The sequence below is a fragment of the Dipodomys spectabilis genome, unplaced genomic scaffold (genome assembly GCF_019054845.1).
Source record: "Dipodomys spectabilis isolate Male_0828 unplaced genomic scaffold, ASM1905484v1 ptg000463l, whole genome shotgun sequence".
In the NCBI taxonomy this organism is placed as follows: domain Eukaryota; kingdom Metazoa; phylum Chordata; class Mammalia; order Rodentia; family Heteromyidae; genus Dipodomys; species Dipodomys spectabilis.
The window spans coordinates 3847392-3919480 of NW_024871140.1; the positions used below are offsets into that span (position 1 = coordinate 3847392).

At 38.0% G+C, this 72089-nt stretch overlaps 1 pseudogene; it reads right to left on the reverse strand.

Annotated features, from left to right (window-relative positions):
• Positions 1-20751: 20751 nt before the first annotated feature.
• LOC122098196 lies at positions 20752-20850 on the reverse strand (annotated as a pseudogene).
• Between the last annotated feature and the right edge of the window lie 51239 nt (positions 20851-72089).

Here is a 72089-nt window from a genome sequence, read left to right on the forward strand (position 1 = left end):
ATCCCTGCTTTCACTATATTTGATGTTGGTATAATTTGTGGAGGAGATGAGGAATAACAAGTCGTTTAAGGATACAGGTGGACCCGATGCAACTATGAGAAATAGAAGTTGTCATGTCAAAAACGAACTTTACAACTTTGGTGCGGGGGGGGGGGGGGGGGGGTAGGGGGGAGCGGGGGAGGCTGGGAAGGGATGTGAAGGGTAAACAAAGGAGGAGGCTGCAATGCTTGATAAGAAATGTACTCATTATCTTGACCATGTAATTGTAACCCCTCTGTACAGTATGTTCACAAAAAATTAAAATTAAAAAATTATGAGAGAAAAAAAGATTAATAGAAAAAAATTAAAATGAAAAAAGGTACAAAAAAAGAGGTCTTTGAATTTTTTTGGGGGGGGTGCAAAAATGGGAAGATCCTGTATCTCTCCTGTGTCTGTAACCAGTTTCGTGGTTTGTGGTGTTCGGTTTTCCTGTTGGTTGATTGGTTTCTTAAGTCAGTTTGTTTGAGCAGGCAGAAAAATGCTCTGCATTACTCAGGATTTTGTGATCCTTCTCCCAGTCTAGTTCAGTGGGAGGGACATCTGCTTTGAGTATCACAAAATAGGGAGATGGCTGTTTTCTCTAGCTTGGAGATGCTGTGATGAGGCTAGGTTTTGGGTATGGTTGAGGCCTTTCAGCAAACAGTAGCTTTTCCCTGAGGGGCTAGCTGGTGAGAGACTCACAGAGTCCAGCCTAGAGCCATTTTCAGGGTTTATGTTTACTGAATTTCAATTGTTTGTCTAGGCTGCTATAGGGAGGGGCAGCTTCTGGCTCTGTTTACCCAGTGAAGGAAGTCACTCCTCCAGGGGCAGAGGAACCCCTGCCTGAGCTGGATGACTTTCCCCTGGGTGGAGCTGAACTTGGCAGGTCAGATCAGGTTCTTCTAACCTGCTAAATGACTCTTTTTTTTTTCTTCCAAGGCCTGAGTTGGAGCTAGTTGCTCAGCCGGGACTTTGTCAGAATCAAAGATGGAGATCTCTGGTGATGGTGGGGCGGTGGGGGGGGAAGGGGGCGACCTTTCCTCCTATGTTCCCGGAGAAGGAGTGAAGATGTCACGGTTCTACTCACGCCAGAGTCTTGGTTCCTGCTTGCCAGAATCTTGGTTTCTGCATAGTCTCAGGTGTGCGATCTGTAGATCTGTAGGATGAACATATCTAATCCTTGTCAGTTCTTGCTGGTGTTGAGTAGAATCCACCCACCCGCTGCATCTGGTGCCTTTGTCCCAGATTCTCTCTGGTATCGTGGCTAAGGCAGCTGCTGCTGCCACCGCCCCTGGCCAGAGCTGCAACTAAGGTCAGGTGCTCAGATCTGTCTCCTTCCTGGATTTTCCCTCTCTTGCCAAACTCTCTGTACTGTGATGGCACACTTGTGATTCTCTAGTCTAGGATTATTCACTGGAACACTAAAGCTGCTTTCTATGCCAGAGCTTGTTTAGCCTGCAGCTTCTCCTCCGCCATCTTCCTCTGACTGTTCTTTCAGAATATTTGTCTGCATTTTGTGGGTGGAATTGGGAGAGCAATTTTGGAAAGCACAAATTTCATCACCAACACCGGTCTGCAAAATATAACAAGGAGCTAATACAGCATCATTGAGTAGTATGGAACTCCAAGGAGAAGTACTTGAATTGAGACATTATTAGAAAGAGTAACCATGCAAGGACTTTTTAGAAATGAGGTTGCTAGATTTCTCATGGAGCGATTTCATAACACTTTATGAAGCACAATTCACAACCTCACTGAATTGTAGAGGGTTTTCCCTAACCTTTCTGTAATGTTCAGTCATTATCAATAACATATAGCTAATCTTGAATAATCCTCTAACAACAAAATATTGATAGAGTGTTTATATGAAGAAAACCTGGGAAGGCTAACTTTTTCCAATTAGGGCAGTCTGTATTCTATGATCTAGCAGAGAGAAAACTAGGTGAGGATCCATTTACAGCCTTCTGAATAATTCTGATTCTGCCCACATCAGTTATCTATCCATACCTGTGCCCGAGTAAGAGGATTTTAAAAGAATTTAGTGATTTCAAATTTAAAATTAAATGAGAATGAAATTATTTCCAATGCATTACATTAAGATATTTAAAAACAACTGACAAAACTAAAGGTCTATAAGATTTTTTTTTATTGGAAGTGAAGTAATATGGGAATTTGGTTCTCTATATTTTAAGCAATTTGAAAAAGGAATTGGTAAAATAAAATGTACATTTGCCCAGACAACACTTATTAAATTTTGCATATTGAAAGGAGCACAAGCCTCAACAATATGTCAATGCTATCATCTTGTTTATCTCTAAGGGTTTAGGCTTCTGGTCGCTCAATATTAAAACTTCAAAAACTTTTTAATATTTAGCTAGTTGTGCAAATGGATTTCGCTTCATCATGTCAGTGTTGAATAGAGTGTATATGCATTTCAATGTGCAATACATCTGGATCTTTGTCAAACTTTCCATTTTTCTTCCTTCCCTTACCCCATCCCCCCCTATCCCTTCAAGTTTACTACTTATTTCCTCACACATGTACATCGAATACTATGAATGTATTAGTCCACCATTTCCTTCTCCACTCTTCTACCCTACTCTCTTTAAACCCAGATTCTCTATTGAGACTGGTTTTAACTTCATGCTTTTGGCATTTGGCTTTGGACTTGCCACATCTTCTCTTCCATGTTTGACCTACAAAAATGAGGAAATTCCTCCACATTTCTAATCTCTGAATGGCTGAAATAGGTCTCCTTTACTATACACCTTCTGTCCTAAATTTAGAATTGGAACTTCAGGGCCATCCAAGAGACCTTTTTTCTTCTCTACACACAGAAAACGAAAGAAAAATAATTTCCATGCTCTCAGCATTATGCTATTCATAATGAATTTCCATTACCTATCACTTCACAGGTTTAAATTTAAAGTCATGTTTTCTGCATTATATTCACAAAGTTTAAGTGAATATCAAGGGTAATTTGGCTAGTATTGGAATATTAGGGAAGATCTTCAATTTCTGATGATAGAAGCAGGAGTCAGTATTAATAATGCAGATTCCACTATGTAGTGAGCCCTGCATTCTTCTAAATGTTCAATAAATTTCAAGTTACTTTTTATTAATAATTATAAAAGGTTTATTTCAGTATTTGAAATGCCACCCCTATTACTTGACAACTTTCTCTTTGTTAGAATGAACTTTCCCCCCTATTTCTCCCACAAGCTCAGGTTAAGTCTCCTTTGGCTTTATTGTTTGAGTGGTCAAGAGATGAGGGAAAATAGAGAGATGATCATTACTCAGATATTTCCTTCCTCTTCTGTTTTTGCTGTTCTTTTTGAGAGGAAGTCTGGAGCAGGGAACAAGAGTGATGCTTGATTTCACCATACAAGGGAGCATTCCTTGCATGTCAATTATTGTTTCTCAGAATCACTTAAACTGATTACTCTTGCCTTCTCTCTAACAGTAACCTTACTATGGCTTCCTTGGTGCAGGAGGAAGCACACTAACAGGTTATTACCTGTAAATTGGTATTTTATGTCTCAGTTTACAACTACCAAATACAGAAAGCTTTGGCTACATAAATGCAAAAGCACTGATTGTCCAACAATACCTTAGTGATGAGTAGAAAATTCTACTCAGCTCCCCCTCCTCGCGTATCTTCCCTTCCCTTCTCCTCCCCTCATTTATCATCCCTTCCCTTCTTTCTTGGGGTCTTGCTTCTCCATATTCATCTCTATCATCTCTATTTTTCTCTTTCAGTAGCAAATGATTTGGTTTGTTAGACAACACATAAATAATTGAACAAATATTTTTCTCTGATTTTTGTGATTATTTATTCTTTAGAAGTGAGTTGTAGCAGAACACCAGTGGCTTACATCTAGCTACTTGGTAGGTTCAAATTTGACAATTGCAATTCGAAGTTATTCCAAGTAGAGAAACCTAAGAGATTTGTTTCTCCACTTGTGGTGAAAGGAAGAAGTACAAGTGTGCTTTAAGTGGTATAGAGCAAACATTGAGAATTAAAGCCTAGATAGAGCTCAAGGCCAGCAGGTCAAACCCCAGTACCAGCACAATGTAAAAATAATTGAGGGGCTGGGAAGATGGCTCAGTGGTAGAGTGCTTGCCTTGCATGCCTGAGGTCCTGGGTTCGATTCCTCAGCACCACATAAGCAAAAAGAAAAAATCCGGAAGTGGCGCTGTTGCTCAAGTGGTAGAGCGCTAGCCTTGAGCTGAAAAGCTGAGGGACAGCACCCAGGCCCAGAGTTCAGGCCGCACGACCGGACCCCCCAAAAAAAACAAACAAAAATAAGAATAATAATAAATGAGTCCTCTATTTTGAAAAGAGATATTTCTCCAAAAATTATACTCAGGATAATTTTCAAGGTCTAAGACTCTTTGAAATGATCTTTCTTATCATAAACTGATTCCTCTGCTTGATTCACATTATGGAACATAGGAGTCACACTTCACAATAAAAAGTATGTGCATTGCTAAACAGTTCTTACCATTTTTAATGAAAGGAAGCATGGGAGATGAATTAACCTCACTTAGGTGAGTTAGGTTTGACTCACTGACAGACTTTTGCAAGTAAGTGAGGATCTGTTTTACATGTAAAGACGTCTATATAGATGGTTTTCAGGGAAGGAGAACAAGCTAGCTGATGTCCAAGTTTGAATCAGAGTAAGTTCATTTCAGTGGTAAAGAGAAATTCATCTCATAGAACTCTGTGCAGACAGTAATTTCAAAAGGATTTAAAACGCATGTCTATGTTGTGAACAGCCAAGTTTTCACAAATAAAAACAATTTCCTGAGCCAAGAAAATATAAGTTAGAGCAAAGGAACTATGTTAAATACAGTTACTGGCTGAGTGACAGGTGTAAAACAGTTCTGTAATCACAACTAACATATAAATTTTTCATCATGTCCCTAACAAGAATCTCCATGATAGGCCTTGCTAAATCTGTCATAGAGGAGTGGGTATTTGTCAATGGGCAATTGTCAGTGTTGTTTAGGGTCCAATACCTTCTATAGTCGCTTCGGTTGAAAACCAAGTACACAACATGAAGTGTCTCAAAAAAAGAGTTGTCGAACTAGGCACCTAAGGGATTTTTGTGCCACTGTGACTATTTATCGTTTTTCTTCTTGTAACTACACCTGTCAATATGAAGTCCTTTCATGTTAAGAATAATAGTTTCTGTACCTTTTGTTCCACTGACAAATTTCAGATATAAATATAGCCGTGCACTGGTGGCTCATAACTGTAATCCTAGCTACTCAGGAGGCTGAGATCTGAGGATCATGGTTCAGTGCCAGCCCAGGCAGGAAATTCCATGAGATTCTTATCTCTAATAAACCTCCAGAAAACAGGAAGTGGCGCTATGTCTCAAGCAGTAGAGCTCTCGCCTTGAGCTGAAGAGCATAGGGACAGCACCAACGCCAAGAGTTCAAGCCCCACGACTGACCAAAAAAAAATATGTGTGTGTATATATATATATATATATATATATATATATATGTACATATGATAATATGAATTACATTTAAATATAAATAAATATTTATGATACATTTAAAATATAACAAATATATGATATATTTATATTATATGCACATATTTACATAAATAGAATCATATTATATGTGTATGTTTATAAATATATTTATAAATATATAAAATTGTAACTTCTATTCACAGAGTGCATCTGAAGATTTTGGGGAAAATTCAGTGTTTCTAAAGGCTCACTACTGACCCATCTTACTTTCAATCATTTTTTCCACTAATTACAATGTCTGGAGTACTAAGACTAAATGATTATGAAACAGAGTAGTTGTTTTATTCCTTATGATTTTGGATGAGAAACATCTACTTAATTGGTATGAAACCTACAAAATATGATCTTGAAATCACACTCCACAAACTGGACATATTCAGTTTAGCATCTTAGCAGGTCTGAAACTTTTATTTGAATCCTGTATCTCACATACATTCAGTTTCCTTAGAGTCAGCTATATATACAAACATGCATGCATTTTCACTCACATGACATACTAAATATAACACTGTAATAAAAAGTTATATAGATACTGAAAGAGAACACCTTTGCAAATGTAATTAAATTTTATTTTTAAAATATAATGCAGTATTGAAATACTGATGAAAGAGCAGCTGATGTTTCAAATACTAGAGTGCCATACTAAAGAGCATGTTTCTCAGTCTAAACATCATTATTTCCATCCTTACTTCTCCCACATAAAAAGCATAAATAACTACAGAATTAACCTATATGTTCCTTAATCACTCATTGACTAAACAAGTTATAATAAATATACACAATGATATATTATTTAGCCACACATAATAATGAAATCATATCATCTTCAAAAAATGGATAGAACTGGAAACCTTCTTATTAATGCAATCTGCCATACTGTGAAAAACACATACTAGATTTCTTATATGCAGACTCTAGAACCAGAAAATACAATGAATGACCCAGGTTTAAAATATGGAACTGATTAAATTTGGAAAAAATTAAGAGAGGACATGAAGAGAAATATTGTGGATAAATATATTCAAATATTTTATAAGTAAGTATGATGGTATAATAAAACTAATAAAAGGAATAAAATGTAGATGGCTACATTATATGGACATATGTGTATAACACAATAAAACACTTTTTGAAATTAATATTTGCTAATAAAAAGACAAAAATTAATTCCAGTTGTTATATATTCATATGTTAATTTCCATTTTTTCCTCTGTTGTTTCCTTGATAAAGAAAGGGAGAAATTGGTTTTGCTCATTTAGAAAGACAATCTTGTCCAATTAACGTTAAAGTATTCCAGTTAATTACTGTTAATGTGAAATTTTCCCATCAAATAAATAATTATATTAGAATATTTAAAATGCACTCTTAAAAATATTATTCCTATAGGTATATACTTTATGACATTTATTGAATATGTTTACTTAATCACTATATACCATTTTCTGAATGAAGTTTGGTATATGAAACTAGGATATATTATACCCGACCAGGAAATCAATTATTCAAACAGTTTTCTCAAAAATGCCTATAACGAAAAAAGAGGTAAATCCAAATTATGTATATTTGAAGACAATACTTGGTTAGTCCAATTCTCATATTCTCCATTCCCTTCTTGAGAATAATACACATTGTAAGGAAATGCTTAGAATGTTTTGGAGAAATAGGTTGACTTTAAACCAATGAGTTACTCTATGCTGCATTTTGTTTACTTAAATCCAGAAAAGTTAAATTCTTACCTTATCATTTTCCTTAGGTTTCATACTCAGGTTTAATCTCTGATGGGTGTCAGATAAAGATGTACACATTTTTTTAACTGTGGCTAAATTTAGGCTGAGGGCACGGTCCTTGTGCCTGTTTTTGGTCAAGACTACTATCTACCACTTGAACCTCAGTGCCACTTTTGTCTGGCTTTTCCTGAGCAGTTCATTGGAGATAAGAATCTAAGAAACCTTCCTGCCTGGGTGTGCTTTGAACCATAATATTCAGATCTTAGCCTCCTGAATATCTATTATAGGAAAAAAGATAAGTAAAAAGAATATTTGCAAATTTTCTGATCTCAAGAATATCACTTGGGGAAAAATGATGCAGCAAAGTTTAGTGCAGTGTTCTTAGAACAATAGAAAGGGCATTACATTAGTAGAAGTGTATATTTTTTTCACAATAGTGTTAAGCTAGTCATGCTGTGAAATTTAGGGAATTTTAAGGTGCACCTTACAAGTTGGAAATTGTTCGGCTAGAATGACTTCACTGCATAAAATGTTGGGATTGATTTTCATAGAAATAATAGCTTACTCTAATGAACAAATGTTTACTCCAGAGGAATTAATTATTATAGATACTTCATAGTTTTATCTTCAACCAGAATGTGGCTGCATCTATTGCAGAATTAAATAAAATGCAAACAGGCACTGTTTTGAATGTCTCTGGTATGGCATGTTCAGAATTTGAAAATGAGTAGTTAGTAGTCATAGGAATTTTGAAGAACACATATATTCTCTCCTCTTAACAAAAATTCAGTTTTAAATGTTAGGAGTTTCCAGAGAATTGAACTATTTTCTATTTAGTATGAGACAATACTAAAATAATGGTTTTTTTTTTCAAAATAATGGCAAGTATATTCTGAAAATTTTGTATAGTTTGATAACATTCCAGTTGCTGACCCTCTGATAAAGAAAGGGGCAATTAATTCAAATTAGAAGCCAAATATTGTTCATTTTATAAAGGTAATACACATAGAATAATATTTACTATAATAATACAGTGAAATTCTATTTTATGTAGCTTATTTTTAAATTTAATTTTATTGTCAATTTAATATATAGAAGGGGTTTCAGTAATTGTAATGTAGTGAATACATAATATGTCGAACTTTTTACCCGCTCCCTCGTTTTTCTCACACTTTTCCTTTTCCCCAATACCCCTCACAAGATGTAGTGAAAATGTCCAACATGTTGTCTTGTGAGTATTGCTATGGCATTGGTTTGCTCTTTGTCCTCTCTGTCGCCATTTTGTTGTTCCTCTTCCCTTGCCAAATTAAGATAAATATGTATACAATACACAGGATACTGAAATCATATGCAGCAGGAGATAAACCACAGGAGAAAACACAAAAGAAAAAAGAAATCACATAGTACATTAAAAAAAAAAAAACAACCACAAAGGAAAACCTTTGTTTCAATGTCTAGGAGTTCATTTTGCTCGGCATCCACTTATATGGTCATATATACATAGTTCTTGAGCCATTCTGCTCATCTGCTACGACCATCCTAGACATTTCCTACTTATTACACATGAGGGAAACCATGGAATCTGTTTCTTTGTGTCTTGCTTATTTTACTTAGTAGGATTTTTCCAAGTCTTTCCATTTCCTTATGAATTGGAAGCATAGAATTCCACCGTGTGTGTGTGTGTGTGTGTGTGTGTGTGTGTGTGTGTGTGTGTGTGTGTATTAATGATTTCATCGATTTTATCGATTCGTTCATCTTCTCAGTGGCATATTGGTTTAAAACATGATTTCATGTAAGTATCACTTAAGGTCATTCAAAAATGACAGATGCCACCTCCCCAGATATACTGAAATCATGGTTTCTAAGTAAGATAATATTTTATGTTGGTACAAGTGTTGAGATATCTGGATGATGTATATTTTGCACTGTATTAGGCAGGAAGATATCATATAGGATAAAAATGGTAATGACAAAATATTCCCTTGAGAAAGATTTAGGAGGCTGCCAGAAGTATGAAGAAATTCAGATAATTTTGAAGAATTTAGAAATGCAAGCTCAAGTATGTCTCTTTAAATAAAGATTATGTAAGCGGATGGTCAAAAGAAGGGGAAGAGTAGAAATAACTGAGAGCAGATCAGTGTCCCAAATCAGAGTATAAAAAGATATAATCTATAACTTCCAAGTTAAAATAGAGAACAATATAATACATCCAGCTTAATTTAGGAACATGCAATATATTTACTTGGCTTTTCCCTACTTTAATGCTCCAACAATAAATGAAGATTTATCAGAAAAATTAAGTGATTTCCATTACTTTAACCTGAACACTAACTGTGATGAGCCCTCTTTTTCTCACTTTGCACTTGGAAAATAGTCCCTAATTTGATGATGTTGTGGCTGATTACAGTGAGAGTTAGGGGCTTCTACTTGTACAATTATCACAGAATAATTTAAAGCAGTTTTTTCCCCCAAGATATTCAACTATATTCTCTGAAGCAGTACTTTGAACACATCCTCACTCCTGAGCACATAATTTGAAATTTTACTCCACATTTCCTTGGCACATTCTACTTTGTGCTTTTGTCTTCTTTGCACATTCCTTTTGAGATCATGGTTGCTCTATTTCCATTTCATCTTTACAAACTGCTAAGAACATTGTTCCACTACCAGTTTTTGTTTGCATACGCCCCGTCTATTTATCACGGTACTTTGACCATGTTAAACAATAGGGTAGTACTCACTCTCTGAGGAGAAAAGTTCCACAGTATAACCCTATACCTACATTCGAGGATATAGAATTTAAAGCATTATGAGACATTATCGCATTAACAGTGATATTGGAATTGAAAGGCTCCTTAGGGGCATTTTCTTGGAACTCATTTGTTTTCCCAGGAGAAATATAAATATCCACAAAATATGGAACTAATTAGTAAGTATATGAATTAACACTAGATCCTAGATATTTTGTTAGTACAAGTCAAAATTTTGTTATTGTTACATCAGAATCCTTTCCCACTTGCCAATGTGTATGAAAAAATAAAAGAAAGGCATTAACACAAAATGTCTAATCTTTCTGGGCATTTAATCTTAGTGGTGAGGGTAATGTCTGAACTCTTCCATTCAGTAAAAACTTGAAGGTTATAAGAGCACTTTCTACATATAAGAATTTGTAGCAGGTTGATTGACAGGGTTATTACAGCATGGAGATATTCCTAACAAAAATTAGATTTAAATGGAGTATATGGCAGTTATGACTTGTCAATGGCTACTCAGGCATTTTTTATTCTACAGAAGAATCAATTCGAGGAGTCTTCAGTCACATCAGTAAAGCTGTATGTTCAACCTAATACTTGGTGCTACTTGTCCTACATTTATAATGATTAGGCTGATAAGAAATACGAACATATCTAAAGACATTTCAATAAAATCCCAAAATGGTGTGGATACATGGGTCACTCCTTGGAACGGTAGCACAAATTAGGTTTGCCTGTGCTGTAGTTCAATCTTTATTCACCTGGCTAGACAAAGTCTTCAAAAATATTCACAGAATACCTCTAAGTAATTAATGAGAGTTATATCTGTATAATTCTTCTAAGGTCAGGATAAAAGCATTTGTTCCTTGCATTTAAAATCAACAGGATCTGTTGAATGCATGGATTCAGAATTTCATGACTTCACATTCATATCTCAAAATTTTATCAATATGACTTTCACCAAAACACTGTTCTTTTTGAACTTGTCTATGTCCTTTACTTTCCAAATCCAAATAGCATATTTCCTTCAATATATTCCTGCAAATTCGTTCCTTCCTTTACTTCTGTAAATCTGTGTTTATTACGTTTTTGTTTCCTTATTTATCTCTTTCTTCTAATCTTGTCCACACTGTTGCTTGCATTGCTCACACATGTGTCAGAATTTTCCTTTTCTTCTTCCCTTTAATAATACCACTGATTTTTTATCATTTTTTCATATTCATGGTCGTGGATATTTTGATGATATCTAAACAGACCTATCTTTGCATCTGTTTAACATAAACTTTAGAATTTTCTGAGAGATTTTTCCTCTAAATCCATCATTTCCACCTGTAGTCTTTATCACGAAGAATATAACTAACACAAATGATAGCCAGAGATGTGAAGGCACTTTAGATTTCTTCTTTCCCTTCTACTCCCTGCCATTAGATAAGATGAATGATGAAGATTTTCTCAGTTTCTTTCACTAATACAATTTCTATGTACTCCCTTTTATGTGCCTGACACCAGCCTGTTTCAATTATTCATCACTGATCCCCTATTCCTAAAACAACTGTTTACAAAGTATGATTTTTCCACATAGTCTTTTCATATTGGTCCTCCCATCACCAAGTTACTCTCCTTGTAAGCACACAGAGTGAAGAGCTCAGATACAAATTCCAGTATCATTATTTACTCACTACATTGACTGTTGGTCTTACATTTCTCATCTGTAAATGGAGGTAATCTACCAGAAATATTGAAGAATATATTTGTTGACTTCTGGAGCAAGAAAAAAGATAACTGAAGCGTCCTTATATTTTCCACCTTAGCTTATAAATAAAGAGTCAAATTCAATTTGTTGGTATGAATTCACAAATAGTTTCATGCAGAAATAAAAATAAATTTTAACTACTGGCTCTACAGTCTGTGTCCTTTTATGGTAACTACAGATATGTAAGTGGTATTATGTAAATTGGGTCATGTGTTTACAGCTTTACTGAAGAACATACTCTTAATATATCATTGGAAACATTAATTTGAATACTATCTATATGAGAATGTTATTTGAACTAATAACACTTAGTTGAAAACTATAGCTTAGTCCATCAAAATGTTTGAAATAAATGATTTTATTTATTAGAAAAAAATACCACCAAGAAAATGAGTACACATTAGAGAAACAGCAGGAATAAGGTTAGGGTTTTTTAGTGTCTGTACATGTTTATGTGATTTTATTTATTGATATTGAAACTCTCGTCTCGTTATTCTTATTGTATGTAATCCAACACTGTTTATAACTATGTATTCAATGTGGGAAATCTACCTTCAATGATGTCTAAAGTTCTTTTTTACCTTTTCAATCACAACATTGTCATTATCAGGCTACACTGTGGTCATCATCATCATCTTCATCAAAATTATTATTAGCATCATAGTGTGATATGTGTGTATGATTTTGCTATTATTTTTCTTTTGATTAATAATTTTAATGTTACCACTGTGCATACATCCATATTAAAATTTTGAACAAATAAAGAAACACGAAAACTAAACCACATCAGGTAGGTTGATATGTGCTCATAACAAATTATGGAATAGATTTTTGAAGCATTGCAAATTCCTAACCAGTATAAATTAACTTCCTCTTTCTCCCTCACTACACAAAAATATTTAAGGGTTTAGACAGAACTTTTTCAAGTGATATACTGTAAATGTTACTACAATATCAAGTGTATATCTAAAATTCCCTTGAAAGTAATAAACTACTTTCTATTGAAATATTAATTATTTTATGCTAGGAAACATTTTGAAAATAGACTGCATATCTTTGAAATGAAAAAAGTCAAAAATAGTAGAAAAATTTTAGAGGGAGTCTGTCTTCAGATATATATATATATATATATATATATATATATATATATATATACACACATATATATATATATTTAAATGTTACGTTTCGAATGACATACATTTTTAGAGATTATTTGTCATCAGAAATATATACATATGTCTAAATTTATTTGTAGAGAGATATACACTATGGTGAAACAAAAATCTTAAAACATAATTAAAATTAACAAATACATCTAAAGAAGTGGAAGTGACTCACTCTTATAATTCAACCTATTCTGTGTAATGAGATCTTAAAATTCTGTTTGAAACTAGCCCAGACAGAAAACTACTTGTTAGATTCTGAAAAATATAAATTAGCTCTGGGCCTCAAGTTCTAGAGTGCTGTCGTTGAGAATAAAAAGGCTTAGGGACAATGCTTATGCCTTGCATACAACAACAACAACTCAACTCCAACAAAATGTATCACATTAATTTCACAAAAGCATCTTTTAACTGCTGTGAACATTTCTTAGAAACATGAATACAGGCCCCTGGAAAATGTTAAGTAAAAAGTAAAGAATATTTACATCTATGTTAAAGACATGAATATTTAGTTTGTTTAAGATATTTAGGTAATGATTAGGAATTAAGTATAATGATACATAGGTACTATATTGGGATTGGACTTTTATTGTATTTTGCCATAGTTATAAGATGATATTTGTAATGATTATATAAAATTACTCTTGCTTCATATTTGAATTATAATAAATGATAAACTTATTTAAATGTTTCCAAAGCAAAGGAGTGTCAATTCTTATGTAATTTCAAAACAATTAAGAAAGTTATTCCAAGGCTGGTTTGCTCTAAGACTATATTTGTTTTCTTATTCTAATTGTCACAGGTTTGTAGAAATGAAAATTCCAAAAATTCAATGGATGTTGTCATTCAGGAACATCTTCTTAGTTACTAATATTGGAGTCCTTTAAGTAGAATTGTTTTATTTCATTTGTTATTTTCACAAATAAATCAAGATGATTGTGTATTTTGTTTCTTTTCACTGCTATTGTCTCTTATCTTGAGAATATTTTTTCCCTAGCAAAGTAGAGAAAAACAATTGGATTGAGTAAGTAACATATGGCTTTCATAAAATGCAGATGCATAGATTCTGTGTTCTGTGATTTACCAAATTTTCTTCCAGAAAAGGTTATCAATTATTTATAAGTGATGCATAATTCCTAGATATTCCAGTTATCATACACTTTTTGATTGAGTTATCTCTGTATAAACTCAAAATAAACAGACAAAAACTTCAACATAGACAGACATTATATCTTTGTTTAAAAAGCTGTAGTTTACAAAGTTTTTAAGCCAACACCAAAAACATCTTTTTAGGTATTCTGCATTTTGTGTGCAGTAATTTTAAAAATAGTTTCTCTTTTTTTGTTGACATGTAATTCACTCGCAATATATTATCTCCATGTATTGTATACATTTTAGTGCTTTGGAAGTGAATTGTACAGTCATAGGTTTTCCAAGCCTAATTTTCACAAACTTGCATTTCTTCAAATAGAAATACTGTAAATTTTAGAACAGACAGTAAAATAGATATGAAATTCAGTTACAGGAATTTGTCCAGCATACCTCCTCTATAGTGTGTCTTTTCAAAACTTGTTTTTGGGGATCATTTCCAGGGTCTCACACATACTACTCAAGTGCAATGTCAGTAAACTACATTCCCTGTCCAAACAAGTTTTTTACTTCTCTTTAATACATACATAGAAGTGTAATAAATAGATCCTATAAATTCTCTTTGAACTTTTGAAAACTTGCTTGATATAATGATTGTAGTATTGTTACAAATTGATTTGCTATGTGGAGTATATCAATTTCTCCACAATTGCACTACTATATTTTGTATAATCTTTTTATATTATGGTCATACTAGTGAGTTTTCTTTTGATTTATTCTTAGATATTAAAAAGGAACTTATTTCATTTGCTCCTCCTATTGACTATCAATTTACATATGTTCTTTAAAGAAATACCCAATTCGGGAAAAATTTATATAGATTTAGAAGATATAAAAATACTTAGACTCAAAATGATTGTAGCGTTAACATTGTAGTATTAACAAATATGTCTCCTATATCTGTTGGATATGTTTTCATTTCTGTTATATAGTCCTGTGAATTATGAAAGGTTATCAGTTGATATTATCCAGTTTATTCTTGCTTTTCTTTAACCGCTAATGCTTTCCTTGTCATTTTTTGAAACCTTTACTGATCCAATGTCATGAATTTTTACATTTATATTTTGTAGGTTTTTACATCTCACATTTAGTTTTGTAATCGTTTTTTATTTTTGCATAAGAATTGAGGTAGTAGTCTAAGAATTTTTTTTTAAATCTGGGTGGCAATAGTGACAATACACCCATTAAAGATTCTATTTTTATTTCATAAAGTCATGGCATTCTTTTCAAAATATACCGACCATAAAACTGAAAATTTTTGTATTGTGAAAATACCGGACAGAGGGGTTACAATTACATAATAGTATTAACCAAAGCATGCTATTTGCAGAGGAGTATTTAAACGGTGTAATTTCTTATAAAATTGAACTTTAAATTCAAGGAAATGAATACCAGGAAACTGTCACTTGGAAGATGTGAGAGAAAGTCAAAGGGAAGGAATAAAGAGCTATGGAGGAAGAGAGGGAAGGTATAATATTCAATGCTGATAGTACGAAACTAGAAAAAATGAAAGTGGGGTGAGGTTTGGAAGGGTAATTTATGTGAAGATCCATTGTATTTATAAACTGATTTGTGGAATAGAAATTCTTTTGACCAGCTATTTAATAAAAATATAATTAAAATCAATGGAGACATCTGATCTTAAACTGCGTTCTCTTAAACCATGAGTTAATATAATAGTCTCCTACTCAGAAATATTATTTGCAGGTATTTTCCTCATAATGAAAGAAAAATGACCAATGCAATGAATATCAATACATCACATTGTGTATTCTAAATAGACACAATATAAAAATCACAGTAAAATGTTAGAATTCATTTCATGATAAAATAATAGGTAGAAAGTATCAAATGCTGATTGTTTTTCCAAGTACTTTACTTATGGTATCTAATTTAATCCTCACAATATTCCCATAAAGTGGATCTGCTTCTATTTTTAATTCTCAGATGATGATACTGAAGTCTTCAGAGTTGGAATTACTAGTACAACATGTACGCATGGTAAGAGTTAGCCTATGGCCCATCTCCCACTGTATCAAATAACCTCATTTTATTTTATGACTAAAATACCAGAACTTAGTCTACTAATTCTAGGAAAATTTCCCAAAATTATTGTGAACACTCTAATAATATTTCACTTTATCTTTGTTAGAAAATAGGTAGCTTTAATATGAAAGCTCCAAGTTCATAGTCAATTTACACCTCCTTGGTGAAAGGAACTGCTAAAGTGTAACATTCTTGATTTCTAGATATGCTTGGCGACCCCATCTCTGTTTAACACAGTCTTACAGATAGAATGACCTGCCCAATTCTGAATGGAAACAGACTGCAGGTATGATGGACCAATCATTTCCACATTGTAGCTCACCTAAGTTGTTTACCATGAGAAGTATTTGATAGCTTTTGATGTGCAACATTTTGAGAGAAATGTACTTCTTTAAAATGTTATTAAAGCAAGACTGATATAAAAATCACCTTTGACCCCACATAAATATTTTACCTCTCATATACCCAAAAACGCACTCTGACCTATCATTAATGCTAGGAACGAGAAGTTAAAAATCATAGACACCAATACCTAAGCATGAATTAAAGAGTCTCCAACATGTGAATACAATTGTTTTAAAAAGTCATCAATACTAAATTTTTAAAAATTTCTTATGATACTGAAGATTCAATTATAAACTATTAACACTTGAAAATAACTCATTTTCTTGGGAGTAGTACACAAAACACAAGATTAATCCTAATCATTTTAAAAGACCTTTATTTATACCAAAAATCCACTCCTTTAAATACAAAGATCCTAAAAATAACTAAAGTACAGACACACATCATCTACACACATCATCTACATTCAGAGGACTGTGTTAATAGAAAACAAAGTTATACTAATAATAAATTAGCTTACAAAATTCACTTACATTCTTCTATTCTATTCCATTTAGTTTCATAAAAACTAGATTTTCATAAAATGATGCATAAAAGCCTTTATATGCACTTACATTTTCAGATCTTAACAATATTTATTTCAGAAATGTCTTTAGCTTTTTAGTCAATGAACTGAAATAATTCTAAAATATTTAAAGGCTTTTCAGAAGTTGCAAGATTCACTCTGGGATGTTATTTATATTTCGTTATATATATACGAAAAGCCTTATTTGTTAAGTTGCGATAGTTACTCCCACAAAAGAGCCATTAGTGAAGATCCCTTTGCATGTACAACTTCAAATACATCCATTATCTGGAGATGACACATGCTTTTTGTTTGTTTGTTTTTGAAAGGAATATCTAGCAAGCTTATCAACAATACCGATTTTCAGTCAATATCATGGGATATTCAAACGTAAAAATTTGGAGTTGATTATCTCTTAGTGAGAATACATATGATCTTATAAAGAAAGTTATTTTCAACAGAAAGCCAGAATTTATCCACCTTGTGTTTCACGGGAATAACCAGAGAGTAATACCGGTTTGGTCAAGTCGGTCAAACTCACTCCATGAGCATATTTTAAAATTATAACCAATTTAAGAGGTCAAATACATATTTTGAACTTTCAGTCATCTTACAGCAATAACTTACTACCTAATTATGTCTGTATCTTCTTTCCTAGCATATAATAAGAGCTAAAGCTGTCTCTTTTATCTAACTTAATGTAAATGATTTGATTCTGATGATGTGTACAGAAGGGGGGTCGAACTGAAATAACATGACAAAACAATGATAAATAAAAATATTGCAACACAGTTAGCTCTTTTCAGTCCCACCTTGTCCATATTGGCAAGCAACATTGCAACAGCACATGCACACATTTACACACACATATACATACATGCTAAATTCAGGGTTTACTGCACAAAAAAGTTCAAATAAAATATTAATGATTAGTATAAATGATAATTTTCCTTACTAAAAAGTAATACACTATCCAGTCACCACGGGTTTTATGTTTTACTTGTCTATCCACATGTGACCACTTAATTTATTTTTAATTAATTAACTTATTCATTCATTCATTTGTTTGGTGCTAATAATAGGGCTTGAACTTAGGGCCTGGCTCTGTCCCAGAAATTGATATTTTTTTTGTTTTAGTTTTCTCAAGGCTATCATTTCACTGCTTGTACCACAGCCCCATTTCTAGCTTTTGTTGGTTTCTTTCAAATCAGAATCTAATGGCCTTTTTTTGGTTTGGTCTGGTTTCAAACCACAAACCTCAGACTTCATCTTTCTGATTAGCTAGGATTAATGACATGAGCTACCAGTGTGGCTTCTACTTTTTCCTCTATACTTATCTATTTCACATACTTAGATCGTAATGTAAAATTGAGTATAGAAGCAAGATGTACAGTGATGAAATTGTCCTGTCAAAACATCAAGTTAGTAATTTAAATTTCTTCTTCAGACCATACACAAAAAATACCATGATTTAGTATAAGAGAACTCATTATTGGACATATGAGCTTGAAGAGCTTTCTAATAGATTCATTATTTATTGTTATCCAACATTAGAAAAAATGTATAATGCAGTAATAAAATAGAAGTCCTTTGCATGACTATTAAAGACACTTGTTTTCATCTATAAAAGTAGGCCTGTCTATTGTCTTTAAGTGGTTTCTATGATTGAAGGTGTTTAATAAGAAGTCAAAATGTATTAGTAGTCCTTTGCTATCAATTAAATCTCACTTTTTCTTCTTGGAGAATATAATGATCAAAGCAATAGTTGAGAATCTGCAAGGAATATTTCAGAATCATGCTTCCAGTGCAAGTGGATCACCAGTAAGTAATCCTCGATACCATTTTCCACAAAGATTTGTCACAGATATAATTGGCTTGCCTTCTCTTGCTGAATGGACCTATTCCTTCATTCTACAGGAAAAGTGTGATTCAACTGATTTCATTCAGATCTCTTCCTACAATTATCAAGGATTTAGATTCTTGTCTACAATTTGGTCAAAGCTACGTCTCTTTATGTAGACTGCTATAAATGTATTTACTAATTTCAAATAAATACATAAATTCTATTTCCATCTTTTTTCAAAACATAAAATTCTGTGTGTTCTATAAATTGATCAGAGGCATGCATTTTTCTCATTCCTAGAATAAACTGCACATGAACACACCATATTTTCAGTCTGAATCTTTGAATACGGAGGGACATCTTTCCTCTGCTCTCCATCAATTCCCTAATCTACAGTTAGAATAATTTCGAATAGTAAAAATGGAAAAAGAGAAAACAAATCATAGTGAAAAAACAGATGCAGAAAATTCACCGGATTTTGCTGAACAGTTCAATTAACATGAACTATTAGGGAAATACATGTACACATCATTCCCAATGGCACTCAAAGTCTCTGGTTAGGCAATTGTCATGAAGATGAGGAACACGATGAAAAAGTGAGGAATGGTATCAATTGCAAGAAAAAAATGGAGAAGGATCCAAGCAAATTTCTTCTTTGGGCTGCTGAAAATAATCTGTTTACTACTACAGTAGTGCAGGGACTACTTTCCAAAAAGGCCACTCATGTGAATACTAGGTATGAAGATGAGTATAACCATCTTCATCAGGAAACCTATAGGGTATACTTAGACATTTGCCATGAGTTGGTGGCTCAATCGGCAGATATTCTTGCAATAACTGTAGATGGCTGGACACCCCTGCACAGTGCTTTTACGTGGAATAATACCAGAGTGGCTGTTTTATTACTTCATCATGATCCAAATACCAATTCCCAAACTAAAGGCCTCTTGACCCCCTTGCATATTGCTGCTGGGAACAGAGATAGCAAAAACACGTTGGATCTTCATCTGTTGAACCATTATGTCAAGTCAGGTCTGAAGAATAAGTTGGAAGAAACTGCATTTGATATTGCCAAACGGATAAGTATATGTCACTATCTCTTTGAAGTTTTGGAAGGCTGTACAAATTGCTCTTTTAAGTCACCATGGTTTGGTTAAGTTTTTTAAATTTCATAAATTCCATTCCATTGTTTGTGTCCATGCAAAATATTTTCACAATCCAAATAACAACAATACCTTACTGTAACAATTCATGGATTCCATGGAATTCTTCCAAGTGAATTGCCTGACTTTGATGTCAAAATGTATTCAAAAGAGATTTGTATACATCTATAATGGTTTCTGGAGAGTTTGTGCTTTTTTTAATCAGAAAGAATTTTAACTTATCTGTTGAAATGAGTAGTATAGAAACTGAACATATTTCTGGTGTTTGTCTGAAAAATTATATCTTAAAGTATTCTATATTCTATGTTTGTATAATATCCATAATCTATTTTATTCTGTCCTAGATATAATACTTTGAATTCTACATTGTTTTATAATATATAGGCTCATTAATAAATGTGTCCTTTCAGATTGCATTCCATATAGAAACAGTGTAAGATTCCTTTTTTCCTAGGTCCTTATAGTATATTTCTTTGGGATAAAATGACAATGTTGTCTAATTTCAAAAGTTTTTTTAAAGATTATGCTATGTAAAGACTTCACTAATTTGAAGATTTAATACAGTGATGTGAAAATAACTTTTAATTATATGAATTACATGTATTATTACACTTGTAATTTTGTAATCAACTTTTTAAAAACTGTTTTTCATTTCTTGCATCTGAAGAATGAAAAATATGGAATATTTCACAAATTTTCATATCATCCTGTGCAATTGCCATGTTAATCTCTGTATTGTTGCAATTGGGGTATACGTGCTGCTGAAGCATATAGTGTCCCCTAAATTGAAGTATGCAATTTAATGATGCAATCTTTATACAGGCTTATATCCTTGGGTGCCTATTTGTAACAAGGAAACCTTAATGTTCCTAACAATGATACTGATCTTATTTCCCTAAAATTCTGTGCATAATGGAAAAAATTATATTGTTCAGACGATTGCTCACATTTTCAATTATTTTGTCAATGACTATTTTAAGTCTTTTTCATTTTGAAGCATTCATAGCTAGGTCCAAAGGGAATGGCTTTTTGAAGTACTTATTTATCCAACTGAGTTAGCTTTGTAGAACTAATGGATTCAAAGTAGGCCTTGCTTAACAGCTACTTCTAAACTTCTGCAGTTGAAATTTTCTCAAATGAGGTCTACCTTAACCTTTATTCTTCTTCCATGTAGGAACAGAACAACCAGAATATCTTATCCTAACAGCATGGATTGTCTTACTGGAACAAAACAAATCTTAGTTACAAGGGATCATATACAGATGAGCATTTCAGACAAAAGTGTTCAGTCTAGAAGGTATTTTATCAAAATATAATTGTTTATTATACCTATCATTTCAAAAGGAGCTAAAGCCAAGAAGGTGAAAAATTGTTCATATCCATGACTACCTAATTTCCTGGCCTATCTACCTTCCAACCAGGCAAGAACTTAAACCAAATATTTCTATAGATCCAGAAGTCCATATGTTTCTCTTTGTTATTAGGCCTTAAATTGGTAATGTCTCATCTTGCCTCCAGGTTGTAAATCTACAAATGGTAAAGCTTTAGGTCTAACTCTACCAAACACTGAGGTAGAGATAATGGAATAATAATTTAGAACAGAGCTGCCTTTTATGCCCAATCCACAACAGAGCAATGCAAAACATGTGCCATTTTATTATATTATATATAGTTATATATTTTATATTTATGTCTGATTTCATGTTTCACGCAATGAAACTTACTATAATTAATTGATAATTTGACAAATAACTTGATATTTATTCCAATAAGTAGAATTGGAATATAAATAATTAAGTTTAGAATATATATTAGAATATAAAAAGTGTCAATGCAAATGTCTTCGGTATAAACTTGTGATACCTTCTAAGTGTTCGTGGTCTTCTAAATTCACATGGTAAAGAAACAATGTTGTTTTCCTCTAATCTATAGGAGGTTTTACTCTGCTGCTCTGTTTATTGTTTTAATTCGCTTACCCCAAACGGTTTTACTCCATATTTCTGAAGCATTCCTAAAGATTATATCCAAATTTAGATGATATGGTGTCTAAAAAATATTATTCTTCTTCAGGACCCATGGGTCCTAGGATCCAATGTCCCAGTTACATGTTATCATCAGATAACATTGGCAAGACTTCTCAGCTAGGCCTATGCAACATGCCAGCAGAAAGTAATTGAAGATCCATCTCAATTTCTCTTTTCTTATATTTCAGGGCCCCAATTCCTTGAGATTCAAGAATTAGCAGCAAGTAATTGTGAAATGCAAGGTAACTTAAAATGAAGGATGAGTTCACAAAATCTGAGAGAAATTATTGTAATTCAAACTCAATTTACAAATGACGAGCCCATATGAGTGAACAAGATCACAAAGTGTCAGAAGATTATTTTTAATACCCCTCCCCTAATGATGAATCTAAGATTTCAGTCCAGCATAAATGGGCCCAAAAATAGTTCCTGGAAGGATAGATCCATAAATGGTCTACTAAGGCCAGGAAAACTTGACTTAGAGGTCAAATGTAATGCAGAAAAACATTAATTGAGAAGATCCTTAGTGCTTCAAAGCACTGGTACTTTAGTACAACTTGATTCTGTGGTATAAAAATGTTGTCATTCTCAAACCAATCATAACCTACATTTAATCTCCTGAAAGTGTATTCCTTTTCAAATAAACTTTTTAAAATCACATTTGCCAAAATAACATTTGATAAGTAGATAATACTTAGTGACATTACAAGTTTTTCAAGTGTAGGGAGCAAGTTACAATAGAGTTGATTTATTTACCCAGCATTAATGCCAAACAGGTTCAATCATTCATTAAAATGTAGAAATAGTAGCCCCCACCATTTGTGTTGTTCAGTAGGTGCATTCCAGAAATGTGTTAAATAGATCAGCCTGCCATGTTTCAAACCCCAAACCTCAGCTTATAAAGTAAATTTCATCACTTAATAAGAAACATTTTAAAAAGTCATGAATAGTTGTCTTATCATACATTGTTTTATGTTTTCCCTGTCTAGCATAGAAAGAAATATGAATTTAATCTTGAATATGAGTGCGCAGCAGAGATGTGACAAACAAAATCTGTCTTCTATTTCTATCATATTCTTCTATAGTAGTAAATCTTAGTTTTTTTCTTTTTCCAAAACTTATAGGTAGTAGAAAGTATTATCCCATGTAAAATAAAATAATAATATACCATTGTACAAAGTCAATTATAAAAATTGGTAATTAGGAATATATTCCAAGCCATTTTTAAACTTTTTTGTTGAATAAAGATTAATCTTCCAAATGGATGAGAATATAATCATGTCTAGGTGCTTCAAGTCTGCAGTCTTGCAAATTGTTATTGCAAATGAATGAATTATGGAAATGTAAGCTGACATCAGTTCAAGTATATGCAGGATTGAAACTCCATGGAATGTATATAAATCTTTCAAAGTATTAACAGACAGATTAACAGAATGAATATCAGTAAGTTGAAACCAGAGAGGAATAATAGTAAAGACATAGAAAGAATAAAATATGGAACAAGGGGCAAGTACAATATACACATGTGATAAAGGAAGTGGTAAACCGGAAGTAAATCTTGGAGAAGTGGTTGGTTGAGAATGACATGAGTCACTGTGATCCAGGAGCATTGGATAATTAGAGTGATATATTTAATTGTACCACAACCTTTTGAAATTCAGTTAAAAAACACAACAACAAATAAAAACACAAAAATCACAACCAAATAGGCATCTCTAGAGAGTATGAATATGACCTGTCTAAAATTTTAAGCAGTTAATGAAAGGCAGTCTTGGGAAAAACAAACAAAGCTGTTCAAAGAGAGCAGTTTGGGGTAGGGGAGGATTCTGAACAGATTTAAATAGATGGTCTAAGGTTATAACTCACCGACATCTGCTGCAAATATTATCTGTCTTCTGCGAGTTCTCTTTGTTGGAACTGGATACTTCAGTCCTGAGCCACATTTGATAGCTTGTGAAGATAGAATGGAAGAAAAAAGATCAAGAACTCATTACTCCATTGGAGAGAAAACAATCCTCTATCTTTGCTTTCATCTCTCTTCGCTACTTTTTCTTCATACTTTTAAGTAAATTCACTTTGAATTATATTTTCCTTCTTTGTTCTGGCAACATAATTGGTCAAAGTAATTCACTACATATTATTTCCCATTTTTCCTATCATACTATTATTGGCCAAGTGAATCCATTAAACTTTCCTCTTGCATTTGGTGGCCATGAAACAACATCTATTTTAATTAGTACAAATCTAATGTATATTGTCTCCAGAAAACCAGTCCAAGAAGCTGTGATCACAAATATATGGCTATACTTTTTTCTTTTATGTTGAAAGCCTACTTGTGTCTAAAGTGAGGAGAAAAATAAGTACTCCATTACTTTTTGGTTCATCCAATTCTATCCTCAAAGATAGATTTTGATAAAAAGTTGCTAAGAGGAAACCAAAAAATACACCGCTATTATCTTCTTTCTTAAGACTCTCCTTAGATGCCATATCTGGAACTGTGAAGTTATTCTTTGCAGAATTATTTCAATAGATTATTTTTTTCTTGGTGTTGCATTTGCTCAGCAAGATGTATGGAGAAGAATAGATTTAAATCAGCCATACCTTGGAAGACAGTGTCTGTTTCAAAAGGACCATGCTTCTGTGTCTTACTTCTATGTCTTCCTCTTAGCTCTTGCCTTATTTCCAATTAATCACAGCTTCTTGACTTCAAGTCTGGTGAAGCTGAAGGACTATACAGCCCAGCCACTGCAACATCTTCATAGTTTCTCTTTTAAAAATCTTTTAAGTTGCATAATTTAGATGTGGAATTTATTTTCATGTTTCATTCAATAAGTTCTGCATTGTAGTGAGGTAAATCAGCTCTGAAAAATCACTTTAGGGAGCAAAAACATAAACACAATCTATATAAAAAGTTTTGGCCTCCCTCCACTGCTGAAGCCAATACGCTTAACTAGGGTTTCTAAGAACACTATTTTCTAACTTTTTCCATTTGCTCAATTCTTTTCTGAACCCATAACTTTTTGGGTTATGTAATAACAGAAGTCTTCACTCTCTCATGTTAATAAGGATATTATGTTTTGTGAGCCACTTAGAAATATGAAATCATTGGTTTGAAGTACCGAATCAGATTTCTATGTTTCACTGCTTCACGTGCAAAGACATTGTGGAAAGTATTACAAACAGAAAAGTGTGAAGCCAATACCTTCTTTCATTGTGGAGGGCACTTTCTCCCGAAATATTTTGACCCAAATTATCTTTTTTAGATAATTACTGTTTGATAGTTTGATAATTAAAGGTTAGTTCAAAAATTTTGATGTCTTTTTTTTTAAAGAACTTTGAATTCAAATTCCACTACAACCTTGTTTCACACAGTGAGAGTATATTTCCTGGGTAAGGACAATTGTCAAGGAACCTACAGGATTTACAGCAAGTTTTCTGAGGTTTGTTTGTTTAGTGTTAAAAAGAGCCATCTTCATCCACATTGCTTCCTCTCTACTAAGTCTCCATAGATTTCTTTGCATGAAAGCCTACTTTCCTAGGCCATTTAAATTTTCTTAATGAGTTAAGTTTTTAAAAAGTTTGAACAATTAAAATTTACCTGTCATAACTTTAAAACTTTGAAATTCCTATATCAGAATCGCGAATTCGCCAATACTAATTCCACTTTTACCATCAAAAATTTAACATGTTTTCATGAAATAGTGTCCATGCAACTATTATTTTCCATTGGCTCTGTTATGTTATATATGACCATATAAGCTGATGCTGAGCAAAATGAACTCGAAGATACGGAAATATATTTTTTTATTTGTGGTGGTTCTTTTAGATGTACTATGTGATTTCTATTTTCTTTGGGTTTTCCCCCTATGGTTTATATCTGCTGTATTTGATTTTTGTACCCTGTGTATTGTGTATACTTTTACCTTAATTAGGGAAGGGAAAAGGAACAACAAAATGGTGAGACAAAGGACAAAGGGCAAAAACAATGCAATAGCAATACTCACAATACAATATATTGGAAATGTACATTACAACTTCTGAGGGGTGAAGGGATGAAGGAAAACTATAAGAACAAGGAGGGAGAGGTAACAAGTTTGGAAAGTTATATATTCACTACCTTACAATTACTGTAACCACACTGTACATCAATTTGATAATAAAATTTTAAAAATAAGCTGCATAAAATATAATTTAACTGTATTGGTATAGTAAATATTATTCTTTATGTAGTAACTTTTTAAAAATTACACTATTTGGCATGTAATTTGAATTAATTATCCCTTCTTTATCAGAGGCTCAGCAACTTGAATGTTATCCAACTAGATAATATTTTCACAATACACTTGCCAATATTTTGAAAAAAGAATAAATTTAGTACTTTTTCTCATACTAAAATCGAAAACAGTTTAATTCTATGGAAACCCATAAATTTTAAAAGTAAATAAGTTGTTAAGAGGACAGAATATAGGTTATTCAAAATTCCTATGACTAATAACTACTGATTTTTAAATTCTCAACATTCCATACCTGAGATATTCAAAACAGTACCTGTTTGTATGTTATGAAATTCTGCAATAAATAAAGTGTCCAATGGGGTGTTACAGATTGAGAATTCAACAGAAAAATAGCCACATTCTATAGAGAATAATACTATGAAACATCTGTAATAATTAATTCTTAAAGAGTAAGCAATTATTTATCAGAGTAAGCTATTATTTCTATGACCATCAATCCCAAGATTTATGTCATAAAGTTATCCTGGACCAATAGTATCCAACTTGAAAAGTGCACCTTAAAATTCCTTAATTCACATCATGAATATCTTACCTCTATTGTGAAAAAAATACTACACCTCTCCTAATGTGATGCCCTCCTTGTTCTGGAAAGAACACCACAATAAACTGAGCTGCATCATTGTTCCCCCAGTGATATTCTTGTGTTCTCAACACATGCAAATATTATTTATATTTATAATTTTTAACTATCATAGATATGCAGGTTGCTAAGATCGGAAAATTTTGGTTCAAAACCCACCTAGGCAGGAAGGTTCCTTAGATTCTTATCTCCAATAAACTTTTCAGAAAAAGCCAGACAAAAGGGACACTGAGGTTGAAGTGGTAGTGTACAAGCCTTGAGCATAAACAGGTTCAGAGACAGTGTCCAGGCCCAGAGTTCAAGCTCTAAGACAAGCCAATAAAACAAAAACAAAAATGAAAACCAAACCCAAACCTAGCATTTTTCTCAATGTGTAAGGAGGAACGTAATTACTTACTTTTTCAAATTTTAGATGGAAATCGTGAGTCATTTTGAATCTAGGAATGTTCTGTAATGGAGAGAGCATTTAAAACACAACTGAGGATATATATGAGTTGCATTTCCATAGAAAACTTGACTTCTCTAAACATAGTGACAAAATTATCCCAAACTTAAACTGTGTATTCCTTTCTTGTTGTTTGGTTTGTTTTATTGAGACAAAAGTATACTACCTTGTCGAGGGAAGGTATCGCTATGTAATTCCACTCTCTAATCTCCTGTTTTAGTCTGAGTGCTAGAATTCCAAGCTTGTATCACATTGTCCTGCCATAGTTTGTTGGTTTATTTAATCTAGAAACAGACTAGCAATTCTAAACTTCTCTTATGATCTTATCCACTAGACTGACTGCACAGACACTTTATGTACTACTTTCAGAGATGTTCTTACATTTGACAAAGGATATGAACATTTTCAGATGTACCTGCCTGGGTCTCTGATTCATTCCTCCATGCATCTGATCCCATTAATAATGATTACTTGACTCTCTTACTATCTCTGGTCCCAACCTATGTAATATTCTCAACTTTTTTGAAGATAGTGCATTTGAGGGCTTTCTAATATTAAAAGTTATCACTTAATTCTAGTCTTACTCAGTACTTATTTTCTATTGTTTTCTAACTTTTCTACATATTGTGAGAATTGTTTCATTTTGTATTTTTGTGTGCACATATAAGTGCCTATGTATGTCTGTGTATGTTTGTATGTATGTATGCAAAAGTCTCAAGCTCTTATTCAGCAATCTTGATCATGATTGATATGCCAGCTTTTGGCTGGTTAATTATAGGTAGTGTCTCAAAGCCTGTTCTGCCCAGGCTGGATGCAAACTGAACATCCCAGACTCCTTTACATCCTTAGGTTTTATTTTTCCAGGAGTATTAACTTTTAAACTACAAACATTTTTGTGAGTATAAAGTGTAAGCTGTAGCCCAGATTTCTAACTCAAGAATTCATATAAAGATAGATGAACATACACATTACATATGCTGAGTGTACACTGCTAGAAATGTGATCATAAGCCAAGTGGTGGTGAGATCTGAGGACAGGGGTTCAAAGCCATCCCGGGTAGGAAATTACTGGAGGCACTTTTTTTTTTTTACAATAATTACCATAAAAGTGGAAGTGGCACTGTGGCTCAAATGGTAGAGCACTAGCCTTGAGCTGAATAGCAGAGGGACAGCGCCCAGTGCTAGAGTTCAAGTGCCATGACCAAAAACAGCAAAAAAATATATATGAGAAAAAGAAAGAAAAATTAATGTGATCTTAGCCACCAGATTCATTGCTAGTATGATCCCTGTTCTCTCAAGATGGACTCTTTCTTTCCAGTTAAGTCCATGATCGTATATCTGACTTGCATTGGAAACAGAATCATTCTTCCATTCTTTTTACAAAATTTTGGGATTAGCAAGCATAACTTAGAAAGGGAGTGGCCTCATTCTTCATGTTCCAGTTAGGAGTAATGCTTTCCCTATATCACTCCCATAACTCTACATGCTAGACTTGGCTTTAGTGTTTCAATGTTGTCATATTTGTAGTCTTCTATATTGTATTGAATCCTTACAGTTAAACACACAAACTCTCTTTCTCCTATTATTGCTATTGTTTCTCTTATTCCTAACTCAGGTACACTTGGAAAATTAATGAACAGCACATACACTCACAATTAAAGATCTGAGAACCTTCTTCCCATTTAAAATTCACCATAATTTACAGAGTAATTAAGAAGTTTGAACAAAATATACTCAGGGATAACATATTTATTAGCCATTTAAATTTCACATTTTGTTTACTAAGTTGTCTCTGAAACATGTGTTACCAAGTGTCCAAAGCTGTCTTTTGCTATTTCAATGAAGCCAGAAAATATTCATTTTATCTGGAGCAGTACCATAGATTGTTTCTGGAAGTAAGTGGAAGTAACTGTTACTGGATGTGGAAACTGATCCCAGGAGAGGAATTGAACATAGAGGAATGACAAAGTTCAAGTTAACTTTTGCTTTCCTTTTTACTGTACATGAAAAGAATCCAAGGCTTGAAGGAAACTCTGTCCCTGACTTTTTTGAGTGTGTTCTTTACTCATATAGAACTTGTTTGTAAACTTCTGGTTGAGAGTATTAAAAAAGGAAACAGTATGCCATTTGAAGGCAAGCATAGAAATAACTTTATTTTAAATGTGTTACACTGGAGTTCTGGAAAGATGGCGGAGGAGAAGCTGGAGGCTAAACAAGCTCTCGCATTGAAAGCAGTTTTAGAGTTCCAGTGAACAGTGCTAAGCCAGAGAATCACACCAAGTGTGCCTTCACAGGACAGAGAGTTAGGCCAGAGAGAGAAAATACAGGTAAGGAGACAGCCCAGAGCACTTGCCAGCAGCCGCCGCCACGGCGGCAGGGCAAGACCGCAGGCGCCATACCTGAATCACAGAGAGTCTGTGATGAAGGAGCCAGACAAGGCGGGAGAGCAGATTCCACTCAACACCAGCAAGAACCGACAAGGAGCAGACATCTTCATCCCGCAGTTCACAGACCAGAGACAACCCAGGAACCAAGACTTGGTGTGAGTAGAAGCCTGACATCCTCACTCCTTCTCAGGGAGCAGAGGAGGGGAGGCCACCCCTCCCCCCAAGTAGCGAAGACCTCCATCTTGGGTACCAACAAAGCCCTGCAGAGCTGCTAGCTCCAACTCAGGCCCTGGAATAAATCCTGAGTCATCTAGCAAGTCACAAGAGCCTTACCTGACTTGCCAGACTCAGTCAGCTCCACCCAGGGAAAAGTCACCCAGCTGGGGCGCCAGCTCCAGTAGTGGCTTTCTTCACCGGGTAATCAGAGCCAGAGGCTGCCCCTCCCTTTAGCAGCCTCAACAATCAACTGAAATTCAGTAAACAGAAACCCTGGGAGTGGTTCCGGGCTGGGCTCTGTGAGTTTCTCCCAAACCAGCCCCCGAGAAAAGCTACTGTTTGCTGAAAGGCCTCAACTCTACGCAGATCCTAGCCTCATCACAGCATCTCCAAACTCAAGGAAAAAATCATCTCTTCCCATTGAACTAACCTGGGAGGAGGATCGCAGAGCATTTTTCTGCCTGTTCAAAGAAGCTGAGTTAAATAACCAACCAAGCCACAGGAAAACAAGCAGACCAGAGACTCCAATAAGAGGCTGGTTATGCACACAAGGGAGACACAAGATTTTTGCCAACCCTTCCAAAAAAAAATCAAAGAAATTTTTTTGTTGTTGTTCCTTTTATAAAAAAAAATTTTTTTTTCTAAAATTTTTTTTAAATCTTTAATTAATACCTTTCTTAAAAAAAATTGTGTTCTAGTAATTTTTTTCCTCTTAGAATTTTAATTTAGAGGTATAAGTGTGTGTGCATTTTTCTCCCTTTTTTTGTTTTTGTTTTTTTTTGTTTTGTTTTGTTTTTTGGATAGCTCTACTGAACTTCTGATCTTTTTTCTTTCTTTCTTATCCTTTTCACCATTTCTTCTCTTTCGTTCTTTATGTGACTTAATTACTGTTCTGCACATCCTCAGATAAACCCATAGTGGATTATTAGACTTTATCCTCTAATGTGTACATAATTAATCCACAAATTTATTACTCAGTTCAAAACCTCTTAGACTTAAATTCCTTAATAGCAGTACAACCTCTTTATACCTATATAATATTTTAAGTATTTTTATTTTTAAGTTTTTCACATATCCTTTATATCCCTCCCCTTCTCTCATCTCTTCCTAAACCTAATAATTTCTGGTTTACCAAATTCTTCTTTGCTGTTCGTAGACCATTAATATACAGTTGTTTGATGTTGAATAGATGTATCTGTTGAACTAGATTGTATCTGCAGACTACTGACTGTGCAAATACAGACTTTGGTTGATGCTGACTTAAGATAGTTTTCTAGCACAAAACTGTTGTTAATTTCATCCTAAATGGGCAGAGTAAGCCGGAAAAACACAAGAAAAATTGCATGTCCAGGTATCTCAAGCCCCACTCATGATAACCAGGGGACAGAACAGAAAATGAATAATCAATAGGAGAGTTCCCAAATAGCACTACAAACACTGCTGGCAAACATGATAAATGAAAAGATTGAAAACATACAAAGGACTCTATGAGCGTGATAGGGAGAGAGAGGAGGCAATCCAAAAGTTTATACAGGAATATCATAAGCGTGAAGAAGATACTCAAAAACTGTTACAGGATTTGCGTGAGCAGCTTGAGAATACTCAAAGAGAAAGGCAGGAATGGCGTGAGCAGGCAGAGAACACTCAAAGAGAACTACAGAAATCGCACGAAAGGGAGGAAGCTAATCAAAGAGTAGTACAAGAATTGAGAGAGCAGGATGAGGATACACAGAGACTACTAAAGGCATTCATGGAATCCATTAACAAAGAGCTGAAGGAAGTCAGGGAGACGACAAAGGGAATGCTGAATGGAACCCAACAGAAGGAATGGGAGTCCAAGGATACCATAACTAATCAACTAAGTGATTTGAGAATAAACACTGAACACCAAATTAAGGAAGTAAAGAAGTTCATTCAAGACTTCAACAAAGAATTTGAAGCCATCAAAGCTGACCAACTGGAAGGAAAAGAAATAAAAAACAAAGTAGAAAATCTCGACAGCAGATTAGACCATGCAGAAGATCAAATCTCGGAGAATGAAGACAGCCTAGACCTTATAGAGAAAGAACATACAACCATCCAAGACAAATCCAAGAAATATGATAGATCTATCCAACACTTGGAAGGCACCATCAGAAGGACTAATCTAAGGATAATGGGTGTAGAGGAGCACCTAGAAACAGAAGTTAATGGTCTAGGAAATTTGGTTAACAGAATCCTAGCAGAGAACTTCCCAAACATGCAAAAATATAGGCCTATTCAAATACAAGAAGCTTTTAGAACTCCAAATAGACCAGACCAGTACAGGACATCGCACTGTCACATTATAATCCACACAGGATCAACTGAGACCAAAGAAAACATCCTTAAAGCTGTCCAGGAGAAAAGATCAATCACCTATAAAGGGAAAAAAATTAGAATCACCTCAGATTTCTCAGCAGAGACAATCAAAGCAAGAAGAGCCTGGAATGATGTATGCCATGCCCTAAAATCAAACAACTATCAACCAAGAATACTGTACCCAGCTAAACTCTCCTTCATAACTGAAGGACAAATAAAAACCTTCCATAGCAAAGAAAAATCGAAACAATAAAACTCCACCAAACTAGCCCTACAAAAGATTCTTAAAGACGTCCTACACATAGAAAACCAACAAGATCACAATAAAGGCCAAGAAACTGCACCCAAACTGAGAATCCAAGAACCATAGGAAGAACCCAGTTTTCGCAGGCCCCACGAAGGTGGATAACATGGCAGGAACTCCCAAATACCTCTCAGTCCTATCTCTTCACATTAACGGACTTAACTGTCCAGTTAAGCGACATAGACTGTCTAGTTGGATTAAAAAACAAGATCCTTCTCTCTGCTGCCTTCAGGAGTTACATCTTGCCCGTAAAAACAAACACATTTTCAATGTTAAAGGCTGGAAAAATATCTACCAAGCAAACGGCCCCCCAAAACAGGCAGGAGTTGCAATGCTAATATCATAAAATAGACTTCAAATTAAAATTTGTGAGAAGACATAAAGAAGGTCGCTACATACTAATAAAGGGATCTCTCCTCCAGGAGGATATCACAATTCTAAATATCTATTGGCCAAACAACAGAGCACCCAAATTTATCCAAGAAACACTACTTTCCCTCAAATCCCACATAGATACAAAGACATTAATTGTTGGGGATTTTAATAGACCACTCTCCCCACTAGAAAGATCAACTCGGCAAAAACTCAACAGAGAAACCGCAGATCTAAACAACTGCATAGATCAACTAGATTTCACAGACATCTACAGAATATTTCACCCAAAGAATCAGAATACAGGTTTTTCTCAGCAGCACATGAAACATTTTCTAAAATACACCACATTTTAGGGCACAAAGCAAACTTGTCTAAATTCAGAAACATTGAAGTTATACCTTGCATTCTCTCTGATTACAAGGGAATAAATTAGAATTCAACACCATAAGTCACTGAAGAAAGTCCCTTAACACATGGTGGTTGAACAACACACTGCTGAAACACAAGTGGGTCAAGGAAGAGATTAGAAAGGAAATTCAAATGTTCATGCTATTCAACAAAAATGAGCACACAAATTACCAGCTCCTCTGAGACACAGGAAAGGCAGTACTCAGAGGCAAGTTTATAGCTCAGAGTTCCTACGTCAACAAATTGGAGACATCTGAAACCAACAATTTAAGGAGACATCTGAACCTCCTTGAAAAAGAGCAGCAAGATAAACCCCAATCCAGTAGACGGAAAGAAATAATTAAAATTAAATCAGAATTAAATGAATTAGAATCCAAAAACTATAGAAAGAATCAACAAAACAAAGAGTTGTTTCTTCGAAAAAATTAACAAAATTGACAGACCCTTAGCAAATCTTATCAGAAAAAGAAGAGAACACACCCAAATAAATAAACAGAGAGGAGAATGGAAACATCACCACGGAAACAACCAAGATTCAGAACATTTTAAGGGAATTCTTCTCAAAACTTTATGCTAATAAGTTTGAGAACATGGCAGAAACAGACCTTTTCCTAGCAAATATTGACATGCCAAACTAAATCAAGAGGAGTTAAACCATCTTTAACATGCTTATATCAAGCATTGAATTAGAAACAGCAATAAGAGTCCTCCCAGCTAAGAAAATTCCAGGACCAGATGGTTTTACAGCGGAATTCTACAAGGCCTTCATAGTAGAGCTCACACCAATACTCCTTCAACTCTTCAATGAAATTGAAATTGAAAGTGCACTACCGAACACATTCTATGAAGCCATCATAACCCTCATCCCAAAACCAGGCAGGGACTCATCAAAGAAAGAGAACTATAGACCCATTTCTTTGATGAACATTGATGCAAAACTTCTCAACAAAATTTTGGCCAATCGACTTCAACAATTCATCCAAAAAATCATACACCATGATCAAACATGATTCATTTCAGGGATGCAAACCTGGTTCAATATACACAAATCAATTACTATTATTCATCACATCAACAGGAGAAAAGATAAGAACCACATGGTTATCTCAATAGATGCAGAAAATGCATTCGACAATATCCAACACCCTTTTATGATGAAGGTTTTGGAAAAATTAGGAATCCATGGAACATTCCTCAATGCAATAAAGGCTGTATATGACAAACTTACATCCAGCATTATACTTAATGGTGAAAAATTAAGGCCATTTCCTCTTAACTCAGGAACAAGACAAGGATGTCCATTCTCTCCACTTCTCTTCAACCTAGTATTAGAATGCCTACTACAGCAATAAGACAAGATGCAGACATAAAGAGGATCCATATAGGGAAAGAAGAAATAAAACTCCCTCTTTGCAGATGACATGATCTTGTATTTACAGAATCCCATAGAATCCATTCCCAAATTACGCAAGCTGATTCAAAACTTTGGCAAAGTAGCAGGGTAGAAAATTAACCCTCAAAAATCAAAGTCTTTTCTGTATGCCAACTATGAGTAAAATGGGGCTGAAATTGGTTTAACAACTCCATTTGTAATAGCCCCACCAAAAATCAAATACCTAGGAATTAACTTAACCAAAGAAGTGAAGGATCTCTATGATGAAAACTTTAAAAACTTGAAAAATGAAATCAAAACAGAACTTAGAAAATGACAAAACCTCCCATGCTCCTGGATTGGAAAGATTAACATCGTGAAAATGGCAATACTTCCCAAGGCTATCTACAAATTCAATGCGATACCTATCCAAATTCCATCCTCATTCTTCAAGGAAATAGAAGAGGCAATCCAAAAATTCATATGGAACAATAAAAGACCCCGAATAGCAAAAACGCTTCTCAACGGAAAGAACGCTGCTGGAGGAATAACAATACCAAATTTCAAACCCTACTATAAAGCCATAGTAATCAAAAGAGCTTGGTACTAGCATAAGAACAGACCTCAGGACCAATGGAATAGAATTGAAAACCCAGAAACGAACCTACAGACCTATAGCCATCTAATCTTTGATAAGGGAGCTAAAACAATAGAATGGAAGAAAGACAGCCTCTTCAGTAAATGGTGCTGGCAAAATTGGTTAGCTACTTGTAGAAAACTAAAGCTAGACCCTTATATATCACCCTGCACCAGAATCAACTCCAAATGGATCAAAGACCTCGGAGTCAAAGCAGACACTCTGAAAACATTATACGATGGAATAGGAGAAACCCAAGGTCTCCTTGGCACAGGCCAAAATTTTCTTAATAGAGACCCAGAAACACAAAAATCAAAGAAAGGTTGGACAAATGGAATTGCATGAAGTTGCAGAGCTTCTGCATGGCAAAGGACATAGCTAGCAAGATCAATAGACAGCCCACTGATTGGGAGAAGATCTTCACTAACCATACAACGGACAAGGGTCTCATAGCTAAAATATACTTGGAACTCAAAAAATTAAATCTCCCAACAACAAATACTCAAGAAACAACTGCCCAATAAATAAGTGGGCTGAAGACATGAAGAGAAACTTCTCTGAAGAAGAAAGAAGAATGGCCAATAGACACATGAAGAAATGCTCAACGTCCCTAGCCATAAAAGAAATGCAAATCAAAACAACATTGAGATACCACCTCACCCCAGTTAGAATGGCAAAAATCAAGAACTCTAATAACAACAGATGCTGGAGGGGATGTGGACAGAAGGGAAACTTACTTCATTGTTGGTGGGAGTGTAAACTTGTTCAACCACTCGGAAAGTAGTATGGAGGTTCCTGAAAAGACTCCACATAGAGCTCCCCTATGACCCAGCAATCCCACTTTTGGGCATTTACCCAAATGTTTACAAACAAGACCACACTAAAGCTACCAGCACAACTATGTTTATTGCAGCATTATTTACCATAGCTAATATATGGAACCAACCAAGATGCCCCTCAGTAGATGAATGGATCAAGAAAATGTGGTATATATACACAATGGAATTCTATGCCTCCATCAGAGAGAATGACATTGCCCCATTTTTTAGGAAATGGAAAGACTTTGAAAAAATTATATAAAGTGAAGTAAGCCAAGCCCAAAGAAACATAGGTCCCATGATTTCCCTTATTTGCAATATCTAATATATGTATGCGTCAAGCAGAAAAGGTAAGATATTGTGATGTTAGGAAAATGAACCCTAAGTTATGTATTTTAAATGTTTCTTTTTCTTTCATGCATTTATTTCTTACGCAGTTATAAGATTATTACTTTGTTGCTTTGTATGTCACTCCCCCACAGTATAACCCCTGTTTCACTGTATTTGATGTCGGTATATTTTGTGGAAGGGAAGGGGAAAAACAAGTCGTTTAAATAAGGATACAGGTGGACCTGTTGCAACAATGAGGAGTACAAGTTGTCATGTCAAAATCGAACATTACAACTTGGGGGGGGGGATATTTGGGTGGGGAGGAAGGAAGGATGGGAAGGGATAGGAAGGTATAAAAAGGATGAGGCTACAATGCTTGATAAGGAATGTACTCATTATCTTGCCCATGTAATTGTAACCACTCTGTACAGTATTTTCACAATAAAAAATAAATAAAAATTAAGAAAACTATTTATTAAATCAATCAATTTCCTGAAATTATTGCATTCCTGTAATAGTTTTATTTTAATGCTTCATAAATGTTAAATAAAATCAGTCTCCTGAAATGATGGGTCTAATTTGATAGGAGCATCATTCACGATCAACTAATTCAACTGTGATATTGATAACATTACCTTGTTATTCCTATGGTTGGGAACGAGTCTCTTAGTAGATCCTTCCATTGATTTGTGTCAGGACCGGGATTCCAAATCAGGGCCTACATTGCCACTTGGGCCTATGGCTTCCCCAATAGTCTGCCAACTTTCAGCAATGCAAGGTAAAGTACCCTTTGCAACAGTGTCATTCAGACCCAAGTGGGTCACCGTGCAAAGGAACAAAACATAAAAAGGCCATCTCACCGCATTTTTCTGTATATTTTTGCCACACAAGGCCTGGGGGTCTAGGATCCCAGGATATGCTGCACGTCCAGTGGCTGCACCCCAGCATAGTATGGTCGAAGCTGAGGCGGAGTTGCCACAACCTGAGTTCAAGCTCCTTGCTGAGCAAAAAAAAATTAAAAGAAATTAGCTCCTTGGCTTGCAATTCACCCCATTTATCTGCCAGGCTTTGGATTTGAACTCTGGGTCTGGGTAAATCTGCAGCACTGTGGAAGAAGGGGAAGCTGACTGTACTTGAAGATAAGAAAATCAGGCCTGTACTCTAAGCCAAAATTCAAGCTCCAGCCCTGGAAAACATACTATTTATATACATTGTAAAGACAGGATTTGTACTTACCTATGGATGCTCAGTCCATACACGTTTGGTGTGGTTGTTCCTTGTACTTTTAGTTTTATTCATTTATTTACCATTGATTTTACAGTGATGACACCCATTGCCTTTATTACATTGATGACATCCTATTACATGGCATCTAAATTTGTAGATGTGTTCTTCATCATTCCTGAGACCCAGGACTCTCGGAGAAAAGGAAAACAGTTTTCATACTTGGCTTCTTACTCCATGATCCAATTGCTGATAGTGCTAGGATCTGAACTCACGGCCTAGCAGGACCAATTGGCAAATAGTTCACGGTGAACACACCGGCCTGTGAGCAACAAAGGAGTTAGGCCATTCCCAGGATTTGACAGTGATTCCCAGGGTGGCCACGATAGTCATAAATTAATAATTTAAACATAGGATCTATATTTACATATAGGTGTGGACAGCAACTTGCATTTGGTGTACTTCTCCTTATTGTCTGTCTTATGGAAGTATTGTGTATTTTACTGAATATGGTGACAGATATAACAGTGCTTACATGAATGATAACTTATTGTCATGGCTATAGGGCTTCCTATGCATTCTCCATCCTAGCTGAGACCCAGGACTTTCACAGGACAGGAAAACAGGTGAATCCATGGGCTTCTCACATAAGGATTCATCTTTTGGCAGTGTTGGGATTTGAACTCAGAGCCTACACACCCAATTGGGGAAAGGGTCAAAGGTCACCAGCCTGTGAGCAACCAAGGGGATAGGCTGTTCCCACGACCTGACATCGAGTACCAGGGAGGGCCAAATAGTAATAAATTCATAATTTAAACATAGGATTTGAACTGAAGTCTGAGTAGCTCTGTTGCACTTTGGGGGAAGGGGAAGCTCACCATTCTTGAAGACTAGAATGTTAGGCCTGGTCCAGGGCCTAATTTGAAGCCCCAGCACTGGACAAAATAACAAGCCCACCTTTTTTAAACATAGGATCTCTCTTTACCTACAGGAGTGGTATGAATCTTGCATTCAGTGTAGTTATTCTTTTTATTTTGTTCTTCTTCATGGATGTATTGTGTATTTTATTGAGTATGGTGATAGACATAACTGTGTTGACATGGATTACAACCTATTCCCATGGCTATAGAATTGTCTATATACAATTCTCCATCCTCACTGAGACCCATGACTTTCATGGGACAGGAAAACAGGTGGATCAATTGGCTTATCACATCAAGGTGAATCTTTTGGCAATGCTAGGATTTGAACTCAAGGCCTAGCAGGCCCAATTGGTGAATGGGTCATGGTGAACACACCAGCCTGTGAGGAACTAAGGAGCTAGGCCGTTCCCAAAACCTGACATGAAGCCCTGGTGGGAGCCAAAATAGTCATAAAGTCATCATTTAAACAGAGGATCTATATTTCCATACGTGGGTGGGCAGCATCTTGCATTTGGTGTAGTCATTCTCTTTATTTTGTGTCTTATTCATTGATATATTGTGTATTTTCTTGAGTATAGGTTGACAGATATAACTGTTGTGACCTAGATGACAACCTACGCCCATGAGTATAGAGTTGCCTATGCATTCTCTATCCTAGCTGAGACCCAGGACTTGCACAGCACAGGAAAATAGGTGCAATGACTGGCTTCTCACATCAAGGTGAATCTTTTGGCAGTGCTGGGAATTGAACTCAAAGCCTAGCAAGCCCAATTGGTGAATGGGTCATGGTGAACACACCAGCCTGTGAGCCACCATGGAACAGGGCCTTTCCCAGGAACAGAGATCGAGCCCAGGGAGGCCACAATGGTCCTGAATAGATCATTTAATAGATCATATATGGGATATATATTCATATCTGTATGTGGACTGCATTGTGCATTTAGTGTAATTATTCTATTTTGTATGCTATTCATGGATGCATTGTGTATATTCTTGAGTATATGATGACAAGTATAACTGAGCTGACATGAATAACAACCTATTCACATGGCCACAAGGTGGCCCATGCATTCTCCATCCTAGCTGAGACCCAGGGCTTGCACAGGAAAGGAAAACAGGTGCAACCATTGGCTTCTGACATCAGGGTGAATTTTGGCACTGCTGGGATCTGAACTCGGGGCCTAGCAGACCCAAGTGAAAAATGGGTCCATGTGAGCATACCAGCCTGTGAGGAACTAATGAGCAAGGCCTTTCACAGGACCTGAGATGGAGCCCTTAGGTAGAAGTGGTGGGGGGAAGGCACACAGCAATCATCCCTTCATAAGTTGAAGGTAGTTCTTATACCCAGGACACTCAGAGAAAAGGAAAAGAGGTGTCACACTAGGCTTCTTATTCCACAATCCAATTGTTGGCAGTGCTGGGACCTGAACTCAGGGTCTAGCACACCCAATTCATGAATGGGTGTGTCAGCACAGCAACTTCTAGCCCAGGAAGCTGCCAGGAGGTCCCAGACCCTGAGATTTAGCCACAGGGGTGGACAAAATAGTCATACATGGATAGGCAGGTGGTAGTATGCCAATAAATATATATATTTATATAGAGTTCCAGAGACATCTATCTATCAAGTACGTTCCTACCAACTCTTAGGTAGGTAGTTACCTTCAATGGAATTGAAGGAGTAGGATTCTTTTCATGTTTAATAAACTATTCATTAAGATCAATCAGCATCCTAGGATCATTGCCTCTAATTTTAGACTAGACTGATGCATGCAGAAACTTCTCATTCAATCATGAGTTTGCTCACATTCCATCGGTATTTTGATGCACAGGAACGAGTCTCTTGGGAATTCCCCCCATTAGTAGGTGTCAGGAGCAGGACTCGAACTCAGGGCCTACATTGCTGCATGGGCCTATGGCTTCCCCGATATCCCGCTAGCCTTCACCAATGCAAGGTGAAGAACCCTTTGTAGGCATGTCATTAAGACCCAGGATGGTCACCTTGGAAAGGAACAAAATGTAAAAAATCCACCCCACGGCTTTTTTTCTGTGTGTGTGTGTGTGTGTGTGTGTGTGTGTGTGTGTGTGTGTGTGTGTGTGTGTGTTTTCCTGCAAGGCTTCAGGGCCTAGGTTCCCAGGATCGGCTATGGGCCAATGGCAGCCCGCCAACCTAAGATGATTGAAGCTGAAGCAGAGTTACCACAAACTTAGTTCAAATCCTTTCCTTGGTAATAATAATAATAATAATAAAGCACCCTGGCTCTGAACTTGCACCATTTTTCTGCCACAGCTGGGATTCTAACTCAAGTCTGGGTAAATCTATAGCACTGTGGGGGAAAGGGAAGCTCACCATCCTTGAAGACTACAATATCAGGCCAGGTTGCAGGGTCTGATGTGAAGCCCCAGCACTGGCAAAAATAATATACCCACTTAGTTTACACATAGGATCGCTATTTACATACATGTGTGGAATGCATCATGTGTTCAGTGTAATTATTCTTTTTATTGTGTGTCTTAGTCATGGATGCATTTTGTGTTTTATTGAGTATGATGCCAGACATAACTCTGTCGACACAGATGACAACCTATTCCTATGGCTATAGAGTTGCCTATATAGAATTCTCCATCCTCTCGAGACCCAGTAATAACACAGGACAGGAAAACAGGTGGATCGATGGACTTCTCACATCAGATTTCATCTTTTGCCAGTATTGGGTTTTGAACTCAGTGCTTAGCAGGCCCAATTGGCCAAAGGATCTAGGTGAGGATACTGGCCTGTGAGCAACGAAGGAGTTAGGTTGTACCCAGGACCTGAGATCGAGCCCAGGTGGCCCAATATTCATCCATTCATAAGCTGAAGTTAGTATGCTAATAAATACCTATTTGTATAGAGTAGGAGATGTGGCGGGCTGTGTTGGAATCCTATCTAACATGTGAGTACTGATTCTTGGATCTTTCACATTGTCTCCAGTTCCTGAATGTCATTCTTATTGTCAGACTTCATGAACTCTTAATTAAAAATAATCGTTGTGCCATACGTCTTGCCTATCAATGCCTATGAGAATCATGCATTAATTAAACTCTACCCTAGGCCTGAATTCAAAACCTCATAAAATTTATAGACATATTCAATATATAATTTATACTTACATCTATATATTCAGTGTATATTGTGTTTGTTTGAGTGATTCACTATGTTTTATTATTGATGTATTTATTTAGCATTTATTTTATGAACTGTAAGTGCACCTAAAACATTTATTACATTTATTCCCATCTATTCCATAGCATGTAACTTTGCAGACATATTATGTACTTGCACAGAAAAGGAAAACAGGTGTCACACTTAAAATCTTACACCAGGAAGAAATTTTTGGCAATGATGGGACCTGATCTGAAGGCCTGAGAGGTCCAATTCATGAATGGGTGAGTGTCAGCACCACAGCCTCTAGCCCATTCAGCTGCCAAGTGGATCCCAGAACCTGGGATCAATCCCCACGTTTCGACAAAATAGCTGTAACTTTCTATGACGATGGTGGTATATAAATAAATATATATTTAGGTATTTAGGTACTGCCAGAGGTGTCTATTTAGTATTCAATGACATATACTACATTCCTACCGATTCTCATGTATTTAGTGAGGATTCCACTTAATCAATAGTATTCTGGTTTTGGTTTTTTTTGTTTGTTTGTTTGTTTTTCCCTTTGGGTCTGCTCGTGGGGCCTGAACTCTGAGCCTGGGCGCTGGCCCTCAGCTCTTCAGCACAAGGCTAGCACTCTACCACTTGAGCACCACTTCTGACTTTTTTCTTTTTGCTTATGTCATGCTGAGGAATCAAACCCAAGGCCTCAGGCATGCAAGGCAAGCACTCTACCACTGAGCCACCTTCCCAGCCCCCAATAGCATTCTTTTAATGCATAATAAACTATGAATTAAAATCAATCCGTGTCCTGGTTTATTTGGTCTTATTTTATGCTAGACTCTTTGATGGACTACTCATCCAACCATGGCATTGATCACATTCCTCTGGTGTTCCTATGGACAGGCAACAGTTTCTTAGGCTTTCCAGCCCCTTTTAAGCGATATGATCAGGATTCGAACTCAGGGCCTAGTGTCCAGGTTGGCCTATGGCTTCGCTGACAGCCCGCCAGCCTTCAGCAATGCCAGGTGACCTACAGTTTGCAGCCATGTCATTCAGACCCAGGATGGCCACCGTGCAAGGAAGAAAAACAGAAACTTCTGACCTTCTGTGGTTTGCGGCGTTTTTGGGTGGTGTTTTCATTTTGTTTTCTTGTCAGACCCTGAGGCTTGGACCCAGGATGGCTGTGGGTCCAGAGGCTGCACCATCCCAGCCTAGGGTGATGGAAACTGAGGCAGAGTTGCCACCATCTGAGTTCAAGCCCCGTGCTTAGCAATAAATAAATTAATTAAGTATTTATCAATACTACTGAAGCTCCCTGTCTTGGATTTCATGCTATTTTGTTGTCTGCCAGGCCAGGGATGTCACCTTGGGATCTGGGGAACTCTGATGCATTGGGTGGGGTCGGGGGGGGGGGGGGGGGAGAAAGGGAAGCTCTCTTCCCTTGAAGACAAGCAATTCAAACCTGTTAACTAGGCCTGAATTCAAGCCCCAGCCCTGGAGAACATAACATATATAGGCATGTTTATTATATGATTTATACTTCCATCCATATATTCAGTTTATATCGTGTTTGTTGGAATGATTCATGATATTTTATTGTTTATTTATTTATTTACCATTTATTTACGGACTGACTGTGAGTGGCTTTATAACATTTATTACATTCATTAAAATCTATTCCATAAAAAACTTGGAAAAAATTATATTAAGTGAAGTAAGCCAGGCCCAAAGAAACGTAGGTCCCATGGTTTCCCTTATTTGTAATATCTAGTATATGTATGAGTCAAGCGGAAAAGGTCAGATAATGTGATGTCAGGAAAATGAACCCTTAGATGTGTATTTTAATGTTTTTTTCTTTCATGCATGTGTTTCTAACACATTTATAAGATTATCTCTTTGTTGCTTTGTATGTCCCTCCCCCATAGTATAACCCTTGCTTTCACTATATTTGATGTCAGTATAACTTGTGGAGGAGATGGGGAAAAACCAGTTGTTTAAGGATACAGGTGGACCTGTTGCAACAATGAGAAGTACAAGTTGTCATGTCCAAAACGAACTTTACAATGTTGGTGGGGGGGGGGGGGCTGGGGGGAGGGAGGAAGGAGAAGGATTGGGATTAGGGGGGGAGGGGGGAGGCTGGGAAGGGATGTGAAGGATAAACAAAGGAGGAGGCTGCAATGCTTGGTAAGAAATGTACACATTATCCTGCCCATGTAACTGTAACTCCTCTGTACAGTATGTTCACAAATAAAATTAAATTAAATTAAAAAAAAAAAATGACTAGAAAAAAAAAAAAATCTATTCCATAGCATGTAGTTTTGCAGTCATATTATATACATCATACCTGACACCCAGCACTTGACTTGCACAGAAAAAGAAAACAGGTATCACACTTGGAATCTTACTCCAAGAAGACATTTTTGGCAATGCTGGGGCCTGAACTGAGGGCCTAGAAGGCCCAATTCATGAATGGGTGAGAGTCAGCACGACAGCCTCTAGCACATTCAGATGCCAGGTGGATCCCAGGACCTGAGATCGAGACACAAGTATGGCCAAAATAGCAAAACCTTTCTATGCAGATGGTGGTATACAAATAAATTTATCTTTAGAAATTTAGATACTGCCAGTGATATCTATCTAGTATTCAATGACATATTCTACTTTCCTAGTGATTCACAGGTATGTAGTGAGAACTTTATTTAATCAATAGTAGTATTTTAGGGGCTGGGAAAGTGGATCACTGGGATAGTGCTTGTCTTGCATGCATGAGCCCAGGGTTCGATTCCCCAGCACAACATGATCAGAAAAAGCCGGGAATGGTTCTGTATCTCAAATGTTACAGCAGTAGCCCTGAGCTGAAAAGCTGAGAGAGAGTGTCCAGCCCAGAGTTCAGGCCCTACTACTGACAAAACACACACACACACACACACACACACACGTATTCTTTTAGTGCATATTAAACTATAAATTGAAATCAATCCACATCTTGTGAATACTGGGTTTAATTTTATGTTAGACTGATTGACAAAATACTCATCCAACCATGACATTGATCACATTCCTCTGGTGGTCCTATGGACAGGAAATAGTTTCTTAGGCTCTCCAAACCTTTGTAAGTGGCATGACCAGGATTCAAACTCAGGGCCTAGGTGTCCAGATTAGCCTATGGCTTCACTGCCAGCCTGCCAACCTTCAGCAATGCCCAGTGACCTATAGGTTGCAGCCGTGTCATTTGGACCCGAGATCATCACCATGCAAGGAAGGAAAACCGAGAAACTGTCGACCGTCTTCAATTCGCAGAAATTTTTTGGTGCCGTTTTCAATTTGTTTTACTGTCAGCCCCTGAGGCCTAGGATCTGAGGAATGGCTGTGGGCCCAGAAGCTGCACCATCCCAGCTTAGGATGATGGAGGCTGAGGCAGAGTTGTTACAATCTGAGTTCAAGCCCTGTGCTTGACAAAATAAATGAATAAATAAATAAAATAAAATTGTAATAAAATATATAAAAATAAAATAAAATTTAAAATTATAAAAATATTAAAAATACTAATAGAGCTCCCTGGCTTGGAATTAGTGCTCATTTTTTTTTCTTCCAGGCATGGGATTTGAACTTGGAGTCTGGGAAACTTTAATGCACTGTGGAGGATGGAGAAACTCACCCTCTTTGAATACAAGTAATTCAGGCCTGTTCCCTAGGCCTGAATTCAATCCCCAGCCCTGTTAAGTAATATTCATCCAAATTTGAATAAATGATGAATATCTACATATTTATGTTTACTGCATATTTCTTTTAGTGTATTTATTTTTCTATTATTCATTCATTATATTTATTGACTATTACTACACTTATAACACGTATTAAATTCATTACATCTTATGAGAACTATACAGATTTGCATATGTATTATATATCTTACTTCAGACCCAGGACATTCACAGAAGTTCTATAGTAGATGATCCCATGTTTAGAAAAACAGAAAGAAAACACCAACCAAAGTCTAATTTATCCCTAGGCACCCCAATGGCTCACATCTCTAATCCTAGCTACACAGGAGGCTGAAAACTGGAAGATGAAATTTCATAGCCAATGAAGGCAGAAAAGCCTGAGAGAAATCACCTCCAATTAACTGGAAAGCCCGGCTGCAGGTATGATTGAAGTGGTAGAAAATCAGCTATGAACAACCAAGCCAAGAAAGAGCAAGCTGAGTTCAAGTGTAGGGAGGGGGGCGCAGAGGGATAAAAGGGAGAGAAATCTTCCAAAAACAGAGAACAAAACAGCAATATAAAAATCCCACCTAATTTATGCTACCAACCAAACTGGAAAAAAAATAATGAAGCTTGTGCAGTTGTATAACTTTACATGAACACATATGTTCTTAGGTACAATTCAAATATATGTTTTAAATAATATATATGTATATATATTAATAATGCATACATATATAATATAACTTTAAATAAACTAAGAAACCAAACAATGAATTAATACTTCTGAATTAGTGCCTTAAACATGGCATTATAAGTTATTTATACTAAAATTGTATTCCAAGTTTCTTTTCTCAGAATAAATCTTTAAGAAGTTTGTTCACGTGCCTGGCACAGGTGCCTCATGCCTATAATCATAGCTACTCAGGAGGCTGAGATCTGAGGATGGCAGTTCAAAGCCAGCCTGGACAGGAAAGTTCGTGAGACCCTTATCTCCAATAAACGACTAGAAAACTGGAAGTAGCACTGTGACTCAAGCAGTAGATCGCTCGCATTGAGCTGAAGAGTACAGGGATAACCCCTGAGTTCAGGCCCATGACCAAAAAAATTTTTGTTCATCCAGATTATAAAATTCTAACATTCTAAGCTTTAAAAAACTTATTGATTTTGTATTTATTTTTTATTTGATTCAGTCATTTATTGTTTATTTTATTTAGTATTATTATACACGTAATATTTATTACATTTTGCACATCTGTTATAAAATTATACACAATAATTTGGGACACTGACTCATTTTTCATTAAAACTTTTTCTGTTGAAACATGATACATAATTAAATGGAGGCATTTGTCATAGTCTTCACATGTTTAGAGTATCTCTCAAGGATGAGCGTTGTCTTTTTTTCTTTGAACACCTTCCTATAGGGATTTCTTTAATGATTTATACTCAGTAGCCTTTTCTTGAGGACAGGCAAGTTGTGGGATAAGATTGTAAGGGCAAGCCTAGAAATGTGGCTTAGTGGAAAGAGCTTGCTCAACATGCATGAATACCAGGTTTTGAATCTTCAGTGCCACATACTCAGAAAAAGCCAGAAGCAATGGAGTGTCTCAAATGCTAGAGTGCTAGCCTTGAAAAAAAGAAGCCCCAGGACTCTCAAAAACAATAGGCCAGATGGCAGTGGCTCACACCTGAAATCCCAGCTTCTCTGGATGCTGAGATTTGAAGACCATAGTTCAAAGATAGCCTAGGCAAGGAAAGCCTGTTAGATTCTTATGTCCAAGATACCACCAAAAAAACCCATTTGGTGCTGTGACTCAAGTGGTAGAGTTTTAGCTTTGAGCTGAATTGTTCAGGGACAGGGCCCAGGCTTGATATAAGACACACAACTGGAAAAAAGTAAGGGTTAATCAAAGTACTTTTCCTATTTGCTAATTAGGAGAACATTCTCTGGAAAATGAATGCTGATGTACACCAGAATTGGAGTCAGAGGTTAAGGCTCAAGTATAGCACATCCATATCCCCAGCCTCTCATTCTCTAGGATTATAACCTTGTGTGCTAAAGGGATTTGAAAGGTTCAATGTTGAAAGGCTTAATATGTTTCCCAAGCCCTTTGAGATAAGCAGTTGACTTGTATTATCAATGTCATTACAGTTCTGAACCTAGCAGAGAACCAGTAGCTCACACCCATCACTCTAGCTCAGGAGCCTGAGGTCTGAGGATCACAGGGTGAAGCCAACAAGGGCAGGAAAGTCTATGACACTCTTACTTCCACTTCTGAAAGTTCAGATGTTCAACAGCTTTGTGTGTTTCCCTTGGTCATGAGAAGTTACTTTCACTCTAAATGTTCTTAGAGTTCTCAAGCTATAGAAGGAAAGAAACATCAGAGACCCATCCAAGGTTCAAATGAAGTTCTCAGGATTCAAGCCCTAGCCCGGCTAGCTGACAGAACTCCAGTGTTACGCTGTATTTGAAGGACAGTTTCAAAAGCCAGGCTAGGTGCAGAAACCTAGGCCTGTAGGATTAGGAGGCAGAATGTACATACTCAACCGGGAAGTGAGCTGCAAAACCAATTCATTCATTCATTCCAGGCACAACCAGCAATGGGGGGAAACCTGAAACATTTGTTAGAGTTACACCAGGGTCAGGCTTTTCTCAGCCTCTTCAAACAATGACTAACCTTCCTCCCTCAGGTGAAGGGAGCCTCAGGCTATCTTTAGGTTACCAATAGTGAGTCAGTTTAGTGGCGGAAAGGGAAGGAAGAGACTAGAAAAACACTGCCCTCTGGTCTTAGGGAGTGTGTTTTTGACTCTACATCTGTCAGGTTTGAAGGCCCTTCTACCTCTGCCAGTCCTTTCTCCTTCATTCTCCACATCGTTAATGCAAATCCCCAGTCCAAAGAGAGGCAGGGCCGTTTCTCTTCTGTTTCCAAGCACCTGAGTTAGAACCTGGCTTTGCCTTCTTGTCTCTGAGGCACTTTGCTGCCTGAGAAGTGGAAAAGAGACAGTCTTCCGACTTTGTGGTTGTATGAAGGCAATGCTGGTGGCCTGGCACACTGTAGAAGGCCTCATGACTGGGAATTGTTCCCTTCTTTCCTCCTGATATCCAAGACCAGATTCATGTATCAATTTTCTTTCTTTCTATCTATCTATCTATCTATCTATCTATCTATCTATCTATCTATCTATCTATCTATCTATCTATCTATCTATCTATCTATCTATCTATCTATCTACCTACCTACCTAACTACCTACCTACCTTTGACATTTCTTGGGTTGAACTCAAAACTTGGGCACTTTCCCTAGCACTCTACTACTTGAGCCACAGCACCAATAATGGCTTTTTCTGTGTATGTGCTACTGAAAACCCAGGACTTCTTGCATGCTAGGCAAGCACTCTCTCACTAATCCACATTCCCAGCCCCTTCATCTTTATTTCTTAATCATAGTTTTTACATAAGTATGATACAGTTTGTGTCCTCAAGTGTAATTTTCTGAATACCGGTTATTTCTATACACTCTGATCTTCTTTTCCCATGAATTATTTGTGACTGTTCCTGCATTGGCCTCATAATAAAATGTAATTAAAGGCTGCTGAGGGCTTCAATGGGCATCATATAAGGACACAGGTCTGTAACATAAGCAACTCCCAGGCTTTTCTGCCTGGTCTGGCCTATATCTCCTGCTCAACTTTCTCTCTCAAAACTAGAGCTCTACCCTCTAGGCCACTGCTCCACTTCTGGATTTCTGGTGGTTTATTGGAGACAAGAATGTCACAGAAATTCCTTCTAGGACTGGCTTTGAATGGTGATCTCCTGAGGAGGCTTCAAGTAGCTTTCCTCAGGGATTCCCCTAGGAGCCACTCCACAAATCTTTTAGTCTAAATGTTGAGAGGTACTAGAGAAATCAGAAACATGGATATGCTTCTAGTGTGTTCTAGATAATTAAGATTGGAGACACAAAACGCTCATAATTACTATATCACTTTAAAGGCAAAAGGAGCAATGCAGACAGTATGAGGATTGCCCCAGCTTTCAGTCCTCTCATCCTGAGACAGTAAATTCACTGCAGCTCAATGTTAATGACAGAACTGGCATGTCCTGTGGACATTTGCTCCTCAATCCTGTGACACTCATTTCTCACTTTTGGCTTCAAACCTGTGACCAGAGGGGAAGATGAGGAGAGAAAATCCTTCTCAGAGAAAGCAGCTATAAAGAACATTGGGTAGTCTCTTATAAGTTCAAACCATTGGAATGACCCATTAAGAAGTCAGATTTTCCTGATTAAAAAATGGAGTAGAAAAGAAAGAAGGTGCCAGTGAATGCTGACTGTAATTCCAGATCCTCAGGAGGCTAAGATGTAGAGAACCTGAATTTAAATCTATCCAGTATAAAAAAGTCCTTGGCAATGTTATTTCTAAGAGATCACAGAAAAACCCAGAAGTGGGGCTTTGACTCAAGCTTAATGCACTGGCCTTGAGTAAAAGGGGCTCAGGGACAATGCCCAGGCTCATGGTTCAACCCCAGGACCTGCCTCCTCAAAAAGAACCCGTACCTCCATGTCTTTGTGTATGTATGGATGTATTCCTATAGGTGAAGCTCCAGAGTAGCTATGATGAATGGCATCAACCTAGGAAATTTGTATTCAATACAATGAGTTCATAACACAGAGACTGCTTTTATGACATTGCGTGTTCCGGGGCTCCCCTCACTGCTCCCAGTGTAGCCTCAGGGTTTCTCTGCATCCCAGGCCTGCTGGAAGAAGTCTCTCTCATTGTCTGGACAGGAAGACAAAAGACCTCAGTCCTGTACAGCTGTGTAACAAACAACTCCATCTGGGCCAATTAGTGAGGAGGAGTGTGAGCGGGCTCTGAAGGTCAGGAGAAAAAGTCCTCTTTTTACCCCAAGCTATCTCTCTTCCCAGTGTTCTGGTTTGACAGGAAGCCTTCATTTGTGCCATTTCCCATGGCAGTCCAAGTTCTATGCACTTATTCTGCCTTTGTGAGACTATTTTCCGGTGTTAAGGTACAGTGCTCAATATAATTCAGGAGTCCTTCTGACAGAAAACTAGGGCACTAAACCTAATGAAATGTTTCATTGAGGGTGATGATGGGCCTATGATGCCTCTCCTAGGTTTCTGGAGGCTTGTGAAATCCAAGCACGTGTTGGATATCACAAACTTCCTGTCATCTATGGCTGGTGAAACCTTTGACCTCTCCTAGTTGGGCCCTGGGTGGCTAGGTTTTGGGGTTGAACACAGGACCTGGGTGCTCAGGGCAGAAGTCTAATGGTTAACCATTTTGTGTCACAGCTTCACTTCTGCTTTCTCTCTCTCTCTCTCTCTCTCTCTCACTCACTCTCTCTCTCTCTCTCTCTCCCTGTCTCTCTCTTTCTCTCTCTCTCTCTCTCTCTGTGCATTCACTAGTCCTGGAGCTTGAACTCAGGACATGAGCCCTGTACCTAGGATTGTACAAGGATTGGAGCTTGGTTGTAGTGGTATACCTCTGGCTAAGTCAGGTTATATGGCAGCTGTCAGCTCCAGACACCCGGCTTACTCTGGGATGAGGTATTTGAAGTCCTATCTTTACAGAGTTGCAGTCACAACATTCAGTCTTTTTTTGGTGCCCATCCTGGGTCTTGAGTAAGGGTCTAGACACAGTCCCTATCTTTTATGCTCAAAGCTAATGCTCAACTGCTTGAACAAAAGCACAACTTCTGGATTTTTATGTGCATGTGGTAGTGAGGAATTGAATCCAGGGCTTTGTATGTACTAACCATCACTATACCAGTGAGCCCCAGGAGTGACAAGTGTATAAAAAGATAAATGTGTACATTGACACACACACACACACACACACACACACACATATACATATACAAATATATAAAACAAAACATAGATGTCTGCATATTATGAAATTACATATATTATATTACTACCAATTATTGACAATTAAATTATTCCTTCCATTTTTAAGTATCATGGTTGAATACATAATAAAGTATTAATTGAAAATTAGTCAATGTAGTATAATTGTTGTGTAGAATTTTATAGTATACTCATACACTAACTACTAATTTAATTGTTACTTTTATAACATTTGTATGGATGTATATTGGAATGCATTTCTTAGAATCTCCCGCCAATCATTAGTGGCAGTCCCTGGAATTGACCTCCAGGCCTAAGTTGAGGTTTGTCTATGGCTTCCCTAATAGCCAGGCAAACATCAGCATGCAAGGTCATGTACACTTTCAGGGATTTGTCATTTAGACTCAGTATGGTCACAATGCAAAGGGAAAAAAATATAAAAGCACCTTCTTGAACTTCTTAGTTTTATCCTAATCTTTTTATTTAGTTATTTTTTGACAACTCTGATATTTTAACTTGGGTCCTAGGATTCCAGGATCGGCTGTAGCAGAAATGCTGAGAACTGAGTTCAAGGCCCGTGCTGGGCCAAAACTTAATAAAATAAAGCCCTGGCTTGGAATTTGCACCATTTTTCTGGCAGGCCTGGGATTTAAACTCAGGGTCTGAGTCACTCTGTGCTACAGTGGGTGAAGGGGAAGCTCACCTTCTTTGAAGACAAGAAATTCAGACCAGTTCCCAAGGCCTGAACTGAAGCCCCAGCAATGGAAAACATAATATTCATATATGATATCTATTCACATACATGGGTTTAGTGAGTATGACGTTTATTACCCTTATTTTTTAGTATTATTACCCATATAACATTTCATTTATTACATCCTATCACACTGGATATATTTGCATATGAATTATACATCATACTGAGACCCAGGACTTTTTTTCAAGAAAAAAATGTGCCAAAAGTGGCTTCTTAATCCATGAATAAGTTTTTGGCCATGCTGGGATTTCAACTCACAGCCTACAATGGCCAATCCATAAATGGAGTTACAGTCTTAGCACACCAGCCTCTGGCAAACTGAGCTGCCAGGAAGTTCTGAGGACCTGTGATCAAGCCAGAGTAGTGCCCAATATATACATTGATAGATGTGTAGATTGCTGGACATATATATATATATATATATATATATATATATATATATATATATATATATATATATAGAGAGAGAGAGAGAGAGAGAGAGAGAGAGAGAGAGAGAGAGAGAGAGATGTGTGTGTGTGGGTGTGTGTGTGGAGAGAGAATGTGAGGATATCATTAAATTATATATATATATATATATATATATATATATATATAGTGACCAATGATTAGTTATTAAGTTATGTCTCAATTGAATGAAGTATCATGGTTGAGTACTTATAAAAACACTAATTAAAAAATAGTCAATATACTTCCATTAGGGGAATCATACCATGGTGCTAGAATGGAAGATATAAATCCAATAATTTTTGTGTTCTCAAATAGAATCATGAATTAACTGCAAATTTAATTATTACTTTGATAGCATTCACATAAATAGAAACTAGTTTGTCAGGATCTTCTTCCATTTGTTGGTGGCAGCCCAGGCATTCGAACTCCAGGGCTGGGTAGTTTACTTCGAATGCAAACCATTGGAATGACACTGTGAAGATTTAAGATTGGAAGAAGAAGAAGAAGAAGAAGAAGAAGAAGAAGAAGAAGAAGGAGGAGGAGGAGGAGGAGGAGGAGGAGGAGGAGGAGGAGGAGGAGGAGGAGGAGGAGGAGGAGGAGGAGGAGGAGGAGGAGGAGGAGGAGGAGGAGGAGTAAGGAGGAGGAGGAGGAGTGAGGAGGAGGAGTAAGGAGGAAGAGTAAGTCAGGTTGTCAGTGGCTCTTGTATGTAATCCAAGCTCCTCAGAAGGCTGAAATGTAGAAAATGATAATTTGAATTCAGCCGGGGCAGGAAAGTCCCAACATTCTTATTTCTAAGAGATCACAGGAAAATATCCCCATGGGTTGGGGCTGTGGCTCAAGGGTAGAGCACTAACCTTGAGAAAGAGGAGATCAGGGATAGTGCCTAGGCTTATATTTCAAACTCGGACCTGCCAAAGGAAAAAAAAAAGAAGGCAGTAACTCTATGTCTCTGTGTATGGATTGATGATGTATGGATGATGGGCATACAGCAGGTTGCCCATGCCTAGACACCCAACCTGGAAAAGCTGGGACAAGCCTTCAGAGAGTACTAAGTCTGAGCAAGTAGCTTGAACAAAGCACCCTTCTCTGCCATTTAATAACTGAAGCTCCGAAGGATTGCCTGGGCTGCCATATGCAATGAGTGCATTATGTTCTGGCTGAAGTGTCCCACTGGAACATCTAGCAGCCAGCCATTGCCTCCAGGGAGGCCACAGTTCCCAGGCTGTAGGATTTGTGGAAGGTTCTGTCTCCATATTCTCTATCCATCTGTAGGATGTGAGCCTAAATCTCTGGGGCATGTTGGCTATCACCCATTCACCATTCCTCATTTCCGAGTCTCAGGCTGGTCCCAAATCCTGGCAAAGATATGAAATGGCCAGCGATTTCTGTGCTGAAAGGGTGCCCAAATAAATCCTACCCTCATAGCTCCTGTTAGAAGTGAGCCTTGGGCTGCAAATGTGGATTAGTGATACAGTGCTTACCTATCAAGCATGAAGCCCTGGGTTTGATTCCTCAGTACCACATAGACGGAAAAAGCCATAAGTGGCACTGTGGCTTAACTGATAGAATGTAGCCTTGAGCAAAAGCAGCTCAGGAACATGCCTAGAACATGAGTTCAAGCCCCAACACTGGCAAAAAAAAAAAATGTGACCTTGGTGAGACATACTCTTCTGGGACTCAGAGGAGGGCTGAGTTTATAGGGTACAGATAGAGGCCAGGTGCTGGTGGCTCACCCCTGTAATCTTAGCTATTCAGGAGGCTGAGATCTCAGGATCATAACTACAAGCCAGAGCAGGCAGGAAAGTCTATATGAAACTCATTAATCCAATTAAGCACCCAAAAAGCCAGAGCTGTGATACAAGTAGTAGAATGCTAGCTTTGAGCATAAAAACTCAGGGATGGTGTCTAGGCCATGAATTCAAACCCGAGGTGTGGCACACACACACACACACACACACACACACACACACACACACACACACACACACCAATATAGAGCATTTGCCAGTCAGCATGCACAATTTCCATCTGTAGCAACTCAGTACTTTTAAAAAAGATGGAGAAGGGAAGGAAAGACTTGATCCATAATGTGATATAAGCAGTGCCAAAATTCCATAGGAGTTCTAAGATGTGGAACAGGATAGAGTCTCAGGCAGAAGGTACACAGCTTTCTTTGGCCTCAGACAAGTCTAGCAGAACATTCAAGGGTGGGTCAGGTTTGTAATTCAGTCACAGGTAGGACAGAGGGTGGGGCCCAGAATGGGGTTCAGGGGGAAGATTAGCTTTGACTTTTCTCCAAGGACCCCAGCAATTTCCTGTGTCTAGAAGCCTAATTTTCACAGCTCCTGTCCTTCAGGCCTCCTTTCACGGAGGAGTCAGGGCAAATGCAGGGAAGAACTCTTGCTTAAGAAAACCTTCTACACAATGCCACCAGTGGCCCAACCTCTGTAAATCCTAGCTACTCAAGAGGATGGGTTCAGAGATTGTGGGTAAACCCCAGCCTAGGGGAGGAAAGTTATTGAGACACTTCTTGCCAATGAACTACCGAAAGCCAGAAATGGAGCTGTGGTTCAAGTGGTAGAGTGCCAGCATTGAGGGAAATATTTAAGAGACCAGAGCCTAAAACCTGAGTTCAAGCCCAAGTACTGGCACAGTAAAAATAAAGAAAATCTTTCAGGAGCTTCCAGTCCACTGTGTAGAAAGGCCATTATCAGCTGTGCACCTGTGGCTCATGCCTGTCATGCTAGCTACTCAAGGCTGACACCTGAGGATCAATCAAGATTCAAACCTAGCCTGGGTAGACTCATTTCCAATGAATCAACAAAACCTGGGAAGCAGAGGTACTGTAGTTCAAGTGGTACAGCACCAACCTTGTACAAACAAGCTAAAGGATAGCACCTAGGTTCTAAGTTCAAGTCCCGGTAAACTCACACACACCCACCCACCCCCCCCACACACACTAACATCCTCAGCAGGTGCCTGTGGCTCACATCAGCAATCCTAGCTACTTAAGAGGCTGAGATCTTAGGATAACTGCTTGAAGCCAGCCCAGGCAAGAAAGTCCATGAAACTCTTATCTCCACTAAACTAGTAAAAAAGAGGAAAGGTGAGCTGTGGTTCAAGTGGTAGAATGTTACCTTTGAGCAAAGGAAGTTCAGGGACAGTGTCTAGACCCTGAGTTTCAGCTCTAAGATTTTTATATAGACACCCTTTGCCACTCTCACAGGCCATAAATCCAGATTTTGTTCATCCTAGATCTCACTTCCACTCCTGCCCCTTCCACAGTACTACCACAAGTGGCTGGTTTGTGGCCAACACTGTGTTAAGAAGTGAACGTACACAAGATGGGGGGGTATAGCCTGGTCAAGACTAATGCCCCAGAACATTGAGGTATTGGCCATACCATTCTCTCATCCTCCAGTCCCCTGGCCCTGGAATCTAAAGTCTGTGCCTTCTGTATTCTGGGCATCCGGAATTGTCTAGAAGGACCCGAGAGGCCCATCTGGTGCCGGAAGATAAACTTTCCTGCAATAAAGTACATTTACATTTCCTAGACACTGACAGTACTTTCAAGCCACCTTGGCCTCACCTCTCATGTAGCCTTGGATCCTCCTTGCTTGAGCAGCCTTCAGTCAGATGTCAAGCTCAAATTTGCCAGAGCTACCAGCAACCCCCATTCCCCAAGCCACTGCAAGCCTCCTAAGATGGATGTGCAGTCAGAGGCCCACCTGAGGAAAAGGACAGGACATCCTATGACTGAGGCCCTCCCTCTGAGGCAGGGGAGACCCTGTGCCAGCTGGCATTGCTTTCCCAGAGTCCCCTGGAGGTGACCAAATATTGGGACAGCCAGACTTGGGCCCTAGAGAAAAGTTGGAACACAGGCCTCTGGCAATTTAGTAATCATTGTAGGAAGCTAAAGGCAAGGTTGGTGTGGAGGAGGGGCACCATCTGAGGTCAGAAAGTGGAAGACAGACACCCAGGAAGGGAACAGAGAAAGACGAAGGAAAATTACACACACACACACACACACACACACATACACAAACACACAGATACACATGGACATTCCAAGGCCTCAGCAGTTCCTGAGAACAGAACCATGAACTCCCTCCATTAGGATCACATCCTACCTGGGAGAAGATGGCACTATCATACTCAGACTAACTGTAGACACAACATTGTGCCTCTCACATATCTGTAATGTCTCATAATCCAGCAAGGAATTTCCTACCGTACACACTGCTAAGTGGAAAAATCAGGCCACCTCTTTGTTTAATGTTGGTCATGGGGTTTGAATTCTGGGTCAGGGTGCTGTCCTTCAGCTTTTCATCTGAAAATGAGCACTCTACTACTTGAGACACAGCACCACTTCCTGTATTCTGGTGGTTCATTGGATATCAAGTATCACAGACTTTCCTGCACAAGCTGGCTTAGAACCGTGGTCTTTACAGCTTTATGAGTAGCTAGGATGACAGTTGGGAGCACCGGCAGTGACCGGCTTCAGCCACCTTCATAAAGTCAGAGGAAACCCAATTCGTCAGGCCACAAACTTCTTGCAACCCTTGACTTCAAACTTTGACACCCAGCATCCAAATCCATCCTTCCATGGAGAGAATACAGATACAACAATCCCACCCCTGCACCCATCCATCCACTCCCTGCCTGCCACAGGCCTCATCCTGTTGAGTTCTTGGTAAGGCACCACCCATCCTACTCTCGGTTCAAACTGGGGCAAACTTGAGGAGTTCTTAGAAATGTCTGTACAGTGAGGTCAGCACCTGGTTTCTCAATCACAGCACCCACACACACCTCCACATCTTTGCAGGCAAACATATTTTACTTTCTTTCTTTTTTTAAGTTGTGGTGTTTGAACTCAGGATCTAGGTGCTGTCCCTGAGCTCTTCAGCTCAAGATGAGCACTCTACTACATGAGCCACAGCACCCCTTCGTGTTTTCTGGTAGTTTGTTGGAGATAAGACTCTCAGGGTATTTCCTGCCCAAGCTGGCTTTGAACCATGATCCTCAGATCTCAGCTCCTGAGTATCTAGGAAGACAACCATGAGCTACTGGCACCCAGCCAAAGATACTTTTCCATGCTTGTCATCTTATCCCCTCAGGAGACTGAGATCTGAGGACTGCAGTTGGATGCAACCCTTGGCAGCAAAGTTCATGAGAACTCTTTTTCTCCAATTAAACATCCAAAAAAACCCGGAAGTGGAGTTGTGGCTCAAATGGCAGAGTGCTAGCTTTGAGCATCAAAGACAAGACCCACACCCCAGTTTCAAGCTTTTTCTAGCATACACTCACCCAAGAAAGCCAAGCAGGTGGGCACACCAGAGCTCAAAGCTAACACATAGTACTCAAGCCTCCCAGAAGAGACCCTATCCGGCTCTGATTCTCTAGATTCTTTGTCTTACATCATGGCAGTATTAGATGGGACTGACCATGCACCAAGTTAGGACATTCAAGTATAATCTCATACTGAGGATCCAATAACCTTATCAAAGAATCAGGATCTCTCACTGTCCTGCCTCAACACTGGGCAATGAGGTGAGATCTAGTTATCCAAACACATGATATGGGAACCAAAGGATTTTTTGATCAAGGGATGGAGAATGGAGGTCTCTAGGTCCCTCTTGGGAAGGTGAAAAGGGGTGTTCTATCCCAGGAATGTTCCTGTGTTGTGAGTATTATCAAAGAAACAACCATGCTCAGAGCCCAGTGCCTCTGGTTTTCCCACCAGCCTCTACCCAGCCCTGCCCCACCTTCACCCTGCCCACTCTGAATCCCAGATCTGCCATCTAGACTAAAGACTGAGCCAGCAAAGAGATCCACTTCTGCCTCTGAGAATGGCAGGCACAGGGCCCTAGCACCCTCTCTATGAAGTCTCAGGGTGACATGGGTCCCAACTCCCACTCTCATTCCCAGCCTGTTCTGTGACAGTGGCATGCTTACCTCTGTCTCTGGTGGAGGAATGAACACCTGGGGTGTCATCTTCAGAGTGAGCCCTGGAAAGTCCCAGCCCCAAAGATGTACTGCACAGGCATCCTGCAGCGAACAACGGCCAGGTCATCAATGGTGAACTCAAGGTGTCAGGACTTTTAATAGCAGCGTGGCTGGATCAAAGGCTCTATCACTGGTAGTCTAGGTTGTCAGGCAAGATCATGACTCCAATGTCTGATACACCTGACCTGGGTTCATCCTCCCTCTTTATCTTCCTGCTTATCCCTTACCTCCCCACTCTTGACATTCCCTCACCCCAATACCTCCCTAACCCTTGGACACTTCCTTTTTATCTGACCAGAAAATAAACTCCTTGGGGTCGGGGATGATAAAAAAAAAAACAAAAACCCTGAGCCCTAGGATCTACCCGAGGCTGCTTTCCTCTGCAATCAGTGACCACATAGCTCTTGGATGTCATGAAGTTGCTAAGGGGTCAGTGGCTTGGTTCTACATACTGGCTTTAGTCTTTGAAACTGTCCCCACAGAAATTGTGAATGGTTGGCTCCCTTGAACCAGGGACTCCAAACCAAGGCTTGCATGTTTTCCCTTCTTCCCTCCTTTCCTCTTTTTCTCCCTCTGTCCTTCCCTCCTTTCTCTCTCTCTCTCTCTCTCTTTCCTTTCTTTGTGTCAGTCCTGGGCCTCTAACTCATAGACTAGGTGCTGTCCCTGAGCCTTTTTACTCAAGGCTAGCAGTTTATGACTTGAGCCACACATCCCCTTCTCACGTTTTGTTTTTGGTAGTTAATTGGAGACAGGAGTCTTACAGGCTTTCCTGCCTGGGCCAAAAGTCTCAATCCTCCGATCTCAACCTCCTAAATAGCCACGATGGCAGGTGTGAAGCACCAGCATCCAGCTCAAACCAAGGTTTCTTCATGTTCTAGAACCTTTCATTGCCTATGGCCCCCCAAAGCCTGGCGCACTCTGTAACTGTTTGTGGGAAAATAAATGAGTATCTGTCTATGACAATACTAGAGAAAAGCCCCATCTGATTCAGATAAGTATCCTCTGTTGGAGAGAGCCTGATGTAGCTTTCCCACTGTTCTCCCTCCCCCTCTTCGTGGCCTTCTGGTGCCACTTCACTTGTCTATTTTGGCTCCGAGGATGTGAGCCACAATGTACTTGCTGGATTCTGGGGCCTCTGGGATGCCTATCTTCTCCAAGATATCTGTGCAGCGGCTGACCAGCTCTGTGGCACTCAATTCCCCACTCCGGTGTGAAGGAGGTTGCCTTGAGCTGAGTGTCTGGTTCAAGGGGCCTCCTCTCCTCCCCATGGGGCCAGACATGATGGTCCATCACATCCGCCCCCCCCCCAAGTTTCATGTTGCAGAGAAAGGATCCTTGAGGTAGCCTGGGGTCTCTGAATATCTCAGAGTCCAGTACAGGTGCTGGGAATCGTCTCTCTCACAGCTGGCAGGATGGGGATGGTGAGGTCACAATCTCTGCTCTCCATGATGTCCTGCACTGCGGTGCTAACCTTAGAGAGAGCTGGAGGAGATTCAGCAGCGGGCATAGAAAGGCAGTCAAGGCACAACACTCAAAGCAGGAGACAATCTGGCTTGGGAACTCTGCCTGTGCTGCTTTGAACGTAATTTTTTTATTATTATTATTGTGAGAATACCATACAGAGGAGTTACAATTACATGGGCAAGATAACAAGTACATTTCTTATCAAACATTGTTGCCTCCTCATTGTTTCCCCTTCCCATCCCTTTCCATACTCCTCTCGTACCCCCACCCAAACCTCTCCCCACCCCCCCACTAAAGTTGTAAAGTGTGTTTTTCGACATAACAATGTGTACAGCTCATTGTTGCAAGGGGTCCACATGTATCCCTAGTTAACAATTTGTTTTGTTTTCCCTTCACCTCTACAAATTATACCAACATCAAGTACAGTGAAAGTATGGGTTATACTGTGGGGAGGGGCATACAGAGCAACATAGAAATCATCTTATGAATATGATAGAAACAATAGCGTGAAAGGAAAAAAAAACAGAAAATACATTTGAATACTTATCTCGGGGTTCATTCCACTAGCATCAACTTATCTGTCCTTTTTTGCTTGACTCAGACATATACTAGATATTGAAAATAAAGGAAACCATGGGACCTATGCTTCATTCGGCCTGGCTTACTTCATTTAATAAAATTTTTTCCAAGTCTTTCCATTTCCTAACAAATGGGGCAATGTCATTCTTTCTGATGGAGGCATAGAATTAGAGTGCGTATATACACCACATTTTCTTGATCCATTCATCTACTGAGGGGCATCTGGGTTGGTTCCATCTTAGCTATGGTAAATAAAGCTGCAATAAACATAGTCGTGCTGGTAGCTTTAGTGTGGTCTTGTTTGTGATCATTTGGGCAAATGCCCAAAAGTGGGATTGCCAGGTCATAGAGGAGCTCTATGTGGAGTCTTTAGGAACCTCCCTATGCTTTCCAAAGTGGTTGAACAAGTTTACACTCCCACCAACAATGAAGTAAGGTTCCCTTCTGTATTCATCCCCTCCAGCATCTGTTGTTATTAGAGTTCTTAATTACAGCCATTCTCACTCGGGTGAGGGAGTATCTCAATGTTATTTTGATTTGCATTTCTTTTATGGCTAGGGAGGTTGAGCATTTCTTCATGTGTCTCTTGGCCATCCTTCTTTCTTCTTCAGAGAAGTTTCTTTTTAATTCTTTAACCCACTTATTTATCCGGCAGTTGTTTCTTTGAGGATTTGTTGTTGGGAGATTTAATTTTTTAAGTTCCAGGTATATTTTAGATATGAGACCCTTGTCTGTTGTATGGCTAGTGAAGATCTTCTCCCAATCCATAGGCTTTTTATTGATCTTGCAAGCTATGTCCTTTGCCATGCAGAACCTCTGCAATTTCATGCAATTCCATGGTCCAACCTTTCTTTGATTTCTTGTGTTTCTGGGTCTCTAATAAGAAAATTTTGGCCTGTGCCAAGGAGTCCTTGGGTTTCTCCTATTCCATCCTATAATCTTTTAAGAGTGTCTGCTTTGACTCCGAGGTCTTTGATCCATTTGGTGTTGATTCTGGTGCAGGGTGATATATAAGGATCTAGCTTTAGTTTTCTACAAGTAGTTAACCAATTTTGCCAGCACCATTTACTGAAGAGGCTGTTTTTCTTCCCTTCTATTTTTAGGTCCCTTATCAAAGATTAGATGGCTATAGGTCTGTAGGTTCATCTCTGGTTTTCAATTCTATTCGATTGGTCCTGAGGTCTATTCTTGTGCCAGTACCAAGCTGTTTTGATTACTATGACTTTGTAGTAGAGTTTGAAATTTGGTATTAAGATTCCTCCAGCACTGTTCTTTCTGTTAAGGATTATTTTTGCTATTCGGGGTCTTTTATTGTTCCATATGAATTTTTTGAATGTCTCTTTAATTTCCTTGAAGAATGAAGTTGGAATATGGATAGGTATCACATTGAAGTTGTAGATAACCTTGTGAAGTATTGCCATTTTGACGATCTTTATCTTTCCAGTACAGGAGCATGGGAGTTTTTGCCAGTTTCTATGATCTCTTTTGATTTCCTTTTTCAGGTTTTTATAATTTTCATCATAGAGGTCCTTCACTTCTTTGGTTAAGTTAATTCCTAGGTCTTTTACTTTTTGTGGGGCTATTACGAATGGAGATGCTTTCTTAATTTCAGCCACACTCTTCTCATTGTTAGTATACAGAAAAGCCATTGCTTTTTGAGGGATAATTTTATACCCTGATACTTTGCCAATGTTTTGAATCAGCTTGAGTAATTTGGGAGTGGAGTCTATGGGATTCTTGAAATACAAGATCATGACATCTGCAAAGAGGAAGTGTTTTACTTCTTCTTTCCCTATTTGGATCCCTTTTCGGTTTGCATCTTGTCTTATTCCTGTAGCTAGGCATTCTAATACTAGATTGAAGAGAAGTGGAGAGAGTGGACATTCTGGTCTCTTTCCTGAGTTAAGAGGAAATGACTTTAGTTTTTCATTATTAAGTATAATGCTGGCTGTAGGTTTGTCATATACAGCCTTTATTGTATTGAGGAAGGTAACATGGATTCCTAGTTTTTCCAGAATCTTCATCATAAAGGGGCATTTGACCTTGTCAATTGCTTTTTTTGCATCTATTCAGATAACTATGTGTTTCTCATCCTTGTTCCTGTTGATGTGATGAATTATGTTAATTGATTTGAGTATATTGAACCAGCTTTGCATCCCTGAAATGAATCCTGTTTGATCGTGCTGTATGATTTTTTCATGAATTGTTGAAGTCGATTGGCAAAAATTTTGTTGAGAAGTTTTTCATCAATGTTCATCAAAGATATGGGTCTATAGTTCTCTTTCTTTGATGAGTCCCTGCCTGGTTTTGGGATGAGGATTAATATAGCTTCATGGAATGAATTTGGTAGTGCACTTTCTCTTTCAATTTCTTTGAAGAGTTGAAGGAGTATTGGTGTTAGCTCTACTATCAAGGCTTTGTAGAATTCCGCTGTAAAACCATCTGGTCCTGGGCTTTTCTTAGATGGGAGGTCTCTTATTGCTGTTTCTATTTCAATGCTTGATATGGGCCTATTAATATGGTTTAAATCATCTTGGTTTAGTTTTGGCATGTCAATATTTGCTAGGAAAAGTTCCATTCCTGCCAAGTTCTCAAAGAGCATAAAGTTTTGAGAAGTGTTTCCTTATAATGTTCTGAATCTTGGTTGTTTTTGTGGTGATGTTTCCATTCTCATCTCTGAGTTTATTTATTTGGATGTGTTCTCTTCTTTTTGTGATAAGATTTGCTAAGGGTCTGTCAATTTTGTTAATTTTTTTGAAGAACCAACTCTTTGTTTTGTTGATTCTTTCTATGTTTCTTTTGGATTCTAATTCATTTATTCTGATTTAATTTTAATTATTTCTTTCTGTCTACTGAATTGGGGGATATCTTGCTGCTCTTTTTCAAGGAGGCTCAGCTGTCTCATTAAATTGTTGGTTTCAGATCTCTCCAATTTGTTGATGTACAAAGTCAGAGGTATAAACTTGCCTCTGAGTACTGCCTTTTCTGTGTCCCAGAGGAGCTGATAGTTTATGTGCTTATTTTTGTTTAATATCATGAAAACTTGAATTTCATTTCTAATCTCTACCATGACCCACTGGTGATTAAATAGAGTGTCGTTCAGCCTCCATGTGTTACAGGATTTTCTTTGGTGGCTTTTGTTTTTGAGTTCTAATTTTATTTATTTGTGATCTGAGAGAATGCATGGGATGATTTCAATGTTTCTGAAATTGGACAAGTTTGCTTTGTGACTAAAATGTGGTCTATTTTGGAAAATGTTCCATGTGCTGCTGAGAAGAACATGTATTCTGATGCTGCTGGGTGAAATATTTGTTAGATGTCTGTGAAATCTAGTTGATCTATGCACTTGTTTAGGTCTGCATTTTCTCTGTTGAGTTTTTTGCCGTGTTGATCTATCTAGTGGGGATAGTGGTGTATTAAAGTCTCCAATAATTAATGTCTTTGGATCTATATGAGATTTGAGATAAAGTTGTTTTTTCTTGGATAAATTTGGGTGCTCCATTGTTTGGCAAATACATAATTAGAATTGTAATGTCCTCCTGAAGGAGAGATACCTTAATTAGTATGTAGTGACCTTCTTTATCTGTTCTCACTAATTTTAATTTGAAATCTATTTTATATGGTATTAGGATTACAACTTCCGCCTGTTTATGGGGGCTGTTTGTTTGGTAGATTTTGTTCCAGCCTTTCACATTGAAAATATGCTTGTTTTTATGGGCAAGATGTGACTCCTAAAGGCAGCAAATAGAAGAATCTTGCTTTTTAATCTAACTAGAGAGTCTATGTCACTTGATTGGAGAATGAAGTCCATTAATGTTGAGAAATAGGGAGTTCCTGCCATTTTATACACCTAATTGGGGGCTGCAGCTACTGGGTTCTTCCTATGGTTCTTGGATTCTTGGATGTGGTTTCTTGGTCTTTATTGTGGTCTTGTTGGTTTTCTATGTGTAGGGCATCTTTAAGAATCTTTTGTTGGGATGGTTTGGTGGAGATATATTGTTTCAATATTTTGTTGCTATGGATCAATTTTATTTTACCTTCCATAATGAAGGAAAGTTTAGCTGGGTACAGTATTCTTGGTTGTCTCTGCTGAGAAATCTGAGGTGATTCTATTTATTTTCCCTTTATAGGTGATTGATCTTTTCTCCTTGACAGCTTGAAGGATCTTTTCCTTGGCCTAAATTGATCCTGTATGGATTATAATGTGACCGTGGTATGTCCTGTTCTGGTCTGGTCTATTTTTAGGTTCTAAAAGCTTCTTGTATCTGAATAGGCCTATCTTTTTGCACGTTTAGGAAGTTCTCTGCTAGGATCCTGTTACACAAATTTCCTAGACCATTACCTTCTGTTTCTAGGTTCTCCTCTACACTCATTATCCTCAGATTAGGCCTTCTGATGGTATCTTCCAAGTGTTGAATAGATCTATCATATATCTTGGATTTGTCTTGGATGATTGTATGTTCATTCTCTATAATATCTAGGCTGTCTTCAATCCCCGAGGTTTGATCTTCTGCATGGTCTATTCTACTCTCAAGACTTTCTACTTTGCTTTTTATTTCTTTTCCTTGTAATTGCTTGACTTTGAGAGCTTAAAATTCTTTGTTGGAACTTTGTTCTTGATCTTGTAAGGACTTCTTTACTTCCTTAATTTGATGTTCTGTGTTTATTCTCAAATTACTGAGTTGATTGGTTATGATTCCTTGGACTCCCATTCCTTCTGTTGGGCTCCACTGAGCATTCCCTTTGCGGTCTCACTGATGTCTTTCAGCTCTCTGTTTATGGATTTCATGAATGCCTCCTTTAATCTTTGTCTATTCTCATCCTGATCTCAGTTCCTGTATTTCTCTTTGATTAGCATCCTCACGTTCACACATTTCCTGTAGTTCTCTTTGAGTGTTCTCAGCCTGTTCACGCAATTCCTGTCTATCACTTTGACTGATCTCAACTTGCTCATGCAATTCCTTTTTTTCCTCTTTGAGTGTTCTCAATCTGCGCAAGCAATTCCTGTATCAATCTTTGAGTAGCTTCCTCACATTCAGGAGACTCCTGTATTGATCTTTGGTTTGCCTCCTCTCTCTCCCACTGAGACATTTGCTAGTTTTCACTCTTTTTATTTACCCTGTTTAACTGTAGTGTTTGTAGAGCCTTTCAGGAACGCTCCTCTGGATTATTCATTATCTGTTCTGTCCCCTGATTGTCATGAGTGGGAGTTGAGTTCCCCGGGCTTGCCATTTTTCTTTTGTTTTCCTGGCTTGTTCTGCCTATTTGGGAAGAGAGTAACACCAATTTTGTTCTAGAAAACTATTTTAAGGTAAACATCAACAAAAGTCCATAGTTGCATAGTCCAAAATCTGCAGATACAATCTGGTTCAAGAGATACAATCTATTGAACATCAAACAACTATGTCTTAATGGCCTAAGAACCACAAAGGAGAATTTGGCAACCAGAAATTATTAGGTTTAGGGAAAATGTGGGGAAAATAGGACTAGAGGGATTTGGGAAGGTGAGGGAGAGTGGAATTAACCATATCCTAATCTCAAAGAAGGTAATGCATTGGACAGAATGATAGCAGAGAGAGTGAAAAAAAGAAAAAGAAAAAAGAGAAGAAAAAGAAAAAAGATACAAGAAAAAATGGAAAAAATTAAAATTAAAAAGTTAAACCCTTAAAAACTGCAAGTTTGAAAGAGTATTATTCAGAGAAGAATGGGATGGGATGACAGGAGGGGAGGGATAGAAAGGAGACATGAAAAACTAGAAAAATAAAAAAGTTTTAAAATATTATATGGGTATAAAAATTTAATACTGCTATTAAGGAATTTAAGTCTAAGAGGTTTTGAGTTGAGTTATTTCTGGATTAAGTGTGCACACAATAGAGTATAAGATCTAATAATCGATGACGGGTATATTTGAGGGTGAGCAGAACAGCAATTAAGTCACACAGAAAAAAATGAAAGAGAAGAAATGAAAAGAATGAGAAAAGAAAGAAAGTAAAAAAAAGGATCAAAAGGTCAGTAGAGATTTTTTTAAAAAAGCACACAAACACATATACACCTAAAATAAAAATTATACTAGGAAGAAAAGAAAAAATAATTTAAAATTTTTTAAAAATTAAAAATTAAAAAAAAATAAAAAATAAGGTACAAAAAAAAGAAAGTCCTTTGATTTTTTTTTTTTTTGGAGGGGATCGGAAGATTCGGTATTTCGCTTGTGTCCATAACCAGTCTCTTGGTGGAGTCTCTGGTTTGCTTGTGGTGTTGGGTTTTCCTGTGGCTTGATTGGTTTATTAAATCAGTTTGTTTGGGCAAGCAGAAAAATGCTCTGCTTTACCCAGGATTTTGTGATCCTCCTCCCAGCCTAGTTCAGTGGGAGAGGGATCTGTTTTGAGTATCGCAAAAGAGGGAGAGGGCTTTTTCCTCTAGTTTGGAGATGTTGTGTTGAGGCTAGGTTCTGGGTAGAGTTGAGGCCTTTCAGCAAACAGTAGCTTTTCCGTGAGGGCCTAGCTTCTGAGACAGTCACAGAGCCCAACCTGGAGCCTTTCTCAGGGTTTATGCTTACTGAATTTCAATGGATTATCTAGGCTGTTGTAGGTAGGGGCAGCCTCTGGTTCTGTTTACCGAGTGAAGAAAGCCACTCCTGGTGGCAGATTTTCTTCTGCCTGGGGTGAGTGCCTTATTCCTGGGTGTTGTTGTGCCTTGCAGGTCTGGGTAGATTCCTGTGACCTGCTAAATGACTGTTTTGTTTTTTCCCAAGGCCTGAGTTGGAACTGGCAGTTCAGCCAAGCCTTTGTCAGTCTCAAAGATGGAGATCTCCGGTAGTGGGGTCGGGGATGGGTGCCTTCCCTCCTCTGCTCCCTGAGGAGTGAGGATGTCAGGCTTCTATTCATGCCAGAGGGTAGGTTCCTAGGTCGTCTCTGGTCTGCGATCTGCAGGGTGAAGATACCTGCTCCTTGTCAGTTCTTGCTGGTGTTAAGTAGTACCTGTTTGCCTGCTGGGTCTGGCTCCTTTGTCCCGAACTATCTGTGTTGAAGATATGGCAACAGCTGCCACTGCTGTTGCCCCCGCCGCTGCAGCTGCCAGCAACTGCTCAGATTTGTCTTTTTGCCTGGATTTTCCCTTTCTGGCCAACCTCTCTGTGCTGTAAATGCATACCTGGTGTATTTCTCTAGCCTAGGAGTGTTCACTGGAACTCTAAAACTGCTTTCTATGGGAGAGTTCGTTTAGCCGCCAGCTTCTCCTCTGCCATCTTCCTGACCTTTGAACATCATTTTTTGGCGGTTGAAATCATCCATCTAATTTGACCCATAATCCAAAGCGTTAGTGAAAATTGCCAACTTAAAGAAACACCCTGTCCCAATCAAACTTAAAGTGTTCCCAAGTCAGTGGTCCCCTTTTCCTTCCAGACAGCCTACAGCAGGTTGCAGAAACTGGCATTCAGTGAGCCCTAGCTAATTGACACCTCCTGATATGGAGAGGACTCCAGCAGAGGAAATGGACTTGCATACCACTGCCCAGCTGGAAACAGCCCAGGCGGGACACAGATTGGAGTCTGCAGGACTCCCAGGAGGATTGAAAACTGGTGAAATGCCCCAGGAGGGAATCCATTCCACCAGTGGGGGTCCAGAGAAATGTGCCTGAATGCCCACAGAGATCATAAATGCCCTAGGTAAGGTTCCCCTCTCATCCTCGGTCATGGTGAACCATCTGCCATGTCATAGCTTCACAGCCCCTGCCCTACCCTCTCCCCCACCTCATTCCCTAATTTTGTTAGGCAGACACATTCCCAACCCTTGAATTAGCTCCAACTATAAAAACAAAAGCAGAATGTCTAGCTGGAATAGTGTGGCTGTGGTCACACTCGCCTCACGAAACTTTTGGCTGTGGATAGAAGAACAGGTGTCCACTCTAGTCCAGGGTTCAACAGGTTACCTAGGGAAGGCACATGCAGGCCCAGCATCTACTGTGGGCTATAGGAAATGGGGAAGAGAGAGGTGGAAATAGGAGGAAAGGAATGTCTATTGAAATCTTCCCATAAAGGAGCCAAGAAACTGTGAAGGAGAAAACAAAAATTGTGGCTGGGCTCGTACTAGGTATTTAAAAAAGAACAACAGCAAATACACACACAGAAATCAAATGCTTTAGCTGTTTTTAGACATGATGAATTAAATATATTTTCATTGCTCTCATCTCCCTGCTCTCCCAACATACACACACACACACACACACACACACACACACATGCACACACACACACACACACACACACACACACACACACACACACATACACAAATCCAGAACGGGGACAGAAGTCTCATCATCCATGCAGCATCTGCAATTTGCCAATTGATCACTCACCTGAGCACAGTCAGGCTGTACAAGGAGAAAGATTCCCTCTCTCTCTCTCTCTCTCTCTCTCTCTCTCTCTCACACACACACACACACACACACACACACACAGACTCAGAGTAGTGCCTCTCCTAAGTTTGTTGGTTCCTCATGTGGGACAATGTACAAGCTGAAGGACAAAGGTTCCCATACCCTGCTCCCTTGTAAAAACCAAGGGCTCCCACCCAAGGGGAACACTAGTCTAATGACACAGCACAACCCATCTCTCCCCTTCCCCAGGGCCAGCCCTTCCCCTAGGGAAAAACCAGCCTTAACTCCTTATTCACCAAAACCTTAGGTCAGGACACAGGGGGGTTTCTGACCCTGGGTGGGGGCGGTGTTGGGGAAATTGATTGGGTCCTAAAAGCTACATACATGTACAGAATCCCTACTTCCAGCCTAGATGCTTCTGGGTGACTGGGTGGATTGTTGGGGAGGACAAGGAGACCAGATGGACTGGAAGCACCAGCAGATGCTGGCAGAGCTGGGAAATGTGATCACCCTGTGAGTCGTGTTGAGAGCTGGGGTGGGGGGGACAGGCCGGGTGTACGTGTGTCAGAGGGGGTGTGTTCCTCCCAGATATTCACTTTCTTGTTTTTTTTAATTTAATTGTTTTTGTGAACATACGGTACAGAGGGGTTACAATTACATGGGCAGGATAATGCATACATTTATAATCAAGCATTGCATCCTCCTCCTTTGTTTACCCTTCACATCCCTTCCCAGCCTCCTCCCTACCCCCCACCCAATCCTCCACCGTTCCCCCCCCCCCCCGCACCAACATTGTAAAGCTCGTTTTCGACATGACAACTTGTACTTCTCATTGTTGCAACAGGTCCACATGTATCCTTAAACGATTTGTTTTTCCCCATCTCCTCTACAAGTTATACTGACATCAAATATAGTGAAAGAAGGGGTTATACTCTGGGGGAGGGACATACAAAGCAACAAAGAGATAATCTTATAAATGCGTTAGAAACAAATGCATGAAATAAAAAAGCATTAAAATATTTATCTAAGGGTTCATTTTGCTAACATCACATTACCTGAACTTTTCTGCTTGACTTATACATATACTAGATAATGCAAATAAGGAAAACCATGGGACCTATGTTTCTTTGGGCCTGGCTTACTTCACTTAATATATTTTTTTCCAAGTTTTTCCATTTCCTAACAAATGGGGCACTGTCATTCTTTCTGATGGAGGCATAGAATTCCATTGTGTATATATACCACATTTTCTTGACCCATTCATCTACTGAGGGGCATCTGGGTTGGTTCCATCTTAGCTATGGTAAATAATGCTGCAATAAACATAGTAGTGCTGGTAGCTTTAGTGTGGTCTTGTTTGTAAACATTTGGGTAAATGCCCAAAAGTGGGATTGTTGAGTCATAGGGGAGCTCTATGTGAAGTTTTTTCAGGAACCTCCATACTGCTTTCCAAAGTGGTTGAACAAGTTTACACTCCCACCAACAATGAAGTAAGTTTCCCTTCTGTCCACATCCCATGCAGCATCTGTTGATGTTAGCGTTCTTGAATATAGCCATTCTAACTGGGGTGAGGTGGTATCTCAATGTTGTTTTGATTTGCATTTCTTTTATGGCTAGGGAGGTTGAGCATTTCTCCATGTGTCTATTTGCCATCCTTCTTTCTTCTTCAGAGAAGTTTCTCTTTAAGTCTTTAGACCACTTATTTATTGAGCAGTTGTTTCTTTGAGAATTTGTTGTTGAGGGATTTAATTTTTTGAGTGCCAAGTATATTTTAGATATGAGACCCTGGTCTGTTGTATGGCTAGTGAAGATCTTCTCGCAATCTGTGGGCTTTCTATTGATCTTGCTAGATATGTCCTTTACCATGCAGAAGCTCTGAAACTTCATGCAATCCCATTTGTCCAACCTTTCTTTGATTTGTTGTGTTTCCGGGTCTCTATTCAGAAAATTTCAGCCTGAGCCAAGGAGACCTAAGGTTTCTCCTATTCCATCCTGTAATGCTTTCAGAGTGTCTGCTTTGACTTCGAGGTCTTTGATCCATTTGGAGTTGATTCTGGTGCAGGGTGATATATAAGGATCTAGCTTTAGTTTTGTACAAGTAGTTAACCAATTTTACCAGCACCATTTACTGAAGAGGCTGTCTTTCTTCCATTCTATTGTTTTAGCTCCCTTATCGAAGATTAGATGGCTACAGGTCTGTGGGTTCATTTCTGGATTTTCAATTCTATTCTATTGGTCCTGAGGTCTGTTCTTATGCCAATACCAAGCTGTTTTGATTACTATGGCTTTATAGGAGAGTTTGAAATTTGGTATTGATATTCCTCCAGCAGTGTTCTTTCCATTGAGGAGCGTTTTTGCTATTCGGGGTCTTTTATTGTTCCATATGAATTTTTGGATTGCCTCTTCTATTTCCTTGAAGAATGAGGTTGGAATTTTGATAGGTATCGCGTTGAATTTGTATATAGCCTTAGGAAGTATTGCCATTTTCAGGATGTTAATCTTTCCAATCCAGGAGCATGGGAGGTTTGCCATTTTCTAAGTTCTGTTTTTTTTTTTTTTAATTTAATTTAATTTTATTTGTGAACATACTGTACAGAGGAGTTACAGTTACATGGGCAGGATAATGCGTACATTTCTTACCAAGGATTGCGGCCTCCTCCTTTGTTTACACTTCACATCCCTTCCCAGCCTCCCCTCTCCCCCCCAATCCCAATCCTTCTCCTTCCCCCCCCCCGCCCACCCCCCCCCGCACCAACGTTGTAAAGCTCGTTTTGTATAACTTGTGGAGGAGATGGGGGAAAACCAGTTGTCTAAGTTCTGTTTTGATTTCCTTTTTCAAGATTTTAAAGTTTTCATCATAGAGATCCTTCACTTCTTTGGTTAAGTTAATTCTTAGGTATTTTAATTTTTGTGGGGCTATTACAAATGGAGTTGCTTTCCTAATTTCAGCCCCACTTTTCTCATAGTTGGCATACAGAAAGGCC